Here is a 72,089-nt window from a genome sequence, read left to right on the forward strand (position 1 = left end):
AAAATCATATTTTTTTTCTCTTCTCTTCTCTTTCTTTCCCTTTTCTTCCTTCTCTCTCCTTACAAAATATTATTTCATTTTTATACAGCAAAAATAAATTTTTTTCCTTCCTCAAAAACTCTTCAAGCTAGACGCAAAAGTATGTACGGGAGATAAACGGATTAAAGTAATTAGGAGTCCAGGTAAAATGACCATTGGAAATATTGAGTAAATATAGTGACAGAAAAATGACACGTAAAACAAAAATGTAAAATATACCTGAACGAAAAACGCGTAGAAAAACAAATTAAATAAAACATGACTAGAAAATAATTTTTTTAATATACTTTTAACAGCAACCATTTTAAACAGAAAAGACTACAAAAGGAAAAGTTAACCGTAGATAAGTTAGAAATAGATCGATATATTTACAAATGTTGTGAAACCATAAGGTAACACACCGAGAATAGAAAAATTATAATTTTTCATTATTCTCTATTTAATAAAAATACACAGATCAGAGTTATTAAAGTACGAAATAGATAAATTTTTTTTTTTTAAATCAAACGATGACACTACCAAACAAAAATCAAAAGAAATGCTAACTTTTATGCATAATCTGCAAAATAATTGTACATATAAATCCAAGACGAGCAATAAAAATCGCAGATAGCGATAAATTAATTGATTACCACTGGCGTGAACAAGCGGAGCGCTTGTCTAGAGGATGGGGCGTGTTACATCCTCACCTTCATTCGCAGATGTCACTATCGCTCATCTCAAATATTACAAATTAGACTAAAACATATAATTAGATATTAGGGTGGGTCAAAAAAATCAACTATTTTTTTTTTACAATTAATACGGAAAAATGGGTTACTAGGCACCTTAAAAAAATTCTCACCAAATATGAACTCTTAATTTTAATAGGAAGATCCTCCGCGTCGCAGTTTTTCATTTCTTTCTCAGTCCAATAGAAAAAAATTCATTTCTCATCATTAATTGGTCGTACAGAAAAAATTTTTTTAAGAATTTTGTAGGAAATTTAATGCTCTACAAAAAAGGTATCTTATGTTTTTTCCGTAAACCTCACCATTTCACTAATATTGAAGATTTAAGATTGATTATTTTAAGTCAAATGTCACTTTTGTTTATGAATTTTATAACTCAACAAGAAATGGCTATTATTGAATGGGCAATAGAAATTTTTGTAGCAAATTAACTGCTCTATAAAAATGGTATCTTATGTTTTGGCGATTAAATTAATCGTTCAAAAGATATTCATCATCAAACTTTCATGTATATCGATTTTAAAAGTTTTTGATTAAATAATCGAAAAATTTCAATTTAATCTATCAGTTTTGAGAAAATTTCATTTTTTGTCTTTAATGTAAGTATTATTTGAATTTTGTTTTCAAAATTTTTATTCAATAATTCCAAACTTTTTATTTTTCATCATTAGAAATCACGATCATGTTGTTTTTTTATAACGTCTTCAAAACGTCTTAAAAAATTTTTCCACTACAGCTGTATATTGTCCTTGGGAAAATTTCTTCTGTAGAGAATTTTTGTTTTGTATTCTATTTACTCTGTTTCCCTTATGAACTAGCGCGACCTACATTTTTCTTTATAGTTATATTGTTTTTATTTGTTTACATTTTCTACAGCATTTCTAGTGTTTCCACAAGTTATGATCTTGTATATGTGATAAAACGATTAAATATTTACAAATTTTGCGGTCACTACATAAATTTATATATTTATCGAAAATATGGATAAGGAAATTCATTTGATCGGAAAACCCATGCAAAAAATTTCAGAACGTAAGTTGCAAATAGTGAAAGAGGTTATGAGTGTTTTTTTTTATCAGCTCAAAGTGTTAAAATTTGTAGCTTGACTTAATGTAAGGGTTGAAGATGACTCTGATTCCTCACTTCGAATAATCTCATGGCTGGTTGAGGGTTGATTCAAATCTAAAATAAGCGTTGTTATTTAATTAATGGAAGCAAAAATATGGAACTCATTCATTTTGACATCAAATAAGGAACACAAAGAGTTTTTTATTTATCATCTACGAACATATTGACATTTATGATATAATTAATTAGAAAAACAATAATATACTTTATTATTCATAATTTATAATCAATTTAATTTATTTTCAATTCTGATTAAAATTTATAATAATTAAATGTTGTAAATACTCACGACTTTCATCTACTTCCATCGTATTCATAGTACTGTTTAATTTATTTGGGTTATTTGAAAGAATTTCTTTCCGGGTATCACTTTTTTGATTTGAATATAGTTCACGAATATCATTATCAAGCAGTTTTATTGATTTATGATCTACAATATCAAATAATGCTTTGATTTCATTCTGAAATATTATTACATTTTTAGTTTGGGCTGATGATTTTTTTCGCACAAAAGATTTTTGCAATTTCAACCATCGGTTATGATAGCGAAGATTTTTTTGTATTACATTAGTTGATCCACTAGTCGGAATCTGGTTGTTTTTCCATAGTTCAATAACTTGATCAGTTGCATTTTTAGCACTTTATTTGATAGAACATTTTAACACTTTGAGCTGATAAAAAAAAACACTCATAACCTCTTTCACTATTGGCAACTTACGTTCTGAAATTCTTTGCATGGGTTTTCCGATCAAATGAATTTCCTTATCCATATTTTCGATAAATATATAAATTTATGTAGTGACCGCAAAATTTGTAAATATTTAATCGTTTTATCACATATACAAGATCATAACTTGTGAAAACACTAGAAATGCTGTAGAAAATGTAAACAAATAAAAACAATATAACTATAAAGAAAAATGTAGGTGGCGCTAGTTCACAAGGGAAACAGAGTAAATAGAATACAAAACAAAAATTCTCTACAGAAGAAATTTTCCCAAGGACAATATACAGCTGTAGTGGAAAAATTTTTTAAGACGTTTTGAAGACGTTATAAAAAAACAACATGATCGTGATTTCTAATGATGAAAAATAAAAAGTTTGGAATTATTGAATAAAAATTTTGAAAACAAAATTCAAATAATACTTACATTAAAGACAAAAATGAAATTTTCTCAAAACTGATAGATTAAATTGAAATTTTTCGATTATTTAATCAAAAACTCTTAAAATCGATATACATGAAAGTTTGATGATGAATATCTTTTGAACGATTAATTTAATCGCCAAAACATAAGATACCATTTTTATAGAGCAGTTAATTTGCTACAAAAATTTCTATTGCCCATTCAATAATAGCCATTTCTTGTCGAGTTATAAAATTCATAAACAAAAGTGACATTTGACTTAAAATAATCAATCTTAAATCTTCAATATTAGTGAAATGGTGAGGTTTACGGAAAAAACATAAGATACCTTTTTTGTAGAGCATTAAATTTCCTACAAAATTCTTAAAAAAATTTTTTCTGTACGACCAATTAATGATGAGGAATGAATTTTTTTCTATTGGATTGAGAAAAAAATGAAAAACTGCGACGCGGAGGATCTTCCTATTAAAATTAAGAGTTCATATTTGGTGAGAATTTTTTTAAGGTGCCTAGTAACCCATTTTTCCGTATTAATTGTAAAAAAAAAATAGTTGATTTTTTTGACCCGCCCTATTAGATATAGATAATAGATTATAATTATAGAACTATAAGTAGGGACCATAACAATTAGTAAAGAATAACTAGTAGATACTAGGACACTTAAGAATTATCTAACAATGATTCAACACGCAGTAGAACAAATAAGTTGTTTTTAAGTTACCATTAACATTCCAACAAGGAACGCTTAACGATAACACAAATGTATAATAAAATGTAAAGGGAAACTAGAGTACAGTACGCGGCAACATCAGAAAGTTTCACGAAAAGAATGTCCTAAGTCAACAACAAACAATTACGTGGACTAGACTCTGGAGTGGCATCAGCCGATGAGCCAGCTCACCCTGATGACGCAGGAAGCGTGAACTCCAAAGTCTAGAGCATTCTATATTTTCGAGAACCTGATAAGCAACCCTACTCCTACAAGGGCGCGTCCCTTGGGGAGTCTATAAAAGCGAGTTGCATCGGGAACTCGAGGCCTTTTTCATAATATCATTAAGCTACTAAGTACTGCTCTAGAAACCGATAAACATTACACTGTACGACGGTTTCCCTCCTGATAATTAAATTGTATCGCATTACTAATTAAATAAATCGGAGACTATTAATTTCAAATTAAATCAGTTTATTTCGGAGGAAACTCGAGTCCACCTACTGACGACATTGGAGGTCGTCTCATCCTAATTCTCCAGACCCCTTTATATTATTTAGGGCCGGTTCTTCTCAAACCGCGCGGTTACGAGGACGTAACAACTTATTCAACAAGTAGCAGCCAAAAATTAGTCCATTAAAATAAGAGTTAAATTTTATTTATAGAATAAAGTCGAAATTAATTAACTTTGCAATTGCAAAATTAACGTTCATTCGAGCAACGCACGGACTTACACTATAACAATAATAAAATGTATCTTTTCAATTTTAACAATAATACATGAATTACAGTGCATAAAAATTAGTTTTTTTTTTATTTAAAGAAATTTATTAATAAACTGTTTACCATAACAAACACTAAAACAACACAAACGACTACAGAATAGTAATTACAGTAGCCAGAAAAATGTTACTAAAACCTTCTAATGTGTAGCGCTGAAGTAGCCCGAAAATAACCTATTATTAATTAATGAGGAAAAAAATACATACAAAATTTCAAATTTTTTTTTTCTACAAAAAATTGTATAGGCCCTATTCAAATTGTCTAAAAATAGTTCAGGCTGTAAGAATATTCTTCATTAGTATAGAGAATAATAAATAACATTTTTAAAGAAAAATTCATAAATCTGCAATAGCTTGATTTGCTATAGAAAGTGCGGCAACAATAGTACGGTTTCTCTCGATGGATGCAAAAAGAACAAAAGATGGGACCCGTTCTATATAAAGGTAATATTATTTAAAGATATTTATAGTCTAAAAAAAAACAGAAGGATTTATTTATACTCTATCCAGTTAAAATGACTGGTAAAGTGGTTGTCAATTTGAATTACAAAAAAATTTTCTTCTGTCTACTGGAAACTAAAAAAAATTTTACAATAATTGATAGATCGACAAAAAAAAATAAGTCTTCGAATTGACAGAAATAATTTTTCACTACCAAAGAATTGACCAACAAGAGGCCAATAATTTATATGTTTACAATAGCCAAAAAAGATTTTTAAAAAGAAATTTCAAAAAGATTTCGTTATTAATATTAAAGTGCATTTTTAAATTTAATTTTTTTTTTTTTTTTACAGTAAACAAACAACTTTGAAAATGCTTATTGATACCGTATAATGTTTTTTTTTTTTTTTAATCATACTCGTTGAAGACTAAAAAAATTTTCAAAACTTTTTCAATATATTAACAAAATAGTTGATATAAAAAAATTTTTTTTAATCAAGTAATAATTAGATATTGGATTGAGATTAAAAAAATAATTATTAAATATTAAATTAAATGATCGAATTGATACATATAAAGAAATTTGTCCTCTGTATACCATACATAAATAGAAAAACCTATATATTCATTCTTTTAAGTGTATATACGTGTATATAATGTAGACATATCCTATACATAGGTCAGATACATTAGTAGTTTTGTTGAGATAACTAAATATCAAGCCAAGTCCAGCGTCCGAATGGGGAAAATGTCCAGAGCCTAATATCAAGCAAGTGCAGTCACTTGTTCGTTTATTATTTGTCTATCGGCACCTTATTTCTTAGAATGGTGGTGGGGGTAGGAGGGGTAAAATAGTTTTACATTTACGGTGGCTGGCACGCGTCAGTACAGACAAGCAATCCCTGGTTAAAAATATTGATTGAAAAGGATTGAAAATGATGAAATTAGAATACTTTTGAATAATTTCAATTCTTTTTCATGTATATATAGATATATAGTTCACATAGGGTGACTGATTCTCAATACTTTTCAATCAATATTTTTAATCAGGGATTAGTATACGGTAGTTCACGGTCGAATGCGCTTTTTTATTCTGTGTCAGATATTTCATTAATAAAATTTATTTAAAATAAAATTATTTATTAAAAAAAAAAATGCGTTTTGCACTGGTATTATTGCCACGAGAATCCAACAAAAAAGTGATATTACAAACACGGTTTATACCAGACTTTAAAGAATATAATACACAAAGTAAAACTCGTGTATATCGTTACAATGATGGCACGGTAAAACACAAATGTTTAATTTTATATGTAGCAGGTTAGTAAACAAAATTTATTAATATTTTTCGTATCTAAAATTAACGGGTATCTGAAAGTTGTTTAAATTATTTTTAATTAGCCAAAGATAAAAATATTTCTAAAGTGATCAACGTATAATAAAATACTAAAGTTAGCTAACATTTTTAATTTTTTTTTTTTATCAATAATTAAATTAGAATTAAAAGATATTTTTTAACAACTGCACTTACAGTTTTTAAAGTTTTTTACAAGTAAAAATTTTTTTTTATTTTTTCGTAATCATTTTTTCAATAAAAAAAAATTCTAAAAAATTTTTAATGTCATCTAACTTCATTTTCATACGAATAATTAATATAATTTTTTTTTTTTTTACAAAAGAGATCTTAATCTTATCATAAAATATTTAATAAAAAATGGGAAGTGGCTAAAGGTACGGCAACTGGACGATACGGATCTGTTAATATACGGAGCTGTTATTATACGGATCCGTATATTAACAACTCTATTTTGCAAAATGAGAGCAATTTTGCGTATGTATTTTTACGGATCCGTATAATAAGAGAGCTGTTATTGTACGGATCCGTATATTAAAAGAGCTGTTATTGTACGGATCCGAAAAACAATAATAGTCATAGCACGGCTCCGTAATATAACGGGACGTTATTATACGGATCCGTCTTATAAACAATTTTTTCAATAAGCTCATACAATTGATACGGCACTTTTATTCGTTTTAGTGCTGCCTCCAGGGATTCTGGCTAGCGACACGAGCTGTCAATTGAGCGCTCATTCTTAATATTTAATTTAATTTATATATTTTAAATGAAATTCAATTGCTGTAAAATTATTGATTACATATTACATGAATAAATTAATCATTGTAACAAGATATCAAAATAACTTTAAACATCACGTCATCAATCAATAAAATTAATTCAAATTGCTTTTTTTCTATTCGAGCAGAGTATTTCGACACTCTCATCTGCATAGATTACAATTAGTAAATTTGTTTATCAGATTTTTTTTTAGCTATTTCTGCAATTTCAGCGACTGTATTATTAGATCAGAATACTATTATTTTATTATATTATGTGCAGTGGTATTCGTAGCACGCAAACGAGTGAACAATTGTTATATCCTAAAATATCATAGGTGTCGTTGTCGATGCATTACGCGGTAATTAATTTAAATTCAAATCACTTAACTCTATTTAAATATAAATATAAAATAAATCTTTTATCTTGAAATCTCGAAAACCATTGCAACTCATAAATTTAGTTTAAACGCTCTCTCAAAACATACAATAAACAAAACCATTTACTAAAACTTCTCAGAAACACAAAAAGTACTTGAATAAAATGCACACGTGTTACTTAACAACTAGACCTTTGTGAAAACTCATAAAAAGGAAAACACGTGTTAAACATTTCTCAGGGGTTTTCCTAGTTAAAGTTATTTTAGCTAAATATTCTCAAGAGGTCATAAATTATAAGATATAATAAATACGAAATAGAAAGCATAAAGCCTTAAAACAACCAACACTGGGTCCATTTGTTAGATAAATAAACAATACTTTTAGAATATCTTATAATTATTAAATAATATTAATGTTTTAGTTGAACTAAAGAAGAGTTTCATATGGATTAATAAACAAATAATGATAGATTCATATTAATATTAATATGATGTATATAAATATATATATATATATATATATATATATATATATATATATATATATATATATATATATATTTGTATCGGCATGGGTTTTTCCTGTGGTTTCCCCATGTCACTGTTCTTAGAGCCTAAAGAAAGGTGAGGAACAGGGCAAATGCGATACAAAAGGCACAAGTCGGACCACAGCCGCAACACTAAAAATATATAAAGAAATATTATAATCTAACTTTGTTAATATTTAATAAGCAATAATACATGCAATTATAACACTATAATAATAATAGTAAAATACTGACTAAGAATAATATTATAATAAATAATAAGGGTAGAAATAATTAGTTAAACACCAAAAGTAATAACTATTGTAACTAACAAATATAAGAATCTAAGTATAAGAATAATATAAGATAGCATGACAGCCCTCACATATGTCCGTGTGTGCGTACCTAGCTAATATACAGTAAACCTACATATAAAAGTTATAAGCATTAGAGTGTATTCGAATATATGTTATTGTATGCGAACTGTAAACGTTAGATGAAGACATGTATATGTTAAGTGTATTGGTGTGAACCAGAGAGGGAGGAAGTGAAGCTGGAAAACTCGGACCTAAAACCGAGACTCCTTGTAACGACACTTCTCCCTGAGAGCTGTAACCGAGCACTTGCTGTAGCTGAAACCACTGAATAAAATCAAGCTCTCTGATAATTATTATTTATCATTTAAAACAGTCCCCCTAACTAAAGTTTTCCCCTTTTCTTAATTTAATCTAACAAATCCCATTATCAAAACCTGAATTAATAGACAACAATAAATTTAAATTGATCCCGCGTGACTACAACTCACACCTCAGTCCAGAAGAGGCGTTACGAGCAATCTAGTGACCTCGCTGGACGTAACACAATCATTACTAGATAAGTTACTGTTTCCTTACGACAGGTTGGGAACTTTTGTTGAACGTTTCCAATTACGCTTGGTGGAAAATACCTTATACCCCCTCTTTTCCCACCTCTGTTCTTCTGTTTTTCTCCCAAATAATTAGCATTTAAAGCTACTTAATTTTTTTACAAATATTCTGCAAGTTTTATTATGTACATTAAGTAATGACGGAAAAAAGTGAATCATCAACCAATACAGCGCAATTAAATAAATAAGATCATCAATCTCGGAATTATGATAAACAAATGGATGCAGTTCCAACTGTTAATGTAAGACGATGTTATAAATAATCACTACTTTATAATAAAAATAAATAGATATGGTCATTTCTTAAATAACTAAATTATTTTTGATAAACATTAGTTGACCAAAATTAATTTGAGAGTAGTCACTAATCTGTCATTAAAAAAAAAACACCATTCGAAATATAATATTTGTGGCGTTTGGTCATGTTGAAATTAATTGACTTCTAACAACTTTTCTAAATTTATGTAGAAGTTAAAATACTATGAAAAAAATTTAGTCAAAAAATTCCTCACATAGAAATTAGAAAAAGTTGTAAGTGCAAAGTTTTAAAAATCTATCCTTTTAGAACAGTTTATTTGTTATAAAAACTCTAAAAGTTATTTTCGTATCATTTATGTTTTTATACCAAAATCAGCTGACATTTATCAAATTTTTGGTTTTATTTAAGAAATGAATCAAGAAAAAAATTCTTTATGAAAAACTACAGTTTCTATAAATTTTTACATGTGAAATTTTTATATTTTTTTACAAAATCTGTGAAAAAAATCTAAAAATTTTCAAATGTCCATTATTTTCAGTATCACTATAATTATCATTTTAATTTCGTAAATACAGGATTTATGCTTGCACAAGCGATTCCACTCTGGAGATGATTTAATTTCAGCTATTAAGTCTTATGAAGAAAAAACAGCGTACAAATTTTGGAGGTTCTCTTTCAATTATTTGAAAAATTCACCTATAAAAAAAACGACCAAACCAGAACTAATATTCAGGAGACTACAATACAAGTGTATTCATTCTAAAGAACCCGAGCCTTTACCTCAAAATAGGAAACGGAGGCGAGAGTAAGTATAACAAAAACCGTAATCGAAAATTCCCTTTTTAGGCTTATATATGTGTGTAATCCAGGAAAAGCATCAAGTGCCAAACGCCAAATTGGCGTATATCTCAAATTATACGGCCTTTTAAACCGAAAATATGTTTGCAAAGAGATTGAGAAGAAAAAAATTTTTTAATCCAATCACTTCGCAAACATATTCTCAGGTGAAGAAGAAAAAAAAAATCTCGATGTTTACTAAGCTTAGTAATATTTAACATGGTCATAAGAGTACCAAAGCTCGGAATTTTATACACTGATAAAAAAATGAACTTAACTCAAGAGCCAAAATCTTAAACCAAGAATACCATTTTGAAGAAAATGATTTTCTTGAGTCAAGAGAATAAATTCTTGAGTCGAGAAATTATTCTTGATTTAACTACATTTTTCTTGTCTCTAAAATTTATCCTCTCGACTCAAGAAAATCATTTTCTTCAAAATGGTATTCGTGGTTCAAGATTTTGGCTTTTGAGTGAAGTTGATTTTTTTATCAGTGTAAAGTTTGATCATATTTTATCATTATAATAATTTTTTAAATTATTCAAATATTTTGAATTTCTTTTCTTTTTGTAGAAGCATTTAAAAGAGTAAATTTTTTTCTCAATCTAAATAACACAAAATGGCTTCAGAAACAATTAAGAGAAGAAAATGCGATAACTTTCGAGAGTTTCAAACAGTGTCAAATAAAAATTTTAAGAAATTTTTGCCATTTTATAAAAATTATGAAAAAAATTTTTTTGTTGCTCAGTTTGCCCCTTTCTACAGTTCAATTTTGCATTTTTAATATTTATTCTGGTATTGCTCCATTGATGTTGTTTTATTTTCATATTTTATAATAAAAAACGTAATTTTTCTCATGACTTCTTTGGGTTTTAAGAAAAATTTTCCTAGAGCTAAAAGGGAGTTTATCCTGAGGTACGCTGCTTTGGTACAAAACCCTATCTAACTGCTGTAGTACGTTATTTTAGAATGTGTCACGTGATGTACCTATTGCTTTCAAAACTTATTTTTTTATTTATTATATAGATTATCAATTCTATTATTATTTCAACTGATATATTTAAAAATATTTTATTGTTCATGTTTTCTAATAAATAAATGATTTTATATCTCAATATTCTACTGGTAAAATCAAAAATAGAGTTAGCTAACTACTAGGTCAATTGATTTAAACTAAATTCAGATGTAATTATAATTAATAAATTATGCTCTTTTAAACTTTGCCGTTGTTTAATTAATTTGTGTTATCATTACAACTTAATTGAGCAGTAATAATTTTAATGAACAGTATATAATATTTTTTGGTATAGGAAATTTTCAGCTTTCTGATAGAGTATTTTATTTTTATAATACTATCTCATTTAAAAATCTTTCGCAAGGCTTGCACAAGACGTCTCGAAAGTTCGATAATTATTAACGTCCAATTCTCTACTACCTAAGAATCTTGCTGCAGAAACTTGCGACGAATTTGAATCGCAAGCATCTGCTGCAGGTTTCTGATGTAAGAAGTGCTTCAGAAACCAACAAAGTAACATACCGTGAGCAAGTTATACTCAATTCTTGAGTCAGTTTCTTGAGACATGATATTGCGCAAGCGACATACGTAGATGAAGACGCTATATATACTAAAAGCTAAGGGTTTTGCGCAAGGCTCTGCAACAAGAATCTTGCTTAAACACGTGTTCTTTGAATCAATTATAAATCCTAAAAAATTTAATTAAAGAAATCATACCGATTTCTTCAGATTGCATTATTTTTTAGAGAAACTTTGACAATTATTTTTATAGAGAAAATTTTTTATAAATTTATAAATTTATTTATATGCTTCAGCGAGCTATAATGATTATTAAAAAATTTTTCATGTACTTACAGTTTATTTATATTGAATATATAAACTTTTTTATTCAATGCTATCAAATTTTTTTTTGTATAATTCTATGGTAATTGATCATTAATCATTACTTTTTCTTTATAGTTACATCCAAGGAACTAAATGTCCGGCAGGATTCACAGTTCACATAATAAATAATCAATTAGAAATTGACCATTGGAGTGATAGTCATAATTGTAAAAGTGTAGAGGTAATATTATTGTATTTAACATATTTTTGTTTTTTTGTGGTAAAATTTATTCGAAATTTGTTTATCCATTATTTATAGCTATCTTCAGTTGTAAATATAGAAGTAAAAAAGCCAAAGGTTGATGGTAAAAGTAAAAAATTGATCGGTTCTAAATTTGACAGTTACCAATCATTAGAAGCTTTTATAGCAAAATTTCAGAAAGAAGAAAAAGAAGTGTATATTACGCGAGATGGTAGAATAGAAGATTGTAATGACCAGAAGTTGCATAATACTAATTTAATATACACATACATTAAGTATGCTTGTAAATTTGGTGAGCCAAATCATTCTGAAAAAAAAGATAAGCTACGGAATACAAGGTAAATATAGGATTAACAGATACTTAGTTACATGCTCAAATAGTGACTTTAAAGCTCTATGACTTCGTACTCTCGTTCGATAAAGTTTCGCGAGTATTTCACGTACTTTTGGGTTCACCTTATATTTTCTCTTGTAGTTTTAATTAATTGTCACTAATTGGCCACAAATAATAGTATTAATATTCATTTCTCACGATTTTCCATACAGATCATTCAAAATGGGATGTCAATCTTTCATCTACGCACACATTACAAAAAATAAAGATTTTCTGGAAATTAAAGAAGTTAACTTAAAACACAACTATCACGAAGACAGTAAGGTAAATATTATATTTATATGGTGTATTCCATAAAAATCTAATAAATAATCTTTTATTTCTTGACGACTTTTTAATTTAAAATGTATAACTGTTAATTCTTAACTCATCATCATTAAAACTCATCATAGATCTTTCGATCGACAAAAGTATATATGTGATTTATTGGAAAATAGTAAATAATTTATTATTATTTTTTATTGAAATGCTATGTTAAGTACATAAAGCTAAAAAATTGGTACATTTATGGTTTTATTGCTCCGGTAATTTACTGCTAAAAAAATTAACAATTATAAAAATATAAATATGATTTAAAAGTATATCTCAGATAAAAACACATTTTTTTTTTAATTTGAATTATTTTTGTACATCTTTATACACTGGTAAAAGGATTTCTTAGCATTTAAGAAAATTTTTTTGTATATTAGAAATCATTTCTTAGTATTTAAAAAATATTTCTTAAATACTAAGAAACCCTTCTATCAGTGTATGTATCACTAAAAGAGTCAATTCTATTTGTATTAATCAAATGCTGTAGCGAACTAACTGTTATTTATATTTGCTTGTTTCTAATGCCACTAACTTCCACAAAGAAATTTACCGTGTCAAAATTAATTATAATCGTATGAAAGTACGTTAGATGTGATAAATGCTAAAAAAGCATATAAAAAAATTTTTTTTCGTCAGTCACTGTTGACATTTTCTAAACTCAAAACTGAATTATAAATTCAAAAGCCAAAAGGGGGTATGTTTCAAAGTATAAGCTATTTTGGCTTTAAAAATTTTGTGATATGTAGCCTAAAGGGCGTATAAAATTCTTATACGATATTATTCTATGTAACTCAATCGTGTATCTTCTCTGCACGGTTAATTTTCAAATTCTTCGGTATTATTTTGAGCTAGCTATATTTGGAGAGCTTATTGGAAAATGTTTTGTATTAAAACATAAATTATTTTATATGCCCTTTTGGCACAAAACCCTATGTAACTTCTTTAACACCCCTTTTTGGCATTTGTCATGCGATATCATTATTTCCAAATATGAAATTAAATTTGTAGGTAACGTTTTCATTTTCATAGATAAAAAAGATTGTAATCTGCCAATTATTAAACTTTCTTTATTCGAAGATTGGAACCTAATGACATTTCTCTTATGTATAAAATCGGTATTAATTTTTTACAGAAAAACTTTCAGAACTCATCAACGTATTTTTTAAACTACATTATTAAATAATAAATTAAAAATTGAAGCTTTGAATATTAACATTTCGAGGTGTTTCCTCACGATTTTATATTTTATGTTTAAATAAATATTTTATAATTAAATAAATCTAAGTTATGTAAAAAGAAGTCAAAAAAAATTTTACAACATTATTTTTCTTTTCAATTTAAGGCTTTTATTGATGACGTACCTGAAAATAGACGTTTGTCTCCAGGAACATATCAAATGGCGGTAAATTCCATGGATTTGAAATGCTCTAAAAAACTTTTGCAAAATAAAATCACGAAAGAAAAGAGTGTGAAAATTCGAACAAACGATCTATCAAATATTCACAGAAAAAATAGAGAGTTGAAAACTAACGATCTACAAGTTGTTGAAAAAATATTGAAACGTAAAGGTAATGCTTTCAACGTTGATTTCTTCAGCGAATATTTTCTGATAGCTCATTAATATCAGTCACCATTATTTCATACAAGTTTTTTTGTGATGGTATTTTAAAATTTGATCTTATTTTTTGTAGGTGCTGATGTCCACATTCTTCATAATAATAATCAATATCAAGGCCTTTATTTTTCCACTGCTGATATGAGAGCATCTTTTCGCGCATGGCCAGAAATTGTATTTCTAGATGGGACATATAAAGTTTTTAACACGAATTTGTCGTTAATGATATTACTTGTTGAAGATTCGGATGGTCTGAGTGAAGTGGCCGGGATTGCTATATTAGCACACGAAGACTATACCTCTATGAAGTGGTTTCTTAGTACATTTAAAAAGGAAAATGAAGAAGCTTGTGATAACATTGATACATTCATGACAGACAAGGACCTTACAGAGCGGAAAGCATTAAAAGAGCTATTTCCTAATGCATCCACACAGATATGTCGATTTCATGTGTTGAAGATATTTTCTACACATATTACAACGAAAATACTGAATATAAGTAATGAAGAAAAAGATTTTTGTTTATCTTTACTCAGTAAAATAGTTTACAGTAATTCTGAAGAAGAATATAATGAATATTATGAAAAATTGGTAGAAAAAGCGCCCGTTCAAGTCGTAGAATATTTTAATAGTAATTGGAATGACAATAGAGAGGAATGGTGTACATATCTAATGGTCAAGAACCTTGGTAACAATTCGAACAACCGAGTAGAGTCCATGAATGGAAAAATGAAGGAAGAAGTAGGTCGTAATAATTATATGAGCTGTTTCGCTGTAAAATTTTTTCGATGGCTTTCTTCTCATAACCGTGAAAATGATTTCAAAGCTTCAAAAAATTTCATAAAAAAAAAACTTCCTGTAGACAGTTACACTGAATGGGAAAATCTGTATTCTAATTATTTAACTGACAAAGCTTTTGGATACGTGAAGACTGAGCTTGAACATCATGATTACGTAACTTTTTGGAATGAAAAATTTGAGGAAAATGTTATTAATCCTGAGAATATAGAAGAAAATTATCAGATAAATTATAAATCACTTCAGATTACTATCACTTTAAAAAGTTGTGAATGCCTCCATTGGTTAACATTATCTTTACCTTGTCGACACATTTTTTCAATTAGAAAGCATTATGGTTTATCATTATTTTCTGAAGATTTATGTTCTGTAAGATGGTCGAAAAATTATTATCGACAACACCAAAGATCTTTTCGAAATTTAAACCAAAAATCCATCATGAAAGTTAAACAAACACAAGTTTCAAAAGTTAATTTGCCTCAACAGAATTTCGATAAAATAGAATTGCAAAAACAATGTAAATACATAATAAATGATTTAAAACATACCATGAGCTTAAGTCGTGGTCAATATTTTGAAAATAAATTAAAAGTTCTGAATGATATTAATTTTTTTTTTGGAAAAGGATCGGATGTCACAATAGTTCAAGTAAATAAAACCGCTTTAAGAATTAATGGAAATAGTGTTCAAGAAACGACAGTATTAGAAAAAAAAGTTGTATCAGTCTTTGATAAAAGAAAAATAATCACAACTTTGACTGACAAAATTTACAATTCGTCAAATTATTGGTTAGCAGAAAATTGGAACTTTAAATTAGAAACTTTAAGAACTATAGATAATTATTGGAGACAATTAATTGAAATAAATGTATATGAAAAAAAAGTTGAATCTGCAGCTACTACTAATGAAAACAAAGTCAAGAAGAATACTAAATTTGGACAAATAATAGAGTTTGATAAAAGTTGTACAGTTTCTGAACTTGATGAACCTGTGAAAGTGAATGTTCGTGGTCGTCCGAAAGGAACCACATTAAATACGATAGGACTTAAAAAAACTAATCGTCAAGTAATGCCTTTTGTTCTGAAAAGTAATTATTTACAAGCTATTGACTTATTAAATTGGTTGCAATTACCTCAAAAAATGGTTGATAACGTACTGAGAAACGAGTATATTATTAAATCTGAAGACATCTCTAAAGTTTGTACAAGTAAGAAGCTTGAAGATCGTTTCATGAATAAATCGGTTAATTTAAATATTCTCGAATGTTATTTTGATGAAGAAAGTTTTCAAACACTTATACAATCTGTAGAAGATAAGAAAAATAGCAATGTCGGCCATTATAACTGTTGTAATGAATCTTTTCTGATGAGCAGTCGTTTAAGAGTTATATACTGTGATTATTGCTTGAAATATTATCATTATAATTGTGTTTTTTTGAAAACGATGCCTAAAACACCTTGGTTATGTACTAAATGTAAAATTAATAAGATAAAAATTAATGACGTCGGTCTTGACGTTGCAAAAACTTAAAGAAGCTATATGAATCGTCCTAATGCCTTCTCGATGTCTGATGCATATATACAATAGCTTCACCGAGGTCAATTGCAAAAATAGCCACTGCTATAATATAATTATTATTATTTCTAAAATCTAACAATGCGGAGTAGTTATTTATTAATTTTTAATACCTCGATACTTTCCATTGTCTATATAAAAGTACTGAAAATGTTACCGGCATTTGTAGTATCTACACATTGCATTGACATACTAACTATTTAATTGAGTGATATTATGTGATAACGAGCTATTAAATAAAAATAAAAATAATTAATAATCAATATATTTCACAAATGATTATTTATGTTTTTAATTTAATAATTGAGCATATTATTTACGTACTTTAGAATAATCATTTAAATTGGATTACAATATTACTTCTGTATCTAATTATATTCTTAATGTAGTTTTAATTTCAATTTATATTGTATTTATATACTTTTAGCAGTACTAAAATTTCTTGAGCTCCGTAAAATTTTAGCCCGCATAGTTACTTTTCTAGCATGTCTCCAGACTTTATTTTTATAATACTAAATTTAATAATTTCTTATTGAGGTAAAAAACCCAGTTATTGACACTGGCCTAGTCATTGACACTTGCAACTTTAATTTAATTTAAAAAAAAGTAAATTATGATAAATCAATGAATAAAATTTTTGAATTATAAATTTTAATTTGTAAATTAATATATTATATTATATTATTATAATATAATAAATTTTATTAATGTATTATTATAAATTTTATTTTTTTAATTAGAATAAAATTGCAAGTATCAAACAACGAGGACAATGTCAATAAATGGGTCTTTTACTTTATACGTATCGTTAAAAATAGCTTCCGAGAACGATTTTATTAGCTTTGCTGCAATTATTAATGTGCATGTCTAGACTAACACATTTTGATGTAAAATGATATAGTTATACTGTATTCCAGACACTTAGAGTGAGTGTTTTTGTACTCTCGTCTTATATGGCCAAAACACAAACATTTGCAGTAAACAAAAGGACGTTAGACATAATCTTGAATGAGTTGCAATATCTTGTATATGGGTCTATGGTTAAAAGTTTTTTAATGCTAAAGAATAACAAAATAGTCTTTTACATACAAAATGAATCATGCTCTAACTTAGATTCTTAGATCTTTATTTTCATATGCAGTACTATCACTCATTTTCTTTGTTGTTGACTTCCAGGTCAATCCCTTCGATGACTCCCATCCAGAAGAAAGATGATGCTGAATGTATACCACCAAATAATTACATATTTCAATTTTCATATAATCCATTCGCTTTTTAACCTCTGCATGATTACTGAAAGTTAATTTATCTTTTCCAATAGTATGTCGATTAATCATTGATAAATAGACATCCGTAAACTTTTTGCTTATAAAAATAAGTTGTAGACCACACAGATAATTTCTCTTCTTGTTATGAGAAACAGAAACTGAGAAAGAGCCTGTGTCATCTTTGTTGTGTAATATTATAAATTAAAATATAAATAGACCCCCCCCCCCCGAGAAAATGATCAAACTTGATTAGACATGAAAATGACCGGACATGATCAGACCTCATCAGGTCAGTTCATGATTAGTTAGACATGGACCAACATATTAGACCTCGAAGTTTTGATCTTCCAGGTGGGACCAGACTTAAACAGGCATGGTCATTCATGATAAAACCTGAAGTATTCAATGCTTCAGACATGAGCAGACAGTCATGCCTGCTGAGGCTTGAAGTATTTAATCCTTCAAAAATGACCATGTCTTAAAATTTATTTCCAGGTCATATTAATTTGTTTTGATAGATAAATTTAACATAGAATAAATAGAAGAGATTAACGCGTAGTCATTAGAGTAAATTTATCCATGAACAAAGTTCTGTATTAATAAAAATATTTTGTTATTCACAATAAAAGTTAGAGTAAAAAATTTTCTATACACTACACCGATATATTATTACAACTTTAGAGTGTATATTCTATATTTTTTTATGTATATGTTAATGTTAAATAGATTAATGGCTAGTCGTGATATTGTTCTAAAGCTTTACAGAAATTTGATTCATGAGAGCAAGAAATGAATTGCCTATAATTATCGTGAATATATAAGCTCTCAAGAAAGTGAGATACGAGTTCCAAGAAAGCAAAACTCTGAAGGATGATAAACTGACAGCCGACTGCGACAGAAAGGGCTTAAAAATCTTGAAATAATAAAAAAACAAGTTATTTTGAGTAATTTGCACAGAACCAGAGATTGTACCGGTATCAGACCCCTGATTATTGAGATAAGACGACAGGCTGAAGATAAAGTTCATTCTAGTAAATAACAATCATTATTAGTATTTTTTTTTTATTATTGTTTAAGTTTGTTTAAATTATAATTGAACTATTTATTAAGTATAAATTATGCAAACAATATACATTATAATAACATAATTAATAAGAAATTAAATGAGATCAGAGGTAGAGGTAGAATTTGGCGTTGAGGTAGAAAATTTGCCATTTTCATTTGAAGATATATTATATGTATTATCCAGTGCTCTTTTTTTTCGGTTTCTGAAGATGACAAAGGGGAAAACTTCGGTGAAGTATAAATCGATGATAGTGAAGACAATGATGACGAGCGGCGTGGTGAAGAGGGGTACGATGAAGAACGACGTGATGAAGAGCGGGGTGATGAAGAGCGAGAGCGGCCTGATGAAGAGCGGGGCGATAAAGAGCGAGAGCGGCATGATGAACCATTTGAGTCGGATGATGAACGTCGCACAGCAAAATTTGCTGGAGGTGCATCCAAAGGTAGCACCCTCAACTATAAAAAAATTTATATTTATAGTATTAGATAAAAAAGCTGTAATTTAAAAAAAAAGGTAAACAGCAATAGATGTAATATTACGTCGCAATTGTGCTGATCATTCCAACGATGAATCTCCAGAACAGAATACTTCTGGGCCAATCTTAAAGAAAAAAAAGCTGGACAATTTGTACCTATCTTCGGGCTGTCATAGAATTAAAAATATCAAAATTTAAACAATTATTAAGGACAATAACGATTGAAACTAGATGAATGTGTACTTACTTCTTAACTCTTCTCTTATAGACTTTCGGGGGCCCATTATGAATACATTTCGCTGTAGCTGTGTAAATTTGCAGTTCAGGATTTACTGGATGCAGCAAATTTCTTTTGTCGACATACGTTGTCGAAGTATAAGTAAAATTTCGGTTTGTTGTGCGCTGATAGTGGTTTACAGCAGCATCTAAGGCTTCTCGTGACTGAAAAGTTGCACCCAAAAATAAGCTCATCTAAAAAGAACCAAATGTATGGATGTAATATGAAATAAAATAAGGATTATAAAAAAAGTAGTAAAACGAAGGAATTTATTTAATTATAACTTATTTATTTAATTAATTAACTTATTTAATTATTTAATTTTGATTAAAGAACATGCATTAGAAAATAAAAACAAAAAATGTAATAAAAAGTGATAATTACCTTAAATAAATTTTATCGTAGAATTTTTTTATAAATACTTTTGTCTTTCGCAGAATTGATTTATAATGTTTACCCAACTAAATAAAAAGAATCAAAGAGCTTTCATATGAGAAACAGATGATAAACACTAACGACTAAGGAAAAAGAAAGAGGAGCTATAATGTATTTCCTAACAAGCGTAAGTGGAAACGTTCAACTATATATAAAGTTCACAAATTACCGTAAGAAAACAGTAACGTGTCTGCTGGTAACAATCACTCAGCCAGGGCTCAAATGAATTCGCGCCATTCATAAGCGCCAAGGAAAATTTTGAATTTAGCAATCAATATCAAATTACAAATGAATAAATAAAAAAAATTTTTGAATGTAAAAAGAATATCGTCATTGAGCAATTATTTGTTTCTCCAAAAATTTAATTTTTAAGGGCCAGTTTTTCAATTCGAGATAATATTTTATCCTATGCCAATACATATATATATATATATATATATATATATATATATATATATATATATATATATATATATATATATATATATCTATTTATTTTATGTTTATAGATATAAACTGACAATATTCATTTTATCCTGGATAAAATTTTATCTCGGATTGAAAAACTGGCCCTAAAAGATATAATATAAGTGACTATAAAAAATTATAATTTGGTGTATAAGACGGATCCGTATAATAACGTCCCGTTATATTACGGAGCCGTGCTATGACTATTATTGTTTTTCGGATCCGTACAATAACAGCTCTTTTAATATACGGATCCGTACAATAACAGCTCTCTTATTATACGGATCCGTAAAAATACATACGCAAAATTGCTCTCATTTTGCAAAATAGAGCTGTTAATATACGGATCCGTATAATAACAGCTCCGTATATTAACAGATCCGTATCATCCAGTTGCCGTACCTTTAGCCACTTCCTAAAAAATGATATTTCTAATAACGATCGAAAATAGATTATAGTCTAAGATAATGTTTTGAATAATTTTTTTGTATTGCTTCTATATATTTTTTTTTAATTCTATAATTGCGTTATCAAGTATTTTCAAAATTTGTAATATTTAGAAATTTAACAACAATTAAAATTTTTCATTCCAAACAAATAATAAAATAATTGTTTATAACAATAATTTTTAAGTAATTTCAGTTCAATATATATTTTTCTGTTATTCAATCAAATTTTTTCATCTCAAATCGTTATTTAACTATTAAATTTTTTATGACATTAAAGATAGCAGCCGTTTGATCATTTTTTAATTACTTCTTACGAAAAAATTTTATCCGAAAAATTATTTAAAAAACATTTCGTTATTGAATTTTTAAAATTTATACATATCAATTTTCTTTCCTATAATTAATTCATTAAAATAATTCTTAAAAATATCAAATAATTGCTAAGTTAATTTTCATATATTTTTGGGTGACGTAATAACAATAATAATGTAATCCGGCTTTGTAACAAGAAAACGAAAAAATAAAATAACAGACAACGTTAAAGACGAGGATTTAGTTCTTAACGTATATTAGTACAAAGAGTAACTCTTATCTTGAATAATATCTAAACGTACACTCTCGCCAGGAGCATATATACAACAGTCGAAGTAGTTCAGTTTGCAACTATCTTTAATAATTTATTTTTACTTTTTTTTTTTTTTTTTTTTTTTTATTAGTAATTGTGAATTTAATAAATTTACAATATAAATGCTTAAGTTAAAATCGTAATTTATGAAAATAACCATTCTAAATTTTTAATTTCGATCTAATAACTGATCTTAGTGATAAAAGCTTTCGTTAAAAAAATCTTAATTATATTTCAAGACCACTGTGCCATGTACTTAAAATGTGAATCTTTTTATTAATACTAAGGTAGTGTACGTATGTCTAAGTTAAAACAAAAAAAAAATGTACTTATGTACCTTATTTTATGAAAATGATCTAATGCAAACAAATATTGAAACATAGCTAATTGTTGACAATTATCATATGTTTTAAATATTTTCGGTATAAATGTAATAAAAAATTAGGCATATTATTTTAAACTATGGAAACGAAAATTAAACGAAATACACACCCTTGTGGAAATAATTCTCAGAAAAAACTCTTGAAAAGCCTTTATAATTCTGAATAAGACTTTTTGAAAGTCTTCACATCCTTAACTAAGTGAAGGAAAGACTTAATAAGTCGTCAAAATTCAGCAAAACTCTTCAAAAGTCAAATTTTCCCTGTAATTTCGGACTTTCTCAAAGAGTTATTAAGACTTGATAAGACTTATTCAGTTTTACAGGAAAAGAAGAGAATATTTCTTTTCAAAAAAATTACTTATCAGAATTAAAGAAAATTGAAAATAAAACTATAAAAAAGAATTAATGCATGTTTTGTAAGAATTGTTGTAAAATAATATTTTCATCACGAAAATACTTTGATGGGCATCGAATCACTCGTAGTTGAGCAAGTCAAAACATCAACAGCAAATGAAGTGCACTTGCTGTTGGAAACAGATACTACTCAAAGAGTAAATCCAATCGGTATTTAATTTGGACTATCAAATATTTAAGTCAACTTTCTAGGTAGGAGAGTATTTTCTAACCACACGTCACCTATTGGAAACTAAGAACACTTAAAGATTCTAACTGTAAATTCGTAAACTAAAATGTGGTTAGTATCAATTAATTCCAGCAGATAGCGTGTGGATAGAAAATTCTCTCCTACCTAGAAAGTTGACTTAAATATTTGATAGTCCAAATTAAATACCGATTGGATTTACTCTTTGAGTAGTATCTGTTTCCAACAGCAAGTGCATTTTATTTGCTGTTGATGTTTTGACTTGCTCAACTACGAGTGATTCGATGCCCATCAAAGTATTTTCGTGATGAAAATATTATTTTACAAAAATTCTTACAAAACATGCATTAATTCTTTTTTATAGTTTTATTTTCAATTTTCTTTCATTCTGATAAGTAATTTTTTTGAAAAGAAATATTCTCTTCTTTTCCTGTAAAACTCAATAAGTCTTATCAAGTCTTATTAACTCTTTGAGAAAGTCCGAAATTACAGGGAAAATGTGACTTTTGAAGAGTTTTGCTGAATTTTGACGACTTATTAAGTCTTTCCTTCACTTAGTTAGGGATGTGAAGACTTTCGAAAAGTCTTATTCAGAGTTATAAAGACTTTTCAAGAGTTCTTTCTGAGAATTATTTCCACAAGGGCACGAAGAAATCGTTGATAAATACTTATGAATTGATTCAAAAAAATATTAATAGCAAAAAATATTTTATGTTATCAATTATTATGTAAGTTGTGAAAATTATATGATTCATAACATCAAATTTATTTTGTGTACGTTTTATTACTTCTTGAGTATTTGTTAAAATTGATTTTATCTGTATTAAAATTTTTAACGTGAAAAATTAATTTACGCTTCAACGATTTTACTGAAAAGTGTTGAATAGTCAAAAACTATTCAGTTTATTCCACTTTTTTTTTTTTTTTTTTTAACTGTCAATTGAATCTTGACGTAAATCAGATAAAAAGTTTTTACGCTTTTCATAAAATTAAAAAAAAAAAATTTGTTGAAAATTATTTGATAGTGTTGATACTTACGAGATTTTAGATATGTTTATTGGTTGATTATGTTTTTAAATCATAATTATATAAAAATATTATTAAAATTCATCCACACTGATTCATGATAGCTAATTGATTTTAAACTTTAGATTCTGTCGAGGAATTAGAAGATCCTAACTTGCGTTATCGGATTTCAAAAATAACAAATTATTCATCGTTTTGTACCTCCTCATCGGAAAATGAAGAAATAGGTGTATCAAAGGCTTGTGACGTAAGGTCTAGTGGGAGCGAGTGAGACGGTGAGCGTGAGCGCGCAGACAGCGGGAGCAAAGGTGCGAGCGAGACAGCGAGGCGGCAGTAGGAATACCTACTCTTCGATCGTCATGTTCGCCTGATACTAAGCCAGCCGGAACCGCCGGAAAGATATTATTTTCATTTGTTTTTTTTACTGTATTATTGTTAACAAAGTATTATTATTATTTAAGACCGGTTATTTCAGTTTAGTTATCGTTATTTATGTATAACATTCTTTTGTTTATCCACGGACTACTATTATTTTTGTTTTTTAAATGTCGGGACACCGATTTGTGTACCTCGATTAATTTTACTTATTCTTGTTTATATTACTTAACAATCGTTTTTGTTTATGGTTTAAGAAAATTTTGTTTACTTGTTCCAAAATTTGCTAGCGCGTAAATATTGAAAATAAAATATATTGAGTGATTAAAAAATTGCCTAATAATTATTTTGGACGAAAAGATTAAATCGCCAAAATAATTATTTGAATGAATATTTTTCTAAGTTTTGTGATATTTTAGTATGAAAAATAATTTTGGGAAAATTATTTCAACTTAAGCGCAAAGGAAATTTTATAAGTCCCGAGCCAAATTTAGTATGGGAACTAAACGAATGGATAAAGAATGAACGAAATGTCGATTGAAATGTAAAATAATTTGAAATCGAAAATAAAAACTTAGAATTTGGCAAAACGAATGGATAGAGAATGAAGGGAAGCCAATTAAATTGATAGTTTGTAAATACAAAATAGATGGCAAAAACGATCATTCCGGTTCGTTGTGAGTGATTTGTTTGGAAAATAATAAAGCCGGAAAATTAATGACAATTAGCAACCAGTCTCCTGGCAGTAGTTCTCCTGAAGAAGACCATTCTCTGGACAACGAAAACGGAAGAGCTCTACCTTCGAGTCCGACCGAGACCAAGGTAAGTGATTCAGTACTCTGCAGTACTCCTGGAGATTAGGGACTCCCCGTACCGAGGCCTTCAGCGGAGGTACGGCAGGTGAAAATAGTCGAGTAGGTGGGGGCAAGACGGAGACCATCCGCTTACCCTCTGGGGGGGGGGGGCGAGTAGGGCTATTGGGGTTTGTCGACCAGACACCCCCAACGGCAACCGAGGTAATTAGAACCGCGAACAGTAGACCGCGAATTTGTTTCGTTGGGTGTGTGTGGGAGTGTTACCGACCGATGGTCACCGTGTAAACGCGAAAACGCGGAATTTTCCTTTGTAAAGGTAGTAGTAGAGGGCTATTTGTCTTTTCTTGTGTAAATAAAAATTTAATAATAAAGTTATTTATTCTTTTGACCGCAAATTTTGGTTTCCACATTGTTTATCATCCCTTTTTCGATCCTAGACTCCGACGAGCAATAAATCCGAGCAGCGGGATAGGCGTTTTGGCAGATTCCTACTTTTTCGTTTCATTGATAATTAGTGTACGAGTCGTAGGAAATACAAAACCCGTTACAGGCTAAAACAGTTAGAAAAGTATGTACAAGTAATTTTGTTGAGCATTTTAAGTCAGCTTTAAAGAACTTCTCATGACATATGTATATTTTTTTTCAGAATACGAAACGAACCTTACAATCATCAAGAAAGATTAGGGTTGACAAAATTCTAAAAGCTCACCAAAAGGATAGTTTAGTTGGAAATGAGGTATGTACTCTATATTAAAAATGTAAAATGTAAGAATAATGTAAAATTCAATACTCTTGAATCAAAGGTAGCAATGAAGAGTTAAAATTTATCATATTTTTAATGTTTTGCAGGGAAACAAAGATTTAGACGATAATTATTGGGATAAAGAGAACGAAGAATAAAAAGAAAATGATGAAGATATATATGACGAGGATCTTGAATTTGAATTGAGTAACAATGAAACGAATAGAGAAAATTTATCAAGAATTGAAAATTCTGATCTGCCAAGGACTGCTCACAATAGTAAATTTAATATGCAACCTGGATCAAGTAAGGTATAAAAAGTTTTATCAATATTGGTATCCGCACTAATTAAAATTTATAAAATTATTATTTCATTAAATACTCAATTTTTTGTTTAAATACTAAATCGTTATTAGTCGTGGCTTGAGAAAAAAAAATAACACGTGACCAACGTTTGCATTTTTGTTATTTATTTCAATAGCAAATATTTCGGTTTGAGTCATGAAATAAGCTGGGGTGAAAAGATGATTTAATTAAGTATAAATTAAACTATATTCTACGTATCCTTAAAACGTGAAATTAAAGTTTTGAAGAAGAGTTTAAAAAAATTAAGAAGAGCTTGAGTTTTTTTCAATATTATAAAAATACATAATCGATATTTATTTTAAAGTCTAACGATTTTAATCCCTTTATGAAAGATGAACGTTTTTATTTTAATTTAACTTAATTTATGAAAAAAAGTCCATGTTATTTTAAAAATAGAAAAATGAAATGAGTAAAGATCAATAGAACAATAATTAAATTTTACTGGAATCAAGAAATTTTTTAATTCATTCAAGGTTGTAAAATTTTTGTAATATGATCTTGATTCAAAATTTGCTTTCTTAAATCAGGATAATGTTTTCTTTTTATTAATATACAAAGTTAATCGTAACAATATGATGTTCTAGAAATTAAAAAAATTTCACCATATATAAGTAATGGTTTAAACAATTTCGAAAAAAGAAATTTCCAATGATAAAAATTATCAAAATTATTTTTACAGTATCTTATATTTTTTCAATTTAAATAAAATAATGATAAAAAATTTAAATAATAAAAAATTTGATCAAGTAATTATTTTTAACAATTTCATAGTTGAATAAAACAAGAAAATCATTTTATAAAATAATTTTTCAGTTTAATGACAAAGAAAAAAAAGATGATGAAGATCCATATGATGATGAGCTTGAATTTCATTTGAGGAATTATGAATTGGATAGAGAAAATTTATCAACAACTGAAAATTCTAATCTGCCGAGGACTGTTCACAGTAGTAAATTTAATATGCTAGCTGGATCAAGTAAGGTATGAAAAGTTTTATAAATATATGTATCAGCACTAATTATAATTGAAAAAATGATTATTTTATTAAATACTCAATTTTTCTTTTAAATACTAAATCGTTATTGAGGTAAAAAAAAAAAAAACTACACGTGATCAACGTTTACACTTTTGTTATTTACTTAAATAGCAAAGTTTGTGTTTCAGTGTAATAAAATTTTTGAAATTTGGTCGTGAAAAAAGCTGTGATGGAAAGATGATTTAATTTAATATAAATTAAACTATATTATATGTATTATTATGACGTGAAATTTAAGTTTTGAAGAAGAGTTTAACGAAATAAAGAAGAGCTTGAATTTTTTTCAATATTTTAAAAATACATAATCGATATTTAGTTAAAAGTCAAACAGTTCTATGAAAAATAAATATTTTTATCTTAATTTAACTTAATTCATGAGAAAAAGTCTATGTTATTTTAAAAATAGAAAAATTTAATGAATAAAAATCAATATAACGATAATTAAATTCTGCTGGAATCAAAAATTTTTTTACTCTATTCAAGGCTATAAATTTTTTGCTCTTCATTCAAAAATTGCTTGTTTAAATCAGGATGTTTTTTTTTTTTTTTTTATTAATATACAAAGTTTATCGTAACAATATAATGTGCTAGAAATTAAAAAAATTTCACCATATATAGGTAATGGTTTAAACAATTTCAAAAAAAGAAATTTCTAATGATAAAAATTTCCTGATTTATTATTCTACGAATATTTTTTAAAATTATAATCTATTAAAACTTTTTTTACAGTATCTTAAATTTTTTCAATTTAAATAAAATAATGATAAATAAATTTAAATAATACAAAATTTGATCAAGTAATTATTTTTAACAATTTCATTGTTAATTAAAACGAGAAGATTATTTTATAAAATAATTTTTCAGTTTAATTACGAATTTTTCAGTTTAGTCGAAAAATATTTTGGTTGAAAGATTTGCACACATTGTATACCAAGTTGAGATAATACATATAAAAAATAAAATACAACTTTTCTAAGAAGGTTTTTTTTCTTATATCGGTAACTTTTTGAAAAGAAATATAAACTTTTTGGATGATAGCAAATATAGTAAATATGATAGTAAATATTTCTGACAGCCTTTAATAAAATCATCTTTAGGATGTATATAATTTATTTATTGACCATATTATCATCAATCTAATACTTTTCTGTCCATATATATCGCTTTACTAGTACCAGAAAGGTATATAAAAAAATTTTCTTCAACCAATCGATGAAAAAATGTGTTCAATTTATAAATCTATAGGAAAATAGAAAAAAAAATGTTATCTTATCTTAAGTGCGTACTTTTGACTGTGAGGATTTTTTTTCGTACGTCAAAAAAAAATTTTTTTACCATTTATTTACAAGCTGATTAATTATACAAAGTTTCTAATTGGTTAAAGAAAAAAAAATTTGACATTATTACTAATCTGAAATGAGTTAAAATTTAATTTACCGACTAATTTATTTAATAAATGAATTTTCAACAGCGAAAGTTTGAGCAACGGCCAATTTTGAAAGTCGATCAAAGTAAAAAAAGGTCAAGAGAAGACCAACATCGAGGAATAGAACCCTTAGAAAACTTAGAACTACCACTACCGTTACACGATCAACTGCAGGAAGACGATCAACAGCAAGAAGAGCAACAACGACAGCTATTAGAAGCGCAGCGGCGGCGAGAATTTCAGCGAGAGGATGCGGAGCAACAACAGCAGCAAGAAGCTCTACAACAGCGTATACAGTTGGCCGCAAGACAACAATTTCGACTAAATGCTCTACAACGAGAACGAGGTCGAAATCGAAACATAAATCATCTTCAAAACGATAAGTTCCTGATTGGTGATAGTTTATATATTCCAAGTACTGCTCAAAGAGAAGCCGCTAGATCTGATCGACCATCTGAGTTTATCACGAAAATGACAAATGCTATCTGGCCGCAAGAAAAACTAATTAACAACGTGGTCCGTAGGCAGAAAAATACCGGGGACAAAGAAGCTCTGACACCTAGGAAAGTAGAGCTTCTATCGTATCATTTTGAAGAATTTCTCACCGACCGTAATTACTCGGAAGAAAGGATACAAATCGAGTTAAAAAGAATAAATACTTATTTGGGTCGCGCAATTACATCAGCGAAAAAAAAAAGTGGTGTTGTAATTGTGCAATACTTATCATTAAGATAGAACCCTCTCGACTTTCATAGTCAAAAGTTTATGTTTGAGAGTATGGTACATATTTACTTGAGAGTCATTATTGAAAAGCCTAAAACTTTTTGCTGTTTATGTACTTATTTTATATTATATTATAACTTATCAAAGATTAATATATATCATTATATTAAAATTGTGAACTTTTTTGAATTTTTAATAAATATAGAAAAATACTTATTTTCATAAAATAATCATTATTAATTTTATTTATTTACAAAAAAAAATAACAATGATTATTAATTTTATTAATTAAATCAACAGTTCTTAATTTTATTTATTTATAAAAAAAAATAACAACTGTAATATTACGCCTAACGTACATTAAACTTTTCAAATTTTTCAGCGCATGCGTATCTCATACTTTTTTCGCGGCTCACAAAACTCGCGTTGTTGCCATTGGGAAACTGAGGATTTAAATACGCCGTCTGGTGGTTTAAATTCAAACTAGCGATTGTAGGATAGAATCATATGTTTACCACTATGTCAGTATCAAGACATTAGCAAAATACGGTGTAATTTTCATTTAAACAAAAAATAACCAATACAAAAAGTGAATTTCGTTATCACACATTTATAAAAAATTATTATACATACATCGATATATTTTTAAAAATGGAGTTTTCTCCTCATAAAAATAAAAGTCATGTGTACTGCTGTGTTTATGGCTGTCAAAGTCATGCATTTAAGCATGAGACAGTTCGTTTTCATTCTTTTCCAAAAAAAAAAGATAGTTTAGTGAAAATTGTAAATAATTTCAATCAAGAAGAGCTAGTCGATAGACATGATGTTTGGGTGAAAGTTTTAAGAATGGGGAAAAAAATATCAACCTCCATGCGAGTGTGTTCACGACATTTTACTCAAGATGATTACATTCCTTCTTGTAAGTATATCAAATAAATAAATATTTCAATTATCTTCAATTTTTATACGATCAAAGATTATATTTTTTCTGATTTTTCAGTAAGCCAACAGCATTATCTGAAGAAAACAGCTGTCCCTTCAGTTAATCTACCGAAAAGCTCTGTTGACTCCTCAAAGAAATCTAATCATGTTCTATCGGCTCTACGAGAGCAAAGAAAAATTAAAAGATCATCTTTAAAAAATGAAAGTACTACTTATAATATTCAGCAACAAACTTTAGAGGAACCTAGTGATTTTAATACTGCTAATAATTTTCAAGATTTTGTGGTTTTGGATGATCAGATTGATCAGAGACTGCTTGTAGAAAATCAAACAAAAAATTATGAAAAATTTAATCTACAAACTGATCAAGATTTTGGTACTGAAGAGGCCCTAGTCTACAAACTAAAAGACTCTAATCTACAAACTGATAAAGATTCTGGAACTGAAGAGATGTCAAGTGTCAAAAGTAATCTTGGAATGTCTATAAAACAATTTAAAGACGTTGCAACACAAGTGAAAACTGATAATTTCATTCCAAAATTTTCTGACTTTATTTCCAACGACAGCGAACTAAGTACGTTAACTGGGATTCCTAATTTTGGTTTATTAAACACAATTAAAAAATTAGTCAATAAAAAAACCGGCAATGTCGCATTCTAATACTAAAATGGATATGTTAGACATAATCATCATGACTTTTATGAAACTGAAGCAGAATATGTCATATGCACTTCTAGCCTTTTTTTTTAAGTCTTATACTCCAGAAACTTGTAAAGATAAAATTTTGCAAATGATTGACCTCTTATATATTTGTTTAAGGCCAGCAATACAATGGCCCAATAAAAATAATATTCTTAAAAATATTCCTCTCGATTTTTTAGGATTCGAAAATGTTCGTGCAGTAATTGATTGCACTGAAATTTCGATTCAAAGACCAAAACATCTGTGTTGCCAAATTATGACTTATTCTCAATATAAAAGTTGTTACACAGTCAAGTTTATGACTGCTGTCACACCTGCTGGTTTGATTTCCTTTATTAGTAAGCCTTTTGGTGGGCGAGCTTCTGATAATGCTGTCTTTGAACAGAGTGAAATCATTAAAAAATTCGATCAGGGAGATGATGTCATGACTGATCGAGGCTTCACTGTCGATGAACTCTGCAAGAAAAATGATGTGAAATTAATTTCACCACCTTTTCTAAAAGATCGAAAACAATTTTCTAAATTGGAAGCAATGAATGGAAGACGAATTGCCAAAGCTCGTGTACACGTCGAACGCAGTAACCAACGAATTAAAACTTTTGAAATCTTATCATCAAAAATGCCGATTGGTCTTGTTCATAAAGTTGAAAAAATTTTTACAATTATTTGTGCAGTTGTAAACTTAAGTCAGCCTATCTTAAAAGATGAAAAATTTGTTCAGGATCAAAATAATATTGCTACGGATTAAAATAATGTTATTACTGATTAAGATAATTTATAAAAATATTTTATTACATTGTTAAGTTATTTTTTCAAAAGAACGTACAAATTAAAATTAAAAATAAAACTTATAAGTAACAATTACAGTATTTTTATTGTTTTTTTGTTTTTCACTCTCCTCTTTTTGTTTTATACATATATTGTGTATCATTTTCTTAAAATATACTTTCTTTAAAGTTATTAATAAATGTTTGGTGAATTTTTCATTAAAACTAACAGGTATTATTTTTATATTTTTGTCAAAAGATGAATATATTATAAAATCTGTAGAAGATAAATTAAGTATTGCCATACTTATTTGAATTTGAGCGTAATACATATGCTTTGATTTCAAAGTTACTTCACCATGTTCTTCAGTTAACCATTTAATCGATTTAACAGTATCTTCAATACCTTTACGTTTACCCTCTTTTGGACACTTAATTTCAATAAGTTTAAATGGTTTATTATTCTCAAATACAATACCATCTGGAGAACAGCCTAACCAAGGATTCAATTCAGAAATAACTAGACCACATTGAACTACTTCCATAGACATTAAATTTTCATAAATTTCACGAGCATAAGTTTCCTGTTCTAAGCCATATTTTGTATCGTCATTACTAAATGAAGAACCGTAAAAGTAATCATTTGATTTTTTTTTCCAGTCTGGATTTTTATTAGAAAAATACGTGAATAATGAGTAAGCTCTACTAGCTGTTATTCTATTTTCTCGTTCAGCAAGCCATACAGAATAAAATTCAGTACTTTTTAAACAAATTGTAGAAGCATCCATTGATAGACGGCTAAAAGTTTCAACACAGCAATTTTGTATGTGACCAATTTTAAAATTTTTCAAAACAGAAAGTAATTCCGATGACTTTTGGCAATCGATAATTTTCTGTAGTTTTTCAGGAGATAAAACTAAACTATTATTATTATTATTATTAATTTCTTTAATAGCTTCATGTCTTCCACATCTGCATGTATTAAAAAAAAAAAAAAAAAAAAAAGAAAAAGAGAAAAACATAATTAATTAGTAAAAGTATTATTACTTAAAATCATTTTCCAAAATTCGAATAAATTAACTTTAAAAGAATTCATTTCGGTGTAAATTGATGATGTAAACTATTTACAAAAAAAAAAAAAAATTTCGGAGTCAAATATCAAATTGATCATCTAAACTCTTTACAAAAAAAAAAATTCGGAGTCAAATATCAAATTGATGATGTAAACTATTTACAAAAAAATCATTTCGGAGTCGAATATAAAATTGATGATGTAAACTATTTACAAAAAAATCATTTCAGAGTCGAATATAAAATTGATGATGTAAACTATTTACAAAAAAAAAAATTTCAATAAAAAAATCCATTGAAATAAATTAAAATAAAAATTATTTACAAATGTTTTGCTAACGCTGATGAAGGATTTTCTTCCACCATTATTTTTAAAAATTCTTCATATTCTGCTTCATCTAATTCAGTTAAACCCATGTTTGAACATACTGAAGGATCAGTAGCAGCTTCTTGAAATGACGTATTTGCCTTAGAGTGATCTGACTTAGATTTCTTCAGTTTAACTTTATCTTCATCTTTTTTTTTTGTTTTCCTTCAAAACATTTGTGTTCAAATAGAGGCTTCGCCTCATATTTTTCAAGAGCTGATTTATAAGGTGCATTCCAGGCACATTTCTTATCTGTACACGTAATATCTTTGAAATCTTCTAAGTTATTTCTGTAAGTACAAAATAATAAAGTCAATTATTTTTATAATTATTTAATAATTTTAGAGTTTATTGATCAACAAGACAGAAATATAAATTCATAATTACCGGTTACAAAATAAAAGGACTGCCACAATATGTTTGCAGGTACTTCCCAATCCAGCCTTGCAAGAGCATTCCATACCAATTATTTTTCCGTTCTTTGAGATTTGACCATTTATTTCATGAGGTTCATTTCTTAAACCAGCTGTTTGTAAACAAAAACCAAGGATATGATAAACATCACTGTCATCACTATGATTCACTTTCCCACAATTCAATAAATGACCACGATCAATAATATTTTCTCCACCAGTAAAATTCCTACTAGCAGGTGTAGCTGAAGCAAATTTACAAATTTCTTGTAAACTTACACGCATTTTTAATTGAATTTTGGTCACACGTAATTTTTAATTTAATTTTTTATCCGGTTTACACGTTTATTTGCATGCATCAGCTGTCTCTAGAATCCTACAATCGCTAGTTCATTTTTTAGCCACCAGGCGACCAAAAATTAAGCCACGCCTCTCCCACGGATCCCAATAGCTTTATTAAAGTATCCCTTCCTCGGCTAAAGTCTGGTAAATTTTTCATTACTTATCTATATATATATAAGAGATTCCTATCTATATAGTCACTCATCACGATATCTCGTCTATATAAATACAGGGTGTCTCAGAAGTCGTGAGCCACCGGACAGGGTGTGGTAGAAAATTGGATTCTGAATAGAAAAGTCCTTTACCATTTTTCGATCAGAACCATAGAAAAATTTCTACAAATTTATGAAAATAGACCAATGAGGAGCGCGGTTTAGCGGCAGAACGGTAGGCGCAAGAGCGAGCGAGTGGAAGCGCGACAGGCAATGAGTGCGCGCTCGCTTGCACACGTGTGATATCATTGCTCAGTTATAGCGGGATGCCCGCATGCAATAATAATGATCAATGATACTCCTGTAAATAAAAAAAAATTAATATTAGAAAAATCATCCCATAGACAGCCCCATAAAATAAAAAATGTGCGATTTTTTGATAATTAAAACTCAAATTTTCGGTGTCACCGAAAAATGAAAAAAAAAAAAAAAGCCAACAGTCATATTCAATGATACCCCTGTAATTAAAAAAAAAAAAGAAAAGTTATAAAAGTACCCCATACACTCTGAGATACAGCCCCATAAAGCCAAAAATTTGCGATTATTTAATGATGAAATTCAAATGATCAGTGTGCACTTGAAGTTAAAAAAAAAAGCAATAAAAATAATCAGTGACACTACTGTAGACCAAAAAAATTGAAAAAAAAAAAAAACTACCCCATAGACAGGGAGATACAGCCCCATAAAGCCGAAAATTCGCGAATATTTAATAATAAAATTCAAATGATCAGAGTGCACTTGAAGTGAAAAAAAAAAGCAATAAAAATAATCAGTGACACTACAGTAGGTGAAGAAAATTTTTAAAAATAAAAACTACCCCATAAACAGGGAGATACAGTCCCATAAAGCCAAAAATTGTGCGATATTTCAATAATTAAAATAGAAATTTTCGACGACTACTCAAAATTTCAAATAAAAATTTAGGACTAATAGTTAACTATACCCATAACAATCAGAAAAAAATTAAAAATTACAAAAATCACCCCATAGACACTAAGATACAGCCTAATAAAGCCGAGTATTTCGGGATTATTTAACATAAAAATTAAAATATTCACAGTGCATTCGAAATAGAAAAAAATACCAATCAAAATTATCAGTGGTACTTTTGACCATCAGACAAATTTAAAAATTGTAAAAACACCCCATAGATACCGAAATATGACTTGATAATGCACAAAAATCGGGATTGCTTAGAAATTAAAATTCAAATTATTGGTGCCCATTGAAAATCAACAAAAGAAACCTTTTGTACTTATCGATTAAACTCCTGTGTATCGAAAAAATTATTATTTAAAAAACCACCCCGCAAACTCCGAATTATGATCCCATTAAGCTGAAAATTTCTGATTTTTAGTAATTAAAATGCTACATCTCGGTGTCCGTTGAAAATAAATGAAAAGTATGAAAACTCATTTTCAGATATACTCTTGTAAGCAAAAAAAAATAAGATTTGAAAAAACACCCCATTAACGGCGAGATAGGACCCCATAAATCCGCTAATTTGTGATTTGTTAGTAATTGAAATTGAAATTCTTGGTGTCCATTTAACAACAACAAGAGAAACCTATTGTACTTTCAAATTACACCCTTAAAAACATAAAAAAACTTAACTCTTGAAAATCCACCGCATAGACACTAACAAACATCCAAATAAAGCCAACAATTCGCGATTTTTCAATAATTAAAATTCAAATTTTCATATGACACCGAAAATTTCGATATCATTCCTCGATAACATTCCTCGAAATCATTCCTCGGTGTCCACTAAAGATTAAGGAAGAAAACTTATAAAAATCATAGAGTACACCCTACTGAAGATTTTAAGACCCAGAATTGATAGATTCACCGCATGGACACCGAGTAACTGCTCCCTAAAAGGTGTTTTCCGTCTAAATTGACAAGCATTTGAACATTTAAAAATTCAATTCTCAGTGTCCACTGGAGATTAAGGAATAACACTCGTAAAAATCATAGGGTACACCCTACAGGAGATTTTTCGAGTCGTAATCGATTAATCAACCCCATGGACACCGAGTAACAGCCTCATAAAAGGTGTTGTTTTTCGTCTAAATTGACAGCAATTTGACTTTTAAAAAATCATTCCTCAATGTCCACTGGCTATTAAGAATGAAAACTTGTTAAAATCATAGAGTACACCCTACAGAAAATTTGAAGACTCCTATTCGATCAATCAACCCCATGGACACCGAGCACTAGCCCTATAAAAGGCTTTTTTTGATGAAATTGACAGAAAGTTGACTGTTCAAAATTCAAATCTCGGTGTCCACTAAAGATTAAGGAACTAAACTCATGAAAATCATAAAGTACACACTAAAGAAAATTTCCAGACTCCTAACCGATCAATCAACTCCATGGACACCGAGCAACAGCCTCATAAAAGGATTTTTTCGTCTAAATTGACAGTAATTTGACGTTTCAAAAATCATTCCTCGGTGTCCACTAAAGATTAAGGAAAAAAACTCATAAAAATCATAGAGTACACCCTACAGAAGATTTTAAGACCTATAATTGATAGATTCACCCCATAGACACCGAGTAACTGCTCCCTAAAAGGTGTTTTCCGTCTAAATTGACAGCAATTTAACATTTACAAATTCAATTCTCAGTGTCCACTGGCGATTAAGGAATAACACTCGTAAGAATCATAGGGACACCCGACAGAAAATTTTTCGAGTCGTAATCGATCAATCAACCCCATAGACACCGAGTAACAACCCCAAACACCGCGTTTCTCAACTAAATTGCCACAAATTCGACTGTTAAAATTTAATTCTCGGTGTCCACTAGAGATTAAGGAAGAAAACTTATAGAAATCATAGAAAACACTTTTCAGAATATTTCTAGATTCATAATCAATGGATTCACCCTATGTACAGCGAGATACACCCCCACAAAGCCGCGATTTGTCGGTTATTCATGAATTTATTTTGAAATCCTCGGTGTCAACTTGAAATAAATCAAAGAAAATAATTTAACTATTCGATTTAACCTTAGTTATTAATTAAATTATCAAAATTTGAGAATTCACCCCATAGACACCGAGATACGGCCCCATAAAACCGGGATTGCTCGATTTTTTTTTGGATTGTTATTGAAATTCTCGGTGTCCACTCAAAATAAATCAAAGAAAATTATTGTACTTTTTGATGTTATCTTTGTTATGAAATAAAAAATCGAAATTTTAGGAACCATCCCAGAGTCACCGAGATACACTCCCATACACTCGCGATTTGTCGATTTTTATTTGACGTAAATTGAAATTCTCGGTGTCCACTTAAAATAAAGAGCATAAACTCATTCCACTTTCCAATTTACTCTTTATAATAACTGAAAATATCAAAATTCAAGAATTCACCCCATAGACCCCAAGATACGCCTCCATAAAGCCGCGGTTTATCGATTTTTTGTGGATTGATATCGAAATTTTCGGTGTCATATGAAAATTTGAATTTTAATTATTGAAAAATCGCGAATTGTTGGCTTTATTTGGATGTTTGTTAGTGTCTATGCGGTGGATTTTCAAGAGTTAAGTTTTTTTATGTTTTTAAGGGTGTAATTTGAAAGTACAATAGGTTTCTCTTGTTGTTGTTAAATGGACACCAAGAATTTCAATTTCAATTACTAACAAATCACAAATTAGCGGATTTATGGGGTCCTATCTCGCCGTTAATGGGGTGTTTTTTTCAAATCTTATTTTTTTTTGCTTACAAGAGTATATCTGAAAATGAGTTTTCATACTTTTCATTTATTTTCAACGGACACCGAGATGTAGCATTTTAATTACTAAAAAATCAGAAATTTTCAGCTTAATGGGATCATAATTCGGAGTTTGCGGGGTGGTTTTTTAAATAATAATTTTTTTCGATACACAGGAGTTTAATCGATAAGTACAAAAGGTTTCTTTTGTTGATTTTCAATGGGCACCAATAATTTGAATTTTAATTTCTAAGCAATCCCGATTTTTGTGCATTATCAAGTCATATTTCGGTATCTATGGGGTGTTTTTACAATTTTTTAAATTTGTCTGATGGTCAAAAGTACCACTGATAATTTTGATTGGTATTTTTTTTCTATTTCGAATGCACTGTGAATATTTTAATTTTTATGTTAAATAATCCCGAAATACTCGGCTTTATTAGGCTGTATCTTAGTGTCTATGGGGTGATTTTTGTAATTTTTAATTTTTTTCTGATTGTTATGGGTATAGTTAACTATTAGTCCTAGATTTTTATTTGAAATTTTGAGTAGTCGTCGAAAATTTCTATTTTAATTATTGAAATATCGCACAATTTTTGGCTTTATGGGACTGTATCTCCCTGTCTATGGGGTAGTTTTTTATTTTTAAAAATTTTCTTCACCTACTGTAGTGTCACTGATTATTTTTATTGCTTTTTTTTTTCACTTCAAGTGCACTCTGATCATTTGAATTTCATTATTAAATAATCGCGAATTTTCGGCTTTACGGGGCTGTATCTCCTGTCTATGGGGTAGTTTTTTATTTTTTTCAATTTTTTTGGTCTACAGTAGTGTCACTGATTATTTTTATTGCTTTTTTTTTTTAACTTCACGTGCACACTGATCATTTGAATTTCATCATTAAATAATCGCAAATTTTTGGCTTTATGGGGCTGTATCTCAGAGTGTATGGGGTACTTTTATAACTTTTCTTTTTTTTTTTTAATTACAGGGGTATCATTGAATATGACTGTTGGCTTTTTTTTTTTTTTCATTTTTCGGTGACACCGAAAATTTGAGTTTTAATTATCAAAAAATCGCACATTTTTTATTTTATGGGTCTGTCTATGGGATGATTTTTCTAATATTAATTTTTTTTTATTTACAGGAGTATCATTGATCATTATTATTGCATGCGGGCATCCCGCTATAACTGAGCAATGATATCACACGTATGCAAGCGAGCGCGCACTCATTGCCTGTCGCGCTTCCACTCGCTCGCTCTTGCGCCTACCGTTCTGCCGCTAAACCGCGCTCCTCATTGGTCTATTTTCATAAATTTGTAGTAATTTTTCTATGGGTCTGATCGAAAAATGGTAAAGGACTTTTCTATTCAGAATCCAATTTTCTACCACACCCTGTCCGGTGGCTCACGACTTCTGAGACTCCTTGTATAAGAGATTCCTATCTATATAGTCACTCATCACGATATCTCGGGAACCATCAGACCTAGAAACTTGAAATTTGGTAGGAATATTCCTTTCGCCGAGTAGAGGTCAGCTAAGAACGGATTTTACGGAATTCCACCCACAAGGGGGGTTGCGGGGGCGTTAACAATGAAAAATTCCCGTTTTTAAACTATAGCTCCTATCGACACCAAATTTGGTTGGAATCTTCTGTAGGAGATGTAGAAATAATCTATGAATGAATTTCACGATATCCCTCCCGCCCCCATGGGGGCTGCGGGGGTGACTTTGAACAATGAAAATTTTTAATTTTCAAGCTAAAGGTCCTATCGACTCTAAATTTGGTAGAAATCTTCTGTAAATGATGTAAAAATAATTTATGAACGAATTTTACGATATCTCACCCCTGCAGGGGGTTGCGGGGGTGGCTTTTAACAATGAAAATTTTTAATTTTCAAGCTAAAGGTCCTATCGACTCCAAATTTGGTATAAATCTCCTGTAAGAGATGTAGAAATAATCTATGAATGAATTTCACGATACCTCACCCCCATAAGAGGTTGCGGGGGTGGCTGCTAACAATGAAAATTTTTAATTTTCAAGCTATAACTCCCATCGACTTCAAATTTAGTAGGGATATTACTTTTACCATGTAGAGGTCAGCTAAGAACAAATTTTCAGAAATTCCATCCCCAAAGGAACTTGCGGGAGCGTTAACAATGAAAAATATAGGAGCTGTTCTATAGGTAGATTGACTCATCACGATATCTCTGGAACTAAAAGACCTAGAGACTTGAAATTTCGTAGGAATATTACTTTTACCATGTAGAGGTCAGCTAAGAACGAATTTTAAGAAATTTCTCCCCCAAAGGGGTTTGCGGGGGCGTTAAGAATGAAAAATTCCCGTTTTTAAACTATTAATCCTATCCCTCCAAATTTGGTAGGAATCTTATGTAAGAGATGTTGAAATTATCTATGAGCAAATTTCACGATATCTCACCCCCATAAAGGGTTGCGGGGGTGGCTATTAACAATGAAAATTTTTAATTTTCAAGCTATAACTCCCATCGTTTTCAAATTTGGTAGGAATCTTCTATAAGTGATTTCAAAATGATGTAAGAGCGAATTTTATAACAACCTACTCTCAAAATGGATTGCAGGGGTGGGTGTTAACAATTAAGATTTTTAATTTCCAAGCTATAGCTTCTACAGGTTTTAAATGTGGTAAGAATCTTTTGTATGTGATGTAGGAATGCTATAAGAGCGGATTTTATGATAGCCTACTTATAATATGGATTGCGGGGGTAGGTGTTAACAATTAAGATTTTTAATATCCGAGCTTTAGCTCCTGCAAACCTTGAATTTGAAAATACTTTTGATCTACCCACCTCCTCCTACACATCTACCTCATAATTCTTACGCATTTAACATGTCGCGATATCAATTGTTGCCCAGAAATTATCCTTAAGGCAATAATTTTTTCTATTGATTCAAGAAAATTTATTTGTTTAAAATGGTGTTCTCGGTTAAAAATATTTTCATAATTTCTAGGTTACATATTTTTCAGCGTATTAATAACAAAATAAATTCACATATGATGTTAAATTCAGCTAGAAATAGCATTTCTCGAATTCTGACTTCAAAAGGGATTACGCGTGCGTTAACAATGAAAATCTCTTATTTTTAAACAATAGTTTTTATGGCCTCAAACTGTTGTTGGAACTTTTTGTTTACAATGTAGAAATCATTTCAAATAGGATCGTACGAAATTCCTCCCCTACATAGGAGTGCGGGAGTGATGTTTGTCAAAAATTCACATTGTTCCTATAGATATAAAATTTAATAGAATCTCAGGAGAAACAAAAAATCACAGGGATGGCCTCCAAGGACAACCAATTAAAATTTTTTTCTTTCTTAATAATTATATTCTCTTACAACAATCGTCTCTTTAGCAGCGGATAAAAAGTCATCATTATAAGGTTTCTAAAATTTTACTTCATATGTAACTATTGAGTCAACGGACTAAGAGATTAACATACATTTGATTTTTATTGATCATTAATCGATGAATTGTTGTTATTACGGAGAAAATTTTAATTAACAACAAAATTCGCTGGACTTTGACCTAGGCAGATTTTAACTTCACTTATGAGACCTACAATATAACTTTAACTGAAATTTCCAATGCTCATTTAAAATTTTTTTCGTTGTATGAATTGTTATTCATTTTTTCAAGAAAGCCACGGGAATTTTATATTAATTGCACATGGAAAGTTACAATACATATTAGCTAGAAGGATCACGTGGATAAAAGGTAAATGTTACTCCGATGGAATTTGGAATCTCTAAGTCAATATAACATTCCAATCAAATTACAAATTTAAATCTATAAATACAATTCTGTAAACGCCCAGCAGAGCGGGCGGGTAAAAGCTAGTTAATAAATATTTGTGAAACTGTGTGGTAATTATCAATGAAATTATTTTTAAAATATTGTTTAGTTGTTAGTTAACGTTACTCTTGTTTTTTAAAAAGATCCTAAGAAAAGTGTCTAAGATATAAAAATGTTTGTAGGTAAACTTTTGGACGTCCCGGATACCGTGATGTATAAGAGCGTTCAAAAGTCAAATTTTGAAATTAAATATCTCTGAAACTAGATGGTCAAAAATTTTCAAATTGCGCCAATCGATGCAGAACTATATGAACATTAATCTGCCAAAATTAAAAAAAAAATCCTAAGAAAACTACTCTGGCAAGGGTACTACCTTAAAATATAAATTATTTTCTTTTATAATTTAAAATCTTATCTCTTAATTTTTTTGTGTACGAATCTATAATTTTAATAAAAAAAATAAACATTTTATGTATAACATTTGAACTGATAAGTGAAAAAAAAGTAATTGAAATAAAAACATTGTCATTTCATCTCTATAATAATATATTGTATATCACTACTTACCTTCATAAATAATCATATTGTTGTTATTATTTTTTGAAATATATATATATATATATATATATATATATATATATATATATATATATATATATATATATATATATATATGAATTACTTCTACCAGGAGTATAAACAACTCTAAAAATCTCTGAATAACACTTTTTACAATCACACTCATTTTCTATTAGAATTCTTAATTAACCAAAAAAACCTCTGAAAAATTCTTTTAACAGCTGTTATATCTGGCCAAATTTTTATATATTTTTTCTATCGATGGGAAAATTTTCATAAAATCCCAAGTAAAGCCGATAAGAACTTTATCTTTCTTAATGGATAATAAAAAAACCCAGAACTATAAAATATATTAGTAATGTTATTTCAAAAGTATTTGGGTTATTTGCTTAAAAATGCCTACACAAATAGCCTAATGCATTTTACTATCTCTAATATTTTTATCACTATAATCCAAAAAGGTTCTTAGATAACATAAAACCTTGGACCCCAAACGATCCATAAACCATTAAAAGTAAATTAGTTTGGGAATAATGGTTTATGATCGTTTGAGGTATCTTCTGTAATCTTTTATAATATAAAATTTGTTACTTATTTAGTTAACATTAGTTAAAAGAAATTCCAATGTTTAAATGTACAGGGCTGCAATACTGTCACGTGTACACCAAATGAGGATAAGATAATAAACTAACAACTTAAATAAAATAACAAATTTATAAATAAATAAAATAACAAATTAATGAATTAATAAAGCAACAAATTAATGAATTTATAAACTAAAATACATTCGACATATTAATATTTATTATAATATGTCATTTTCAAACTTGTTAATTATAACAGTTAAAAATTAATGTCAGTTAAAAAAATTGTCTTCTAGTTCCAATTCAGTGCAATCCTAGTTCAACTAGTTCAACAGTTAGTTAACAGCTATCTGCTTTAAACGGTGGTCCATCAGTACCATTTTCAAGTATTAAATTTTTATAGTTACATTCAAGTATCCGCATACTTAGTTTTCTCCACATACAGTAGGAAGACGTGTAACTGAGAACAACCGTTCACTTTCAATTCGAGTCGATAGATTTTTCCCTGATTTCATTCAAGTGTGCGCACACTTTGTTTCTCTGCATATCGTGGAAAACGTGAAGCAGCACAAAGATAACAACTTCGGTAGTTTGAGACAAGTGAACATCCCGTATCCTAACAAAACCACAGCAGTATCCAATCAAGGTCAACTCAACAGGGATCATCGGTTTATTGTAAGTTATAGCAGTTAACAAATTAAGTTATTTTTATATTTGAAAATAAATTCAACTTAGAATTTTGTAAATTTATATTTAAAAATAAATTCAACTTAGAATCTTGTAAATCAATATTTAAAAATAAATTCAACTTAGAATTTTGTAAATCAATATTTGAAAATAAATTCAACTTAGAATTTTGTAAATTTATATTTAAAAATAAATTCAACTTAGAATCTTGTAAATCAATATTTAAAAATAAATATAACTTAGAATTTTGTAAATCAATATTTAAAAATAAATTCAACTTAGAATTTTGTAAATCAATAGTTAAAATAAATTCAACGCAAAGTAAAACCACCGATCTAAACATTATTACATTCCAAACACAATCTCACGATCCCGGTCTATAGGTCGCAAGATTTGGACGAAAAATATATTTCGCCAGGTCTAATCCTGGACATAACAATTGGCGCTCGAACAGGGACCCATGAGATTTTGTCTGGAATAATATACGGGTGCGTACATCAAAATGGTAATCTGACAATTAGGGATTTCAGGTAAAAATTGGGTACCCCTAATTCACATAGATTAAATTCTAAACAAGTTGAAAGTCTCATTAAGAATTCATTATAATTGGTTGTGAAACTCTGATCAAATAATATTGTTTTATTTTTGGTATATTGCCCTATCGTAGACCTTGCAAATGATAAAATTATTTCTAAACATTAGATGTCGAATGACGAAAATAAATCTTATTCATTGAGAAAACACGGTGACCTCCCTTTTCCACAAGGTTTAGTAGATAAACCAAGGAAACCGCGTTTTCAAATTACTAGTCCATCGGAGGTAGACCGTACTACAGACTCAGGAGTCGGTAGATCAGTGATTTCACCAGAAATCACATCCGACGAATCTGATACAGACTCGCCTTCTAAAAACAAAAAAAAATTAATTAATCAAACCGCGGATTAAATAAAAGTTATCGTTCCTAATCGAGATCTAAACTCAGTCGCGAACGCGATTTTAATACCGGTTTTACGCGAAGAAAATTTTGAAGAAGACAACATGGCTTTACCTGCAAATCAACATATCTCGTTAGGCGACGCCTTGTCATTCGTCCCTAAATTTGACGGTAATTCCAATGAACTCTTAGAATTTCTAAATTGTTGTAAAGAAGCCAAGTCTGTCCTAACTGATGGAGCTGAAGCAAATTTAACCAAACTAATTTACGGAATAAAATTAAGCGCAAAAATAAAAACTTCCTTGAACTCAGTAATACCCGCAACAATCACAGAGCTAACAACCAAATTAAAGCAAATCTATATACCGAACAAATCACTCTTTCAATTACAAGGGGAGTTGGGTCGTATTTATCAAAAAGAAAACGAACCGGTAATAGAATTTGTAAATCGGTTGCGTACAAAAGGACATGAGCAGTATGGTGCAACTTTGGCGCATCCCACTCCTTTGAGGTGGGGGGTAGCGTGTGTGTGTGTGTGTGTGTGTGTGTGTGTGTGTGTGTGTGAATTCGCAGCGCTAGTAGTAGAGTTTCTCATTAAATAATAATAATTATTATAATGTACATATACATTATATATATATATATATATATATATATATATATATATATATATATATATATATATATATATAATGGATAGTATATTAATAATAGTATATATGTATATTCACTTACCTTTTAGCGATAAACAATTAATTATGATATAATTTGTAATATTAATAATTCTATTGATAAACGAAAATCTTACTGATCGTATACCTACACTTTATGCCTTATTAGTAGTAGTAGTAGTAGTAGTAGTAGTAGTAGTAGTAGTAGTAGTAGTAGTAGTAATGTAAGTTATCGCAAGGTCGCTGAGCTTGCAAATATTTTGTATATGTATATTCACTAACCGTTTAGCATTAAATAATTAATTATTATATAATTTATAATCTTAAATAATTCCATTGATAAACGAAAATCTTACTTACCGTATACCTGCATATCAGATCTTATTTTAAGGGTAATGAAGGGATTTTTTCTTATTAGCTATTATAATAATATTCATAATAAGCATAAATTATCAATACATGTATTATTAGTTATTGATACATGAGTTTTCGCAGAATACAATAGCAATAGACAAAACTCTTTAAATTTTATAAAATAAACATTTAACTTTTTATAATTATAATAGTAATAATTTTAGATTTTCAAACTTTTCATAATCATTTAAACATTCTTCACTTTAGCTATAATTTCTTTATCGAATAGCAACATTAATTCATAAGTAACAATATCGATATAGTTTTCAATAAACCATTCGTACGATTTACCTTCTTTAGCCGATAACTCACTAATCACACTATCTTTGACGGTATTATTCTTCAAATTTGATATCACACATTTACGAATGACTTCTTCAGGTAATTCGATGTTGCCAAGAAGTTTTGGTAAGAACTCTTGAACAGGAGTAAAAAGGTGATTGAGACACACATTACAAGGTTCGACGAATTTTTGAAGATAATTCAAGCGGGCGTTCACGAGCTCTTCAAAATCGTAGATAGTTTGGAGTGTGTTCTCTTTCATTGTCACTTTTCGGCCACGCTGAACAGCAGTAGATGTTGATGATGATGGTTGTTGATCGGTTCTTTCAATGATGGAGAATAATTTAGCTTTCCCATACATGGACCCCAGCAGAGAATATTGAAAAGTATATCCATCAAGCGATGTTGTATCGAGCGGTAACTTTTTATACTGTGATTCGATTAAATTCAGATTACGGGCTAGTTTTTTAAGAACAGTCGTAAATTTTAACCACTTCGCTGATGCACATAAAATACCGCAGGCTTTTTCGTCAACAATAGCGATACATGGTTCAAACTTGTAAACATCACTATTCAATTTTAAACCAACAATGATTGACTTTGAGTGTGAATCATTTAATTTATAAGATGTAGTCAATAAGAAATCAAAACGTTCCCATGATGGTATAAAACGGTGTTCTTCAACACCTTCGTCAGCTTGAAAATTCTCGTAGAAAGAGCGTTTAGCCATTGCAAATTAATAGTTGTTGCACCAACAATGTTCTTAAGCGAACTGATGCTGGTTACACACGGTTAACACCCACAACTCAATATGATGGTTAAGCATTTTTTCATATAATATTAACAATCGTAGAGTAGAGCTATGCGTTCACTGTCTAGACTACACGTGTGTTTTTAAAAAAAGCCGTCTCAGCATAACGTGACCAGCTACTGCACACAATTTTTCTTATAATTATAAGACAGTTTCAATCAGCTTCTTGTAACTTATTAAAGTATTTTTTGAAGACATAATGAACGCAGATAATTATATTTATCAGCAACCCTTTACGAGGGCTGTGTGTCAGCTAGTGCGATACATACGGGATAAATCACCTCGTTTGTGGTCTATCTACACCGAAACGCGTGTTTCAAGTTGGGTCTTTTTACAGCGTGACAGATTAATAAAACTATTGCGTAGAATTGTGGCTGTAGCTTCTTGCCGTGTGTTGTCATGAGCTTATAAGAAAGGATTATTAACAAATAACACTTTATTAATGACAATTGCCGTTAATACAATCCTTCAAACATCAAAAGCAGACGCTGAGTGTTTAAAACCCTTCTTAACAGCTTATGGTAAGTATTTTTATTTCTAGACCGTACAGCGTTTAATTTAAATATCTCACATCTCATTTTTAATGGTTTTATAGAAGTCTATTGCCGCGATGAACTCCTAAATTCTGATAATACTTCTGATGCCGATGAGGATGATATTGACATTAGCGTGAAAAAAGTAAGTTCGGTGTATTTAATCAAGATATAAACCAATCGAATAATAATAATAATAATCGCAATTGTTTCATAGAACTGTCAAAAAACCTCAACATCTGCAGCTCTAAAAGGTGAGATAATAAGGCTAGACCGCTTTACCGGAGTGAAACGTTCACGGAGCGGTGCATCGTCTACTAGCTCCGATGATACGCATGTATCATATCCTACGGATACTGATGAAAATATGATGACTTTATCGGCTGATCTCGATTCGGAAGAAGAGTATTATCAACACGTAGCATATAATAATCGTCACAACAGCGATGCTGAAGAGATTATTGTAGAAGAAGACGAAGAAGAAGAAGAAGAAGAAGAAGAAAAAGAAGAAGAGAGCACGCCTTTATTTTTTGATGACCCTGACGATTATTATGACGGCAATAGTGATGACTCTAGTGATGATAATATACGTTCCTTTGTACAATCACACGCTCTAGGTATTTTACAAGATATTACAAATATTCACACACCCTTCGCTGCTTAAATTTAATTAAATATTATTACTGCTTGTATGACACCTTATGCGATTTAAATAAAAGTTTAAAATACTAACAACATGAACATCTACCTTATAAATAGTTTAATTGAAAATATACATATATATAGGTGCCCAATATGGCGGTGTAACAACACGCTCGAGAGCAAAAGCCACACAGAACGCCTTACCATCTAAATCGACAGCAGGCTTACCAGACGATCACGAAGCCTCAATTGAAGATCATACTTCAATTGAAGAGCATATTGTTGAACCACCTGGTAAAAGATTCAAAATCGAACGTGAAATAATTAAACATTATAAGCGGTTTCAAGCTAAAGGTAAAGAAACAACTTTAATAATACAAGAACCGTCGGTTAATACAGAGCCCCTACAATGGTTTCACGACGCATTGAGCGATATTGTAACATATATTACAGCGGGTTGTAATGCGCATGACTATATAGGTTTTACAATTAATTATGAAAAACTCACACAGGGTGTAATATGGTCGCGTTTTCAATGTGCAAACGCTGTTACAGGCACTGATTTATGGAATTTGCTTACTAGCGTTTCTCAAAGTGCCGGAGGCTTAACAACCAACGATAAAATAATTGTTACATCAGCTGTTGTCGCCGGTGTCACGGGGTGTGGGAAAGTAATTTTATCTCATGAAAATATATTTAAACGATCCATTATAACAATCAATAACAATGATAACTTATGTTTACCTCGTTCGTTAGTTGTTGCAAAAGCATATATAGAACGTGGTGAGATCCGTTCAGGGTATTTGCAGAAACGATGGAAAAGCATAATTGATGGACGAAGGAGTTTTCAAGAGAAAGAAGCGTTTAAATTATTACAAACTTACCCGGTCGTTATCCCGCGAAGGGGTTGCGGTTTAAATCAAATACAAAATTTTCAACACTACTTTGCCCGCGAGGGTACAGCTATCGTTGTTTATGAATTTTTAACTTTTGGTAAAGGTCAACCGCTTTTTGACGGTCGTAATGCTGTTCAAGAAGCGTTCGGAAACGTTTGCAATACAATTAATTTATTATATTACCAAGACACTAATCATTTTCAACCAATAATAAATTTAGCGGGTGCTTTAGGCAGTCGTGCATTTTGCGAAACTTGTAATAAAGGATATGAATCAGCACGTGGTCATAGGTGTTCTAAAAAGTGCCCGCGCTGCAACGTGGCACCTGTGTGTAGACAAATATGTAAAAAACATGCCTTAACTGTAAGCGATGGTTTTCAAACGATGATTGTTACTCAAATCACTTAAAAACTGGTTCGGCTAATTTGAGAGGTAAAAATAAAAATTTCACAGTTTGCGAAGCATTAAAATTATGCGGTGTTTGTTATCGTTATATCTTTCATAATGTAGAACATAAATGCAACATAAATTATTGCAAAGTGTGCTGCTGCGAAAGGCCTCTGAATCATTATTGTTTTATGGCCCCTTGAAAAAAAAAAGAATTACCAAAAGTCTTATTTTTATTTTATGATTTCGAAACACAGCAAAATGAACGTGTAAAAGGTAACCGTAGTACAAGAATTCATATACCTAACCTGTGTGTAGTTCAAAAACTTGTACTTATTGTTGGGATGACAAATATATTTCTGAAAACTGTGCTGAATGCGGTGTGCGTGAATTTATTTTTAACGACAAACCTGTAGAAAAATTAATCGATCTAGCTTTAAAAATACTAAAAAATTTTCGAAAACTATATGTATAGCTCACAATGCTAGAAGTTTTGATGCTCAATTTATTTTGAAATGTATGATAGAAAAGAATAAAACAAGGCTACCGGATTTAATATTAAATGGTACCAAAATAATTGTTATGCGTATAGGTAACACGGTTTTTTTAGACAGTCTAAATTATTTACATATGCCTTTGAGAGATCTCCCAGAAGCTTTCGGTTTCAATAACGAAGTATCGAAAGGATATTTTCCTCATTTATTCAACAAACCCTGTAATAGGGGTTATGTAGGTCCTATCCCTGCTGTCAAATATTTTTCTCCTGATACTATGTTTCAAAAAGAGCTTGAAAAATTTATTGCATGGTATAATGAAAAATCAGAAGAAAATTATGTTTTCAATTTTGATTCCGAAATCAAATTTTATTGTCGAAACGATGTTATTGTGTTAAGAAGAGCTTGTATGCAGTTTCGGGATATGTTTATAAAGTGTGGAAATGTTTGCCCGTTTTCAGAGTGCACTACAATAGCGTCAGCTTGCTCAAAAATTTATCGCCGTAATTTTCTTAAACCCGATACAATAGGTATTTTACCGGCTACAGGTACATACAGATGGTCTCAGAATCAATCATTGAAAGCTATTAAATGATTAATTTTCAAAGAACGTGAGTACGGTTATAGAATTACACAAGCAGCGCGTGGTAAAGAACAGCGTTTACTTTCCGGTATAGTGGTGGATGGTTACTTTGAAAATTCTAGAACAGGTAAAAAAACCGTATTACAATTTCACGGGTGTTACTGGCACGGGTGTCCTAAATGTTATAAAGTAAACCGTGATAGAAAACTAAATAATAACTACCAAGAAATAGATAATATGGATACTCGATACGAACGTACCATTGCTATATCCGAAAGAATTCGAAACTTGGGTTATAAATTAATAGAGGAGTGGGAATGTGATTTTGATTTATACTTAACCAACAATCCTGAAACACTTATAGCGTTGCAAAATCACCCTTTAATCAATATAGAGCCCTTAAACCCACGAGATGCTTTTTTTGGAGGTCGTACGGAAAGCTTTATATCGTTATATGATGCAAAAGACAATGAAAAAATTAAGTACGTAGATGTTTGCTCGCTGTATCCTTACATTTGTAAAACAGGTAAATTCCCAATAGGCCACCCTAAAATATATATAGGTAAGGAATGTTCTGAAATTATAGGTCCTAACAAGGATTTATCAAAAGTAGAAGGGCTAGTTAAATGCACTATTTTACCACCGCAGAATTGATACCACCCAGTACTCCCTTGTAAGCTCCATAATAGACTTCTTTTCACTTTATGTCGTTCTTGTGCTCAAGAATTAAAGCAAACAAACTGTACCCATAAAATTAAAGATAGGCTTTTAAGAGGCACATGGGTTGTTGATGAGATAAGAAAGGCCATTCAGAAAGGATATAAGTTACTTAAAGTATATGAGATATGGCATTATAAAATAACGCAGTACAATCCAGAAACAGGTATTGGTGGAATATTTGCAGATGATATTAATACATTTTTAAAAATTAAAACTGAAGCTTCTGGATACCCCAGAGACTGTATTACAGATCAACAAAAACACAATATATTGCTGCTTATAAAAAAGCTGAGGGTATTAAATTAGATAGTGAAAAAGTTGAAGTAAACCCTGGGTTACGTTCTGTAGCGAAGCTCAGCTTAAACTCTCTTTGGGGTAAGTTCGGTCAGCGCGAAAATTTGATGCAGACAGAAATTGTCACGACGCGTGCACGGTTGATGGAAATGTTAACAGACAGTCAAATCGAAATTTGCGGCTTCTTACCAGTAAATGATAAAACATTGTACATAAATTTTATTCATAGTAAAGACGCTCTCAAACCGTCACGTACAACGAATGTTGTGATAGCAGCTTATACAACGGCTCAAGCTCGACTTAAACTGTATAGTTACTTAGAAAAATTAGGTAAGAGAGCGTTATATTGCGATACTGATTCATGTATTTATATTTCATCAAATGGTCTGTACGAACCTCCGACCGGTAAATTTTTAGGTGAGCTGACCGATGAGCTAGAGAAATATGGTATAGGTAGTTATATCACATCATTTGTAACAGGAGGCCCTAAATTTTATGCTTTTACAATACTTACACCTGACGGGTCTATAAAAGAAGTGTGTAAGGTTAAAGGTATAACTTTAAGTGTTTCAACCAGTCTTAAAATTAATTATAAAACCGTAAGGTCTCTTGTCACAGGTGAAAGAAAAAAACCTATTAAAATAAAATTTGACGCTATACGAAGAACATGTTTTCACGCTGTTGTTACAAAGAAAGAAAAGAAAAAAACGTACCCGCAATTTAAGAAAAGAAAGTTTGAAAATAAATACATGACATTACCGTTTGGTTATAAAATGTAATTATATATTTTTCAGGAAATAAATTTAGATAAATTAATATTGTAAATGGAATTATGTATTTAATGAAATAAATTCAGATAAATTAATATTGTAAATGTAATTATGTATACAATGAAATAAATGTGTTCAACTATCTTTCTAAGTACGCAAATACAGTAAACGCTTAAAACGCCTCACTTTCCGCTGGCTTTTTCCCGCTTTTTCCTTTTTTCGCATTGACAACCTATTTAAATGTGTTTTCAATTGTTATTGGTTAAAAAAATTTAACCACGCCTTCCTTAACCGACACCGCAGCTTTATAAATTTATTCATATACCACAGTTTTTCTTTTACTACCGAGAGTGATAGTTATACACGCTGTGTTTTCAAGTATTCTACACACATTAAAAATTTAAATGGATCTAATTATTGATATCCAGGGCTTCACAGACGGCCGAGGCAAATTTTTACCAAAAGAAGTTGCTTTAAATACTGTAGAGCACGGTATTCAAAGGCACTGGTTGATTAGATCACCGTTTCCTTTTAATAAATTACCCCTAAAGGACCGTCATCAAAACACATGGTTAACTTTTAATCATCATGGTTTGAAATGGGCGGATGGTTCCGTTTATCTCTCAAATTTAATTGATAACATCAAATTTTATTCTGAAAAAGCTCATCGTATTTATGTACGCGGGTCTGTAAAAGCGAAATATCTTGAAGAGTTATTACAAAGAGAAATTATTAATTTAGAAGAACCTTCGTCAGAATGTCCTAAGTTTGAGAATTTAGAACCTGAAGTAATTAACTGCGTATTCCATGGAAAGACTTCATTACCGGATAAGCGTTTTTCGTGTGCATTAATTAATGTTTTGTGTTTACAAAAGTGGCTTCTAAAAGAACGTTTGAATACAGAATCTTTTTTCATGTAAGCACGTTTAGATTTGTTAGCAAATTCTCAGCTGTAACATCTCTTAAAGACTGTATTGTTAGCTCGTACGCTCATTATATTCAAGCTAGTGTTAAAAGACACATTATTATCACAGTCAATATGTGCTATCCTAAAATGAAAGAAGTGATTTTGAAAGATGAGTCTGGAATATTACCAATAATCGAAGTGCGTGAAGAGGATTTAATGGCCTTTCGGACTTTTTGGCCTCATGATCCTCTTTTCCAGATTTTATCAAGGAGCTTAGATGAAGAAACGGTTGTGTGGCTGTCTCTGTGCACACGTCTTGTAAGGCGTCCATCAACGTTTCTACAGGTACATTAAAAATTTTATTTGCTAACTTATGATTTCATGTACTTTCTAACTTTTCTTAAACTTTTAAAACATTGTAGTTTTTTGAGAATCTTAGTCAAGACATATTCGAATCAGTCATGAGGTCAGCACCTGAGCTTGTGCAACAAGCTCTTATACCACATCGAAACATGTCGATAAGCAGCAGTGGCAGTGTTAGTAATAGCAGTAGTAGCGGCTGTGGCGGCAGCACTACCGGCAGCAGCAGCCGTGATTAAGATTATATTTATGAATTATATTTATACATGAATTATATTTATCTATTTATATATGCAACGCTTTCTACGACATAAATTATAAAAATAATATCATTGAAATTGTATTTGGAGATACCAATCATTGGAAAATATAAATAAAGTTCCTATTATAGCCGATGAAAATTAATCTATATTATTTATCATCAGTATGTGTTTTTACGATTTACACCCCGTAGATCTTAGCAGAGTCTGTCTTTATATAACATAACATTGTATAAATTAGCTCAGTATATATTATGGATTCACGTTGGAAACATCCATGGACATCAATTATATGCGGTCCTACTGGTTGCGGTAAAACAGTATTCGTAAAAAGATTCATCAAACATTTATCTCTAATGAGTGATACAAATTTCTCAAAAATAATATTTCATTACGCTGAATGGCAGCCGGGCTACAATGAGTATATTCATGATAAAAACATTGAGTTTCATGAAGGTCTTCCAATAGGTGAAGAATACGGTTGTGATAATAATCCAAAACTAGTAATTATTGACGATTTGATGCGTGAAGCATCAAATAATGCTATAATAGATCTTTTTACAAAAGGTAGTCATCATAGGAATTTGAGTGTTATTTTTTTGACACAAAATATTTTCCATCAAGGTAGAGGTCAAAGAGATATATCATTAAATGCGAATTACATTGTAGTTTTTAAAAACCCACGCGATAGATCACAAATTCAACATCTAGCGCGTCAAGTGAGTCTGGAAAATACACGTTTTCTACAAGAGATTTATTACGAAGCGACATCTTTACCACACGGTTACTTACTACTGGATTTAAAACAATCAACTCCAGAAAACTGCCATTTCCGATGCTCTATTTTCCCGGACGACCCATACCAGGTGGTCTATGTGTCGAAAAAAAGTATAAATTATAAAACTAAAAGGAATAATGTACCAGTAGTTCTTTGATAATGGGCGAGCTCACACCTATAAAAAAAAAACAGCTACGTGTATTACAAGCATTGTGCTATCTAAATAATACGCAACGCTTAGCTGTTTTACGTAAAGCTGATCCTGCTTTAATACGTTGTATTTGCGAGTGTATATTAAACATATTACGCGGTAACGTACCTTTAACAACGGGTCATAAGAAAAAATTAAAACGTCACATTACGATTTTAAGAAAATTATCATCAGGAGGAAGCAATCTAAATACTAAAAAGAAAATAATTATTCAAAAAGGCGGCTATTTACCTTTATTTTTAGCACCTGTTCTGGGTGCTTTGGTTGCAAATATAATTTCTAAATAAAACATTTAGTAAAATCATGGAACACGCCCGTAAGATGGTGTTAGTACCTGAGGATAAAATTCATGAGAAATTGGCAGTCTCAGAAAAAATGAAGATATCGCAAAAATAAATCTTGTCTTACTAGTGGAACAGTGTTAACTAGGCTCGACAATGAAATGTATGAAATTTTAAATTCTACGGGTAAATATAACTCAGACCGTGAAAAATGTCAAGCCTATTTACAAACACTTGAGCGATATCTTAGGATTCTTGAAAATGAAAAAAATCTGTCAACGCTGCTAATATAGATACCAACATAAATGTTTCAGACCTGGCTGTAGACAACAACAACTCTAAATTCTTCGAGAGTAGTACAGGTTCTTCTGAAAGTGAAATTGATCATCGTTCTTCATATGATGTAGTTATAGATAATTCGGTTATAGACAGTGTACCTAGAAGATTCAGAGGAAATGCAGCGCGGCTATTAAAAAGACTAAGAAGTGCACCTGCCACGTTAATATCTTGGGACGATAGAGGTCTTGTGACAATTAGAGGTAAAAAAGTAGCACGTTCTAATATCACTGATCTTTTAAACGATGTGTTGAGGTCTAGAAAGAGTGTGAAAGCGATAGGTCGTCAACAGTTTGCTCAAGTACTGCAAACGTTAAACATTCCGCGTGAATACATCGGTAATCGAGCTTATTTTAACGAAGAAATGTCAACTTCTACACCTAGAAGACGATCTGTTAATTTTTCCGTGCCTGAAATACTTACAGAACACACATCCTTAGACGAATTACAATTAAATCAAAACGGTGAAGGTTCTATAAATAAAAACAGTCAAAGTAAAAAAATACCATGGATAAAGTTGAGATAGATAAAAAACTAAAAAACATCTATTATGATCCTATAAGACCAGAAAGTTTTTCAGGTGCTAAAAATATTCTAAAATACTCTGCTGAAAACAAATCAGAGCTATCTCAAGATGATGTTAAGGAATGATTAAATAAACAAGAAACTTTTACAAAGCACCGTATGAACAGGAAACGTTTTATTAGAAGGACTTACAATGTTGAATCAATAGATGATGTCTGGGAAGCTGATTTAGCTGATTTACGAAGAATCTCTACGTATAACAAGGGTTATAAATATATATTGATGATGATCGATGTATTGAGTAAGTATGCGTGGGCTGAGCCTCTAATAAATAAAATTAGTCTAAGTGTGACTCAAGCATTCCAAAAAATCTTAAGTAGAAGTAACAAAAGAATACCCCGCTTAGTGCAGACAGATAGCGGAAAGGAGTTTCTTGGAGAGACTTTTCAAGAGTTTTTAAGAAAAAAGGAATATTTTTAGAACAGCACGCAACCCTGACGTCAAAGCAGCTATTGTAGAACGTCTAAATAGAACGATAAAGGAGAGAATATGGCGTTATTTTACGTATTCCCGCACAAAAAGTATTTAGACATATTACAAAAATTATTTACGCTTACAATCACACAACGCATACTGGTATCAAAATGGCGCCGGTAAATGTTAACAATAATACAGCTCAAATAGCTTTTAATAACCTTAAAAAACGTTATGAAAATGAGAAGCGCTCTGTGCTCTTGAAAAACCGTAAGCTTAAATATGCTGTTGGTGACTTGGTACGTATCAGTAAAGCAAAGGCAGCGTTTACGAAAGGATATGAGAGTGGCTGGAGTAGCGAAGTTTTTAAAGTATCAAGTATTTCTGAATATCGCCAACCACCGGTTTTTATATTAACCGATCTTCAAAACGAACCAATCAACGGTATATTTTATGAAGAGGAATTATCTAAGGTTGAATAAATGTCTTTAGAAAGAGATAATTTTTACATAGTGCTACCTAGCAATAGCAGCATGAAATACTTCCCGGACAACACACAACTACTCATTTTATACCGCGTTTGCCCTATCCTTTAGAACTTAACGGATGGTGGGATGTTGCTTTAGTGGAAATCCAGACGCCAATGACAATCTTACATATTCCTAAAGATTTCACGAAAGTTACATTAACCGTTGAATATATAGATACAGAAGATAATAATAAAATAATGGATTCATTCCTTTATTCTAACAACATACCACATGGTCAATATCAAAATATAGGCTCTTTAGTGGATTCTCTCAACAAACTTAAATCTGTTTCAGAGCATATCAATTTTACTTGTAGTGCTGGCGGTTTCATAAAATTTTATACAACATGCAAGTGTGAAAATGCAAGACATACGCTGGCATTAAGTGATCGGCTCTGGCATATATTAGGCTTTGAAGAAATTTCGTTTTCTAAAGTTATAACAGACGGCCCTGATGACTGTTGCGGATCTAATCCAGCCTCTCTATCTCAAGCTATACCAGGAAAATTATTCGTTTATACAGATATTTGTGAAGGCTACATAACAGGAGATATTCAGGCCCCTCTACTACGTGTTGTGCCTCTTGATCACGATCAATACATTCACGGTTCAACTAAAATTAAAAGTTTTTCGCCTGGCCAATATATACCTCTATTACGTAAAAGTATGGCTACTATTGAAATTGATATAAGAGACGAATATGGTAAACCCGTGCCATTCGAATACGGGACGTTGACAGTAACGTTACATTTCAAAAGAAGTTTTTAAGATTCTCTACGATGATAGACTTCGAGATGATACAATACGGTGACGGTACCCGTAGTTATTCTGGAATAAGCCATGTTTATGTAGGATCACCTTATCAAAGAGGGCATGGTATAGGTAGTTTTTGGGCGGCTTATTCAGAAGAGTATTACCTTTTTAAAAAGCGGTCTTAAGACCGTTGGTAAAGAAGCTTTAAGATCAGGTGTAAATATAGCTACAGATGTTTTGGATCACCAAATCCCTGTTGAAGAATCATTAAACGCGCGTGCGCGAGTCAGGTAAAAATTTAAAACGTAAAGCCCAGGAAGAAATTGATAGTCTTATGAACGGGTCTGGCTATATACCTACCCAGTTTGCCTTAACCAACGGTATGAGCAACACACAACCAAACTCAAGAAAACGGATTGTTAAAAAAAAAAAAAAGGCGCCTTGTCAAATCTAAAGTGAAAAATAAAAGTAAAGTTAATAAAAAAAGATCGCTATTAAAAAGAAAAACAATAACAATAAAAATAAAAACTACGTACAGTGGCTGACATTTTTGATAAAAATTTCTAAAATGTCGTTTTTACATGTACATTCGTGTGAGTGTGCTAAAACTGAGTTAGAATTATTTACTCTACCGCCGACCCAAACAACAATTGAAAGTTCCCAATGGGTTCATTATAAACCAATTTCATCATTGACTGATAACTCGCCGATAGAATTTGTTGTTCAAGGTCAAGGGGATGAATACATTGATTTAGCACATACGATGCTAAGGTTATGCGTGGGTATTACCCGAAGAAGCCCTGTGACAGCTAGCGCTCACCCTCCTAAAGTAGCACCTATAAACAATTTTATGCATTCAATATTCAGTCAAGTTGATGTGTTATTCAATCAAAAACCTGTATCAACACCTAATAATTTATATCCGTACCGGGCATACATAGAAACTTTATTGAACTACGGAGCAGATGCCAAAAAATCGCATTTAACTACTGTAGGGTGGTGCTGTGATACCCCTGGAAAAATGGATAGTTTAACCGACGAGAATTTAGGCTTGAAAAAACGAAAAGAATTATTAACGTGTGATAAAACAGCAGATTTTATTGGTCATCTACATTATGACGTTTTCAATCAAGAAAGATTTTTAATTAACGGTGTAGAAATGCGATTACGATTAACATGTGCACGTGATACTTTTTGTCTAATGGATGACACAGTAAACGGTTGTGTATACAATATTAGTGACGCTAGTTTATTAGTACGTCGTGCAAAAATTTCACCAGGAACACTTTTAGCACACGCCCGTATGTTAGCTAAAACTACTGCTAAATATCCACTGACCAGAGTTGAGGTTAAAGCTGTTTCAATGGCAGCTGGTGTACATGGCGAGACTATGGACAATATCCTTCATGGCCAAATACCTAGACGTTTAATCATCGGTTTTGTTGATAATAAAGCATTTAACGGCGATGCTTCGATGAATCCTTTCAATTTCCAAAATTTTGGGATTAATTATTTATCGCTGTATGTTGACGGTCGGCAAATACCGTCAAAACCACTCTAGCCTGATTTTGGAAACCGTATAAATTACATAGACGCTTATTACACGTTATTCTCAGGCACAGGTATTCATTTTTTGAACGAAGGGAACTCTATAGACAGATTTGATTACCCTAACGGCTATTGTTTATATGCTTTTGATTTAACGCCCGATTTATCAGCTAATAGTAACACTCATTGGAATTTAATCAAACATGGTACAGTTCGTATAGAGGTCAGATTTGATAAAGCACTGGCTACAACTACAAACTGTATAGTATATGCCGAATATGAAAGTGTTTTAGAAATAGATGCTTCGAGACAAGTAACTATAGATTTCGCCGGGTAAGCAAGTATTTAAAATTTAGTATACGCTTTGCTGTAGTACGGTGGAGACCGATATGTCTTCTGTTGTTATATATATCCAAGGCTTTATAAATAACGACCGTGAATTTTTACCTAAAGAAATAGGTGTAACCTCTCTAATTAACGGTGATACTGCACATTGGATTTTGGCTCCTGAATTCTCGTTTAACCTGCTATCCGAAGAAAGACAGCTCGAAAACAACGCCTTAACCCGAAAACATGGTCTTGAATGGTACGATGGGGAATCAATGGTAAAATACGTGCATACACAGTTACGCTTTTTTGTCAAACTTCTATGAAAATTTATACAAGAGGGAGGGCACAAAAATCATACTTGGAATCTCTACTCTGCAGACCAGTTATAAATATTGAAGATTTGCAAGACAGTCCCTCAGTATCTACGCTGCATCAGCCACGGTTAACCTGTGCCTTACACAGTGTTTTGGAATCTCGAAGAAATCGGAGTCTTGGTTATAATCAGTGTGCTTTGTCTTGTGCTGACTTACTGAAACAGTGGTTAAGTAAGAAAGCAAATTCTGAAGCTAGTGAAAATAGCTACGAACCTTCACTCGTTTGTCCTTGGGGGTGTGAGGCTTGTAATGAACACGGTGCAGGTCTTAAAAGCTATTCAGTATATACCATACCACGTGATTGGAGTGTATCCTGCAGACAGGATCCCGAGAGTCTGGACTAAGCCTACAGCCTTCGTAATAAACACAGATGGATGCCATAAGCCAGGACAGCACTGGGTCGCCATATACGTCGATAGAGATGGCTGTGGATGGTACTTCGATAGCTATGGACTCCCACCGTATATCCCGCAGCATCTTAAACGCCTCAAAAACAACTGTAAATGGTTCAAATATAACCACATTCAGTTGCAAAAAGAAAATTCTCAAGTGTGCGGTCAATACTGTATCATGTTTTTGCATTATATGTCTACTTATCCTTCACTTGATAGATTTATATCTATCTTTGACGGAAGACTTGACAGAAATGATGAGATCGTCGAAGAATATTACAATACGTTTATGAAAATAAAGCCAAAAAAATATAACAATAATTTTGTAAGTGACATAATAGCTAATATTCAATCATGTTCTTAATTTTGTATTCACAATAATCGCTAATAATCAATTATGTACTCCTATTTTTTTTATGTGAAATTAAATATCAAAAATGCAAATTTTAGTTGTATCTTTATTTATTTTGATATAATTGCCTCTCCTTTAAAATCTTTTATTTAATTATTAGTTTATATAATAAATAAGTATGATATAATAGTAATATACATATTATGAAAAGGTAAGTATACCTTTAAATATAAAAACTTGATAAGTATAAAGAGTTGTAATCAAGCCCGTTGATAACCTTGGCAAAAAAGAATTTGTAAATTCAGCATTATGTCTATAACGGTTATGACTGTATGTATGTAACATCATCACGCTTATAAAAGCAACCACGTCAGTGACCTTGAGTAAAAAAAATTTGCAAGCTCAACGACCTTGCAATAGTTTATATTACCGTTACTACTACTACTACTACTAGTACTACTACTACTACTACTACTACTACTACTACTACTACTGCTAGCGCTGCGGACTCACACATACACACACGTTACCCCCCACCTCAAAGGAGTGGGATGCGCCAAAGTTGCACCATACTGCTGACATGAAATCGTGGAGTGTCACAAAGCAGAAAACCCTGACGCGACCGCTGCTGCTTTAGGAGAATTTAAGACTAAAATCGATTCTTCTATCGCGAACTGTTTCATGCAAAATCTGGTCAATGAAATCGACCAGCGTATGCCGGTTTGTAACACAGTTGAAGACGCTCTAACTAACGCGATGAAAATCGAAAAAAAATTAAAAGTACGAAAAGAATTGCACCGCGATCCAAACGCGGAACACAAAAAGGAATTTAAAAAAATCAAAAGATATCCCAATAACGATAGACCCGTTAATTTCGTCGCTAATAATTCAACTGCCGGAAATTCAAACGCGAGACAAGCAAACACCAACAATAATTTCAAGAATAACAAAACAAATGACGGTGACACCTACGGAGCGTGTCGAAAATGCGGAAATCCCGGTCACTTCGCGAAAAACTGCACAAACCTTTCGTGCCAAATTTGTTTTACGCCAGGTCACATAGCAAAGACCTGCCCGCAACTTAACCCTAATCCAAATAAATACGCAAACGTAGAATGTCAATTATGCGGAAATAAAGGACATTCCGCAAGATATTGCAATAGGAATCTCAACGCGAAATCATTACCAAAACAGACCTCGGGGATAAACGGGAACGTAACGAAAAGGTCGGAAAAGTATTGTTCTCTCCATAAAACCTCCACTCACAACACTAGCGAATGTAACGTTTTAAATAAACAAAGTCAAGCGACAACTTCTTTTCCACGGGACGGGGGGAGAAACAATCGACCGATACAACCAGTGAATCTGACACAGGAAGTAACTTTCGACGATTCGGAATAAATAAAATTAATATTAATTTAGACCCGGATAACTTACCCTATACCGTAATAGGTAAGGTATCCGGTCGAGACGTCGTTATGATGCTCGATTCAGGGGCTTCACCCACTTTAATTAAGCTTAAATATATTAAAAATTCTAGTTTAATACATAATCAAGATAAAATAGAATTACACGGGATCGCGAACATTCCTATTACAACGTTAGGAAGTGTTAAGATTAAACTCTTCGGTAAAAGCACGATAGCGCATGTAGTCCCCGATACCTTAGCTATAGCCCACGCAGGTTTAATAGGTTCCGAATATTTTTCTACCCATGAGGCTAAGATTGACTACAAGGACCGTGTACTACAAATCTGTGATTGTAAATACCCCTTTAAGAAACCCAATCGGGTCGAAAATGGGGTCATGTACATTCCAGCTCGGAGTGAATCCACCTTTTTTGTAAATATATCGAATCCAGAAATAAAGGAAGGATACATTCCTAAGCTAAAAATTTGTAGGGGTGTTTTTGCAGGAAATTGTTTAGTTTCAAGTAATAAAGGTCGCGCTTATTTACAAATCTATAACATTACCGAAGAGGAAGTACAAGTAAGAATTCCTACTTTAGCTCTCCGCGAGGTAGAAAGGATTAAGGAAGACGAAAATCCCATCGTTGATCCAATAACTACCCCCATAGACATGCATGAAAGCCTTGGCATCACCAAGCGAATATATACTATACAGACTGAATTCCAAAACAACGAACGTTTTGAACAAGTCAAATCCTTGCTACGGTTAGATTATCTGGTCCAAGAGGAAAAGGACCATGTCGAACGTTTAATAAAAAATTTTGCGGATCGATTCTATTTACCGGGAGAACCTCTAAGTTCTACTAAAAACTTTCGACATAGAATACGGACGCACAACGACAGACCGATCACCGTAAAACAATATCGAATTCCCCAAGCCTTAAAGACTGAACTAGACAAATACATACAGGAATCATTAGACTTAGGCATCATTCAACCTTCTGAATCGCCTTATAATAGTCCAGTGTGGATTGTACCAAAAAAACCAGATTCCCGGGGAAACAAGAGGTGGCGGGTAGTAATTGATTTTAGACCGTTCAATGAAGAAACAATTACTGACGCGTACCCTTTACCCAATATTACGGACATATTGGATCAACTGGGAGGGTCTAAATATTTCTCGGTCTTCGATTTAGCTTCTGGTTACAATCAAATAGAAATGGATGCGAGAGGTTGTCAAAAGACTGCTTTCTCGACACCCTTGGGACATTGAGAGTATCGTCGAATGCCGTTCGGATTAAAAAATGCTCCGGCTACGTTCCAGCGGTTAATGGACACGGTATTAACGGGATTGCAGGGTATCTCTTTGTTTGTATATTTGGACGATATAATTATCTTCGCTCGCGATTTGAACGAACACGAACGTAAATTCACTGAGTTAATGATGAGATTAAGACAAGCTAACCTCAAACTACAACCCGATAAATGTGAATTTCTGAGACCGGAAGTAAATTATTTGGGTCATGTAATTAGTGATGAAGGATTAAAACCTGATCCAAATAAAATAGTATCCGTCCAGAATTTCCCGGTACCTAAAACCCAAAGAAATATTAGGGAATTTTTAGGCCTCACAGGTTATTACCGGCGATTTATCAAATCATATTCTTCAATCGCGAAACCTTTAACAAAATTATTAGAAAAGGAAGCTGAATTCGTTTGGACCGAGGCTACTCAAAAGCATTTGACCAACTCAAAGATACCTTATGTACAGCTCCCATTTTACAGTATCCTGACTTTGATAAACCCTTTAATATAACAACTGACGCGTCCGGTTATGCAATCGGAGCAGTTTTATCACAGGGTGAAGCGGGAAAAGATCGACCCATCGCATATTATTCGCGTGTCCTCCGAGGACCAGAATTGCGCTACGACACGTACGAAAAAGAGGCTCTGGCAATCGTTCAAGCAGTCAAACATTTTCGACCCTACGTGTACATGAGGAATTTTAAAATATATACCGATCACAAACCATTGGTATGGTTTAAATCCGCGAAAGATGGAAACGCTCGAATCTTAAAATGGCGTCTTCGTTTAGCCGAGTACGACTATGATATAGTTTACAAACCGGGTAAGATAAATTTAAATGCCGACGCGTTATCTAGAAATCCCGTAGAAAACGTAAATGTAGTCACTCGCGCACAATTAGCAAAAGAGAAGTCCCAAACTAACACTTCTCATCGGTCGACAGAAATACCAGACATTTCTGACCGGACTATTGGAGATCCGACAGGTCGCAAAAACACTCGTGAAGTTCCTCGGAAAAGAGGGAGGCCCTCGAAAAATCGCGGGAACCTGGATGGAAAGGTTGACGAAATCAACGCTCGGGAAGTCCCCATGCGAGGGAGGTCCCCGAAACCTCATGAGATTATTAACACACATCTCGATGATAACGACGCCATTGAACCCGATGAAGATACTCACTCAGATAGTAGTTCATCTTCTGGTGAATTGGACCATTCTATAGTAGACGATCTCGATCAACATATCAAACCAAAACGCGCAACAAATATCATAGTAGTAAAAGATCTCTTTCAACACCGAGATGATAATTTAGTTTATTTCCTAAATGAATCTGGTCAGCCGATAGATGAAGGGTCTTGAGCTTTACAAGCTCAGAATAGATTACCGAAATCAGGATTCATGGATATCGGACAAATTCATTGTAGCAAACACGGGAATAAAAATTATTTCGGTTTAGTAATTTGCGGTGTCGAAGGAGGATTGGTCATTCGAACTAGGTGCAACCTCGCCAAATGCCTAGTAAAATTAAAAGGGATTTCCCGTGATAAAGGGATAACCTCGGTATCAATAGCCTTCTCGAATTACATCGAGAATATCCCATGGGCAGAAATCCTTGCAGTAATTCACGATATTTATGGATCGGAACCAATAAAAATCATTATTTGTCTCGGAACAATTCGATATGTACCTAGGGAAGAACGCGATCTTATTTTTTTTGAAGCACATAAGTCCCCGATAGGTGGTCATAAGGGAGTTTCCAAAACCTTTAATAGGATACGAGCAAATTACTTTTGGGGAAATCTAAAAGCCGATATCCAATTACGAATTCAGCAATGTTTAGAATGCCAACTAAAGAAATTAGTTCGAGTAAAAACGCGACAATCCATGCTAATCACAGATACTCCTGGGACAGTATTTGAGAAAATCGCGATGGATATAGTAGGTCCTTTACCTCGTACTAAGAATTATAATGAGTATATCCTTACAATTCAAAATCAACTGTCCAAATTTTGCGTGGCAATTGCTCTTCCCAACATATTAGCTACAACAGTCGCGGACGCATTTATCAAACACTATATATGCTCGTTCGGTGCTCCAAAAGCGGTATTAACCGATCAGGGCAGAAACTTTACAAGTAGCTTTATGCAACGAATCTGTAAACGATTCAAAATCAAAAAGATTCAGACTACCGCATTTAGAACTCAATCTAACGGTTCCCTAGAACGGTAGCATCACGTTCTAGGAGAGTATCTAAAGCAGTATGTAACACACGATAAGGAATGGGATCAGTGGTTGGAACTAGCTACTTTTTCTTATAATACTTGTGTTCATCAAGGAACTCAATTTACTCCTTATGAATTAGTATTTGGAAGGGTCGCTAGGGTACCAACTAGTGCTCCACTTCATGATTTAGATCGCTTACCTAACTACCATGATTATATCAGTAATCTCGTAGACCAGTTGATTAAAATACGCCGTTTAGCTCATGAAAATTTATTTAACGCAAAACTCAAATCCAAGGAATACTACGATAGACAATTAAAACCAGTCACCTTTAACGTTGGTGACAATGTCTTCTTATTAAAAGGGCCAAAACCCCATAAATTCGGGGATCATTACGGTGGCCCCTACGAAATAGAAGAAACTTTCTCCAATTGAAACGTTAAAATTAAAATTAAAAATAAAACTAAAATTGTACACCCTAATCGGTTAAAGAAAACAAAGATCAAAGTTTTACAACCTAAAACCAAACGTCCTAAAGTCATGGACCCCGATCCTGATTTTAGATTATAATAATTTTATTTCTAGGATCAACTCAACAGGATAATCGGTATATTAATCATGAATTACATTGCATTAATCCTGTTGTGGTTCAGTTGGAAAACGGCAGACGCAATCATAGGTTACGATTGTGGCAATAAAATTTTAAATACCACCACTATTTCACTGATCGACATCGACGAATGTGATCTCGAAGGAGATCGGGTGGAAGAGTCCCTTCCGGACATTGCACTGCTTCAACTTAATGAATTTGATCACACTAATGTGATGCAGTGTAAAATCGAAATTAGAAGAATTATACAACACTGCGGTTGGCAGTCGTATAATTCAATAGTTAGTCAGTGGATTAATGAATATATATACCCCATATCTCGAGAATTGTGTCAGGTAGCACACGACCATGGCACAATTCAGATAGGAAACACTATTATCGATGGTATCCCGATCAATGTAACTATCACGCGAAGCATTACCTCAGCAGGTAGCGTTAATAACAATGCCGACTGCACTAATTCTCAATATAGCGACCCTTACGGTACTTGGGATAGTGTATTCGTTGTCGGAACTGCTAAAATAACAATCCAGTCATATAATACGCGAGTAAAAGTCGCAGATAACAAAATATATTTACCATCGGGATACCATTGTAAATTAAGTAAAGGTCATTGTATTGACCCTGTTAACGGGCATTCGTACTGGAACGCACTACCACGAAAGTACTGCCTTCCAGATACTTACTCTATTTTATATCGTGGTCGAGCCACAAAGTTAGCTTCTATTAAAGAAACTGTGTACTCACTCAATGTAAGAGACACGAGTTTCTCATTAAGTATTACAGGAACTGAGACCTCATGTAGCACTAAACTAATAAAAACGGAACATCCTAAATTATTCATTGTTGAAAGTTCAAACTTAGAGTCATTGGAAAAAAATAGTATCGTGAAAACAAATCCCGACAATCTAGATATGTTTCTCTACGGGAATGCGAAATTCGTTTACGTAGAAAGATACTTGAGGTCTCAGGTCAAAACTTTATATTTAGATGTATTAAAGAAAAGATGTCAATTAGAGAAAGAGGTGCTGAAAAATACATTGTCCATCGCTTCAACGCAGCCAGACGAATTCGCCTTTCGCTACATGGAGGGTCCTGGGTATATGGCGGTAGTTGCTGGGTAAGTCATCCACGTAGTTCAATGCGTTCCCGTCGAAGTCAAGGTTCAACAGTTGGAACGATGTTACAATCGGATGCCAGCTCAACGGGGAAACCAAACAATATATTTAACACCACGGACGCACGTCATAACCAATTACGCTGCAGAATTACCATGCAACACACCATTATTGCAGCAATATAAATTGGGCAACACCTGGTATAAATTCTTGCCAAAACCTATCGAGAAGATGCCGCCAAAAATCCTGAAGCCGAGTACCAAGATGACCTGGGAATACCAAAATCCTGCAAACCTTGCCACCGGAGGAATTTACTCTGAAGCCGACCTAGATGCCATGCGAGGGAGGATAATGTTCACCATGGAGCAAAATGTGGTCATGGAGACCATGGCTCGACAGTTTACCAACGGTTCCCACGAGAGTCCATCATTGCTATATGCACTCAACGAAGATATTTTAGAACATGTTGCAGAAAGTGCTTGGTCCAGAACATGGGGAAAATTAACTGGATTTGGCACCTATTGTTCGGGCATCATCGGAATCATCATGTGCCTACGAATTATTAAACTACTTGTAGACACTGTAAGACACGGTTACGCTCTCCACTCGGTATACGGATGGTCGATTCATCTTGTAGGAGCTATATGGGATTCCGTTACTCATCTGCTTTTACATCTAAATCAACAAGTTCAACAGTCTTCCATCCAACCTCAATCACTTGAAAGTGTGGAAGCTGGGATTGTAATATCACCATCGGCTCCAGAAATCTACCCAACATTACCCGCCAGTACCACCTCAACAGAGACAACCACGGTCAAATCAACGAACGCTACAGTCTTCGTATAATTCAGCACCTGCCTCACATGAATAAGAAAAATTAAGTTACGTCGCACTTCGTTTCAAAGCCACTCGCGCTTCCGTCTAACGACAGAGGTGTTATATCTGGCCAAATTTTTCTATATTTTTCCTATCGATGGGAAAATTTTCATAAAATCCCAAGTAAAGCCGATAAGAACTTTATCTTTCTTAATGGATAATAAAAAAACCCAGAACTATAAAATATATTAGTAATGTTATTTCAAAAGTATTTGGGTTATTTGCTTAAAAATGCCTACACAAATAGCCTAATGCATTTTACTATCTCTAATATTTTTATCACTATAATCCAAAAAGGTTCTTAGATAACATAAAACCTTGGACCCCAAACGATCCATAAACCATTAAAAGTAAATTAGTTTGGGAATAATGGTTTATGATCGTTTGAGGTATCTTTTGTAATCTTATATAATATAAAATTTGTTACTTATTTAGTTAACATTAGTTAAAAGAAAATCCAATGTTTAAATGTACAGGGCTGCAATACTGTCACGTGTACACCAAATGAGGATAAGATAATAAACTAACAACTTAAATAAAATAACAAATTTATAAATAAATAAAATAACAAATTAATGAATTAATGAAGCAACAAATTAATGAATTTATAAACTAAAATACATTCGACATATTAATATTTATTATAATATGTCATTTTCAAACTTGTTAATTATAACAGTTAAAAATTAATAATTAATAACAATTATAAAAACCAATAATATATTTGTTAACTGTAGTAATAAATAATAGAACCAATAAGAAAAATTTGTTAGTAAGTAAACATTATTATAAGTACTAAAACGTTGAAGATTGTTAATAACAATTGACATAGAGATAATTATTTTTAGCTAAATAATTATTTAAACATATAATTATTATTATTAAAAAAATGTTAGTTTGTGTGTGGGTGTGCACACAGACAAGCTAGCATCAGGGCAGTCCTTTACCTACCCAAAATAATTACGGAGTAGGGATGATACCCTGAAAACTGACCCTGATTGGGAAATGCTGTGCCTCAACCCAAGGCCCAATAGGTGGAGCCTTAATTACGGAACACTTATATAACTAAGAGTTCGTTACTTTGTCTTCTAGTTCCAATATCAGTGCAGTCCTAGTTCAACTATTTCAACAGTTAGTTAACAGCTACTTGCTTTAAACGGTGGTCCATCAGTACCATTTTCAAGTATTAAATTTTTATAATTACATTCAAGTATCCGCATACTTAGTTTTCTCTACATACAGTAGGAAAACGTGTAACTGAGAACAACCGTTCACTTTCAATTCGAGTTGATACATTTTTCACTGATTTCATTCAAGTGTCCGCACACTTTGTTTCTCCGCATATCGTGGAAAACGTGAAGCAGCACAAAGATAACGACTTCGGTAGTTTGAGACAAGTGAATATCCCGTATCCTAACAAAACCACATCAGTATCCAATCAAGGCCAACTCAACAGGGATCATCAGTTTATTGTAAGTTATAGCAGTTAACAAATTAAGTTATTTTTATATTTGAAAATAAATTCAACTTAGAATCTTGTAAATCAATATTTAAAAATAAATTCAACTTAGAATTTTGTAAATCAATATTTAAAAATAAATTCAACTTAGAATTTTGTAAATCAATAGTTAAAATAAATTCAACGCAAAGTAAAACCACCCATCTAAACATTATTACATTCCAAACACAATCTCACGATCCCGGTCTATAGGTCGCAAGACTTGGAGCAAAAATTTATTTCGCCAGGTCTAATCCTGGACATAACACAGCAACGAAAATTTTCTCTGGAAAATTTTAAAAATAAAAACAAACTCTGAATAACTCTTTGTATTGTTGCACTAATTCTCTTCAGAAAGTCTTATTAATGCAGAAAACTTTTTCTCACAGATTCCGAAATATTGCTAATACTCCGACTTATTATATCAAATATAAAATTATTCAGATTTTAAAAGACTTTTTCAGACTTTTTTAGAGAATAAAAACATTTCAGAATTTTTTTTCACATTTTTAAAATTTTTTTCTGACTTTCAGCAGAGAAATATTTCCACAAGGGCCTCCATTCATTAATCGACTGGCCTTACAAAACCTAGCAATAAAATTATTATTATTATTATTATTGTCTATCAGGATTAGCTTTTAGTACAATAAAAATAAGAGTCAGAAGAAACTCATCTGCTGATACCGGATTACCAAAAGACTGTTGAATCAATTGAAAAATGTTACTACAACAGTTGACAATGCCAGCAAGTTTTTCCTGAAGTACTTTTACTGAATTCATATTTGAAAGATTTAAAAATTAACTAACAAGAAAGAAAATTGTATAAGTAAAAAAAATTTAAGTAACAAAGTATAAATATCATAATCAATTTTAAAACTTTGTAGGTATACCAGTTATTAATATAATAAACTAGAGATCAATGAGCTATGTTTATATTTATATCGATATTTGTAGTACATACGAAATCTAAATATTTTCAATAGATTTAAAGGTATTCTTGTCACTATTGCTTACTTTTCTCAAAAATCAACAATTATTTATTCATATAAAAAAAAAAAGAAAAAAATACGAAGAATTTCGCATTCAGAAAATTTTTAGTAAATACACCAAGTTCAAACAAGACACAGATGATAACTAAAAAATTGATATATTAATAAAATAAATAAAAATTCATTTCTTTGAACATAGATAATTCATATACTTTGATGTATATTTAATTTATTATAATTTATTTGATGAGCAATTTTTCGAAATCAAAATTAAATACTTTTTTTATTATATAAAACTGAAAACGAATACGGTATAGGTTATTCATGAATACGGTTAGGGTAGTCATGTGGTCCACTAAAAATAAAAATCATCTTGATTTTTATATTAAATAAATATTTATTCATTATAAAAATAGTTTAAATATCCTTTAAGTATTAAATATTATTTATATATAAGGACAATTAAAATACAATTTATAAACAAGTAAATTATTCAATACACAGTGTACGGAGAATAAATAAAATAAGAACTTGTAAATGATTTTGATCTAATATAATTGTTTTTTATTATCAGAAACGACTTTTATAAATATAATCATAATAAATGGAATGATATATATATATATATATATATATATATATATATATATATATATATATATATATATATATATATATATATATATATATATATATATCTGCAGTGGTAGCTATTGGGACATTTTTTAGCAAAAATGGCTGGTTTCAGGACATTTGTAGCATGTCAGGACCGTCCTGAAATCCAAATATGTACAGTGATATATTTCAGGACGTCCTGATAACTACCTTTTGGCACATTCTAGGACTTAGATGGGTATATTTTTATTTGTATGTACATCCGAATGTATATACATTATCGGTCTAGGTACATAAAGTAAATGGTATTTTTCAGGACATTTTCGGTTATCATATTTTTTTAATGCATTGTACAACTGAGTCGTGTACGTTATATTAAACCTTATTAAATCGCAATCTTATACCGCAAATTTATTGAGTAAAGGTCTTTCTTCCATCTTTTGAGATTTTTCATTGATAGGTTTTATTAAGGGTAAAAATCACTCAAACTTTCACTATTATTTCGTAGACTTGTAACAGGGTAAAATTACCCTTAATCGATAAGTCACCGAATATCGATAATTATTCGACATAGCACTGGCGCGTCTCGATCTTCGGGCCTACCCTTGTGGAAATATTTTTCTGAAAAAACTCTTGATAAAACTTCAGAACTCTGAATAAGACTTCTGAAAACCCTTATTTTTCCTAAATAAGTTTTAAACAGAAATATTAAGTCTTTACAAGCCTGCTTAACCCTGAAAAAGTCTTCAATAGTCTAATAATTTGGACTTTTTGAAGGAATTATTTAGAGTTAATAAGACTTATTCAGAATATTTAAAAAAAGAATAAAAAAGAGTTTTTAAGACTTAAAAAGAGTTTTACAGCTAAGACGGGAAAGTAATTAATTAAAAATTTGTATTCAGATTTATATAAAAGTTTTATTTCATATTTTTATTAAAAAATAGTTAGTTTTTCTTTATAAATTATTTAGATATTAATATTAATAATAATATCGAGAATAATGACAATCGAAATAA

The 72,089-nt window shown here is 30.9% G+C and overlaps 6 protein-coding genes across 12 annotated transcripts; 4 read left to right on the forward strand and 2 right to left on the reverse strand.

The window, feature by feature from the left end:
- The first annotated feature begins 5,564 nt into the window (after window positions 1-5,564).
- LOC141533044 (uncharacterized) lies at window positions 5,565-17,069 on the forward strand. 7 transcript variants are annotated; one of them, XM_074251710.1, is made up of 9 exons: window positions 5,565-5,824; window positions 6,081-6,298; window positions 9,042-9,167; window positions 9,760-9,989; window positions 11,997-12,102; window positions 12,181-12,461; window positions 12,670-12,781; window positions 14,172-14,397; window positions 14,521-17,069. In XM_074251710.1, the coding sequence occupies exons 3-9, from the start codon at window positions 9,144-9,146 to the stop codon at window positions 16,770-16,772; spliced, it is 3,231 nt and encodes a 1,076-aa protein (XP_074107811.1). In that variant the 5' UTR covers window positions 5,565-5,824; window positions 6,081-6,298; window positions 9,042-9,143; the 3' UTR covers window positions 16,773-17,069. The 7 variants fall into 7 exon arrangements, with proteins under 7 accessions (XP_074107811.1, XP_074107805.1, XP_074107806.1 ...); XM_074251705.1 differs by lacking the exon at window positions 5,565-5,824 and adding an exon at window positions 5,857-5,883 and having other exon boundaries at window positions 6,029-6,298; XM_074251708.1 differs by lacking the exon at window positions 5,565-5,824 and adding an exon at window positions 5,864-5,958.
- A 1,634-nt stretch (window positions 17,070-18,703) lies between these two features.
- LOC141533046 (uncharacterized) lies at window positions 18,704-20,384 on the reverse strand. Its single transcript, XM_074251713.1, has 4 exons — window positions 20,288-20,384; window positions 19,874-20,097; window positions 19,691-19,793; window positions 18,704-19,606 (listed from the first exon to the last, which is right to left on the reverse strand). The coding sequence occupies exons 2-4, from the start codon at window positions 20,095-20,097 to the stop codon at window positions 19,220-19,222; spliced, it is 714 nt and encodes a 237-aa protein (XP_074107814.1). The 5' UTR covers window positions 20,288-20,384; the 3' UTR covers window positions 18,704-19,219.
- Window positions 20,385-25,983: 5,599 nt separating this feature from the next.
- LOC141533045 (uncharacterized) lies at window positions 25,984-29,574 on the forward strand. The gene is made up of 3 exons (XM_074251712.1): window positions 25,984-26,132; window positions 27,001-27,168; window positions 28,695-29,574. Exons 1-3 carry the CDS (start codon window positions 26,112-26,114, stop codon window positions 29,382-29,384), a joined length of 879 nt encoding a protein of 292 aa, XP_074107813.1. The 5' UTR covers window positions 25,984-26,111; the 3' UTR covers window positions 29,385-29,574.
- Window positions 29,575-30,039: 465 nt separating this feature from the next.
- On the forward strand, window positions 30,040-30,974 carry LOC141533021 (uncharacterized). Its single transcript, XM_074251671.1, has 2 exons — window positions 30,040-30,291; window positions 30,373-30,974. The coding sequence occupies exons 1-2, from the start codon at window positions 30,219-30,221 to the stop codon at window positions 30,972-30,974; spliced, it is 675 nt and encodes a 224-aa protein (XP_074107772.1). The 5' UTR covers window positions 30,040-30,218.
- Window positions 30,975-31,836: 862 nt separating this feature from the next.
- LOC141533037 (uncharacterized) lies at window positions 31,837-34,040 on the reverse strand. Its single transcript, XM_074251693.1, has 3 exons — window positions 33,609-34,040; window positions 33,180-33,511; window positions 31,837-32,755 (listed from the first exon to the last, which is right to left on the reverse strand). The coding sequence occupies exons 2-3, from the start codon at window positions 33,269-33,271 to the stop codon at window positions 31,852-31,854; spliced, it is 996 nt and encodes a 331-aa protein (XP_074107794.1). The 5' UTR covers window positions 33,272-33,511; window positions 33,609-34,040; the 3' UTR covers window positions 31,837-31,851.
- A 23,966-nt stretch (window positions 34,041-58,006) lies between these two features.
- On the forward strand, window positions 58,007-58,999 carry LOC141533022 (uncharacterized). Its single transcript, XM_074251672.1, has one exon. The coding sequence runs from the start codon at window positions 58,007-58,009 to the stop codon at window positions 58,997-58,999; it is 993 nt and encodes a 330-aa protein (XP_074107773.1).
- Window positions 59,000-72,089: the final 13,090 nt, after the last annotated feature.

Source organism: Cotesia typhae, unplaced genomic scaffold, assembly GCF_013202065.1.
Source record: "Cotesia typhae breed Kobodo isofemale line unplaced genomic scaffold, CoteBio_Ctyphae contig_81, whole genome shotgun sequence".
NCBI lineage: Eukaryota > Metazoa > Arthropoda > Insecta > Hymenoptera > Braconidae > Cotesia > Cotesia typhae.

Bases quoted from the DNA above. Each gene is read 5' to 3' on its own strand.
- LOC141533044 (XM_074251710.1), top strand. From the start codon at position 9,144: ATGGATGCAGTTCCAACTGTTAAT. The intron at 12,103-12,180 runs GTAATATTATTG...CATTATTTATAG, and splicing joins ATAATTGTAAAAGTGTAGAG to CTATCTTCAGTTGTAAATAT. The intron at 14,398-14,520 runs GTAATGCTTTCA...TATTTTTTGTAG, and splicing joins AAAAATATTGAAACGTAAAG to GTGCTGATGTCCACATTCTT.
- LOC141533046 (XM_074251713.1), bottom strand. From the start codon at position 20,097: ATGAGCTTATTTTTGGGTGCAACTTTTCAGTCACGAGAAGCCTTAGAT. The intron at 19,794-19,873 runs GTAAGTACACAT...ATTCTATGACAG, and splicing joins TATAAGAGAAGAGTTAAGAA to CCCGAAGATAGGTACAAATT. The intron at 19,607-19,690 runs GTAATATTACAT...ATTTTTTTATAG, and splicing joins ATGATCAGCACAATTGCGAC to TTGAGGGTGCTACCTTTGGA.
- LOC141533045 (XM_074251712.1), top strand. From the start codon at position 26,112: ATGCAACCTGGATCAAGTAAG. The intron at 26,133-27,000 runs GTATAAAAAGTT...ATAATTTTTCAG, and splicing joins TGCAACCTGGATCAAGTAAG to TTTAATGACAAAGAAAAAAA. The intron at 27,169-28,694 runs GTATGAAAAGTT...AATTTTCAACAG, and splicing joins TGCTAGCTGGATCAAGTAAG to CGAAAGTTTGAGCAACGGCC.
- LOC141533021 (XM_074251671.1), top strand. From the start codon at position 30,219: ATGGGGAAAAAAATATCAACCTCCATGCGAGTGTGTTCACGACATTTT. The intron at 30,292-30,372 runs GTAAGTATATCA...CTGATTTTTCAG, and splicing joins AGATGATTACATTCCTTCTT to TAAGCCAACAGCATTATCTG.
- LOC141533037 (XM_074251693.1), bottom strand. From the start codon at position 33,271: ATGGGTTTAACTGAATTAGATGAAGCAGAATATGAAGAATTTTTAAAA. The intron at 32,756-33,179 runs GTAAATAATTTT...TAATACATGCAG, and splicing joins TCAGCGTTAGCAAAACATTT to ATGTGGAAGACATGAAGCTA.
- LOC141533022 (XM_074251672.1), top strand. From the start codon at position 58,007: ATGTCGTTTTTACATGTACATTCGTGTGAGTGTGCTAAAACTGAGTTA.